Genomic DNA, 70,110 nt, shown 5'->3' with positions numbered 1-70,110 from the left:
CACATGTCACCACTGGGTCTGACTGAGCGCCTCCAGGAGAGAGGCCCAAGCAAGACGCGCCCCGAGGAGCGTCTTGCCACATGTCACCTCTGGGTCTGACTGAGCACCTCCAGGAGAGAGGCCCAAGCAAGACGCGCCCCGAGGAGCGTCTTGTCACATGTCAACACTGGGTCTGACTGAGCGCCTCCAGGAGAGAGGCCCAAGCAAGAAACGCCCGAGGAGCGTCTTGACACATGTCAACACTGGGTCTGACTGATCGCCTCCCCAGGAGAGAGGCCCAAGCAAGACGCGCCCTGAGGAGCGTCTTGCCACATGTCAACACTGGGTCTGACTGAATGCCTCCATGAGAGAAGCCCCAGCAAGACGCGCCCCAAGGAGCGTCTTGCCACATGTCAACACTGGGTCTGACTGAGCGCCTCCAGGAGAGAGGCCCAAGCAAGACGCCCCTGGAGGAGCGTTTTGCCACATGTCAACACTGGGTCTGACAGAGGGCCTCAAGGGGAGAGTCCCAAGCAAGATGTGCCCCGAGGAGCATCTTGTCACATGTCAACACTGGGTCTTTCTGAGCGCCTCCAGGAGAGAAGCCCAAGCAAGACGCGCCCCGAGGAGCGTCTTTCCACATGTCAGCACTCGGTCTGACTGAGCGCCTCCAGGAGAGAGGCCCAAGCAAGACGCGCCCAAAGGAGTGTCTTGCAACATGTCAACAATGGGTCTGACTGAGGGCCTCCAGGAGAGAAGCCCAAGCAACACGCGGCCCGAGGAGCGTCTTGCCACTTGTCAGCACTCGGTCTGACTGAGCGCCTCCAGGAGAGAGGCCAAAGCACGACGCGCCCCGAGGAACGTCTTGCCACATGTCAACAATAGGTTTGACTGAGGGCCTCCAGGAGAGAAGCCCAAGCAAGACACGCCCCGAGGAGCGTCTTGACACATGTCAACACTGGGTCTGACAGAGGGCCTCCAGGAGAGAGGCCCAAGCAAGACGCGCCCCGAGGAGTGTCTTGCCACATGTCACCACTTGGTCTGACTGAGCGCCTCCAGGAGAGAGGCCCAAGCAACACGCTGCCCGAGGAGCGTCTTGCCACATGTCAGCACTCGGTCTGACTGAGCGCCTCCAGGAGAGAGGCCAAAGCAAGACGCGCCCCGAGGAGTGTCTTGCCACATGTCAACAATGGGTCTGACTGAGGGCCTCCAGGAGAGAGGCCCAAGCAAGACGCGCCCCGAGGAGCGTCTTGTCACATGTCAACACTGGGTCTGACTGAGCGCCTCCAGGAGAGAGGCCCAAGCAAGAAACGCCCGAGGAGCGTCTTGACACATGTCAACACTGGGTCTGACAGAGGGCCTCCAGGAGAGAAGCCCAAGCAAGACGCGCCCCGAGGAGCGTCTTTCCACATGTCAGCACTCGGTCTGACTGAGCGCCTCCAGGAGAGAGGCCCAAGCAAGACGCGCCCAAAGGAGCGTCTTGCAACATGTCAACAATGGGTCTGACTGAGGGCCTCCAGGAGAGAAGCCCAAGCAACACGCGGCCCGAGGAGCGTCTTGCCACTTGTCAGCACTCGGTCTGACTGAGCGCCTCCAGGAGAGAGGCCAAAGCACGACGCGCCCCGAGGAACGTCTTGCCACATGTCAACAATAGGTTTGACTGAGGGCCTCCAGGAGAGAAGCCCAAGCAAGACACGCCCCGAGGAGCGTCTTGACACATGTCAACACTGGGTCTGACAGAGGGCCTCCAGGAGAGAGGCCCAAGCAAGACGCGCCCCGAGGAGTGTCTTGCCACATGTCACCACTTGGTCTGACTGAGCGCCTCCAGGAGAGAGGCCCAAGCAACACGCTGCCCGAGGAGCGTCTTGCCACATGTCAGCACTCGGTCTGACTGAGCGCCTCCAGGAGAGAGGCCAAAGCAAGACGCGCCCCGAGGAGTGTCTTGCCACATGTCAACAATGGGTCTGACTGAGGGCCTCCAGGAGAGAGGCCCAAGCAAGACGCGCCCCGAGGAGCGTCTTGTCACATGTCAACACTGGGTCTGACTGAGCGCCTCCAGGAGAGAGGCCCAAGCAAGAAACGCCCGAGGAGCGTCTTGACACATGTCAACACTGGGTCTGACTGATCGCCTCCCCAGGAGAGAGGCCCAAGCAAGACGCGCCCTGAGGAGCGTCTTGCCACATGTCAACACTGGGTCTGACTGAGTGCCTCCATGAGAGAAGCCCCAGCAAGACGCGCCCCAAGGAGCGTCTTGCCACATGTCAGCACTCGGTCTTACTGAGCGCCTCCAGGAGAGAGGCCCAAATGAGACGCGCCCCGAGGAGCGTCTTGCCACATGTCAACAATGGGTCTGACTGAGGGCCTCCAGGAGAGAAGCCCAAGCAACACGCGGCCCGAGGAGCGCCTTGCCACTTGTCAGCACTCGGTCTGACTGAGCGCCTCCAGGAGAGAGGCCAAAGCACGACGCGCCCCGAGGAACGTCTTGCCACATGTCAACAATGGGTTTGACTGAGGGCCTCCAGGAGAGAAGCCCAAGCAAGACACGCCCCGAGGAGCGTCTTGACACATGTCAACACTGGGTCTGACAGAGGGCCTCCAGGAGAGAGGCCCAAGCAAGACGCGCCCCGAGGAGTGTCTTGCCACATGTCACCACTTGGTCTGACTGAGCGCCTCCAGGAGAGAGGCCCAAGCAACACGCGGCCCGAGGAGCGTCTTGCCACATGTCAGCACTCGGTCTGACTGAGCGCCTCCAGGAGAGAGGCCAAAGCAAGACGCGCCCCGAGGAGTGTCTTGCCACATGTCAACAATGGGTCTGACTGAGGGCCTCCAGGAGAGAGGCCCAAGCAAGACGCGCCCCGAGGAGCGTCTTGTCACATGTCAGCACTCGGTCTGACTGAGCGCCTCCAGGAGAGAGGCCCAAGCAAGACGTGCCCCGAGGAGCGTCTTGCCACATGTCAACACTGGGTCTGACTGAGCGCCTCCAGGAGAGAGGCCCAAGCAAGACGCGCCCCGAGGAGCGTCTTGCCACATGTGAACACTGGGTCTGACTGAGCGCCTCCAGGAGAGAGGCCCAAGCAAGACGCGCCCGGAGGAGCGTCTTGCCACATGTCTCCTCTGGGTCTGACTGAGCGCCTCCAGGAGAGAGGCCCAAGCAAGACGTGCCCCGAGGAGCGTCTTGCCACATGTCAACACTGGGTCTGACTGAGTGCCTCCATTAGAGAAGCCCCAGCAAGACGCGCCCCGAGGAGCATCTTGCCACATGTCAACACTGGGTCTGACTGAGAACCTCCAGGAGAGAGGCCCAAGCAAGACGCGCCCCGAGGAGCGTCTTGCCACATGTGAACACTGGGTCTGACTGAGCGCCTCCAGGAGAGACGCCCAAGAAGGACGCGCCCCGAGGAGCGTCTTGTCACATGTCACTACTCGGTCTGACTGAGCGCCTCCAGGAGAGAGGCCCAAGCAAGACGTGCCCCGAGGAGCGTCTTGCCACATGTCAACAATGGGTCTGACTGAGGGCCTCCAGGAGAGAAGCCCAAGCAAGAAGCGCCCCGAGGAGCGTCTTGCCACATGTCAACACTGGGTCTGACTGAGCGCCTCCAGGAGAGAGGCCCAAGCAAGACACGCCCCGAGGAGCGTCTTGACACATGTCAACACTGGGTCTGACTGAGGGCCTCCATGAGAGAAGCCCAAGCAAGACACGCCCCGAGGAGAGTCTTGCCACATGTCAACACTGGGTCTGACAGAGGGCATCCAGGAGAGAGGCCCAAGCAATACGCGCCCCGAGGAGCGTCTTGCCACATGTCACCACTGGGTCTGACTGAGCGCCTCCAGGAGAGAGGCCCAAGCAAGAAGCGCCCAGAGGAGCGTCTTGCCACGTGTCAACACTGGGTCTGATTGAGGGCCTTCTGGAGAGAGGCCCAAGCAAGACGCGCCCCGAGGAGCGTCTTGCCACATGTCAACACTGGGTCTGACTGAGCGCCTCCAGGAGAGAGGCCCAAGCAAGAGGCGCCCCGAGGAGCGTCTTGTCACATGTCACTACTCGGTCTGACTGAGCGCCTCCAGGAGAGAGGCCCAAGCAAGACGTGCCCCGAGGAGCGTCTTGCCACATGTCAACAATGGGTCTGACTGAGGGCCTCCAGGAGAGAAGCCCAAGCAAGAAGCGCCCCGAGGAGCGTCTTGCCACATGTCAACACTGGGTCTGACTGAGCGCCTCCAGGAGAGAGGCCCAAGCAAGACACGCCCCGAGGAGCGTCTTGACACATGTCAACACTGGGTCTGACAGAGGGCATCCAGGAGAGAGGCCCAAGCAATACGCGCCCCGAGGAGCGTCTTGCCACATGTCACCACTGGGTCTGACTGAGCGCCTACAGGAGAGAGGCCCAAGCAAGAAGCGCCCCGAGGAGCGTCTTGCCACATGTCAGCACTCGGTCTGACCGAGCGCCTCCAGGGGAGAGGCCCAAGCAAGACGTGCCCCGAGGAGCGTCTTGCCACATGTCAACACTGGGTCTGACTGAGCGCCTCCAGGAGAGAGGCCCAAGCAAGACGCGCCCCGAGGAGCGTCTTGCCACATGTGAACACGGGGTCTGACTGAGCGCCTCCAGGAGAGAGGCCAAAGCAAGACGCGCCCGGAGGAGCGTCTTGCCACATGTCAGCACTCGGTCTGACTGAGCGCGTCCAGGAGAGAGGCCCAAGCAAGACGCGCCCCGAGGAGCATCTTGACACATGTCTCCTCTGGGTCTGACTGAGCGCCTCCAGGAGAGAGGCCCAAGCAAGATGTGCCCCGAGGAGCGTCTTGCCACATGTCAACACTGGGTCTGACTGAGTGCCTCAATGAGAGACGGCCCAGCAAGACGCGCCCCGAGGAGCATCTTGCCACATGTCAACACTGGGTCTGACTGAGAACCTCCAGGAGAGAGGCCCAAGCAAGACGCGCCCCGAGGAGCGTCTTGCCACATGTCAACACTGGGTCTGACTGAGCGCCTCCAGGAGAGAGGCCCAAGCAAGACGTGCCCCGAGGAGCGTCTTGCCACATGTCAACAATGGGTCTGACTGAGGGCCTCCAGGAGAGAAGCCCAAGCAAGAAGCACCCCGAGGAGCGTCTTGCCACATGTCAACACTGGGTCTGACTGAGCGCCTCCAGGAGAGAGGCCCATTAAGACACGCCCCGAGGAGCGTCTTGCCACATGTGAACACTGGGTCTGACTGAGCACCTCCAGGAGAGAGGCCCAAGCAAGACGCGCCCGGAGGAGCGTCTTGCCACATGTCAGCACTCTGTCTGACTGAGCGCCTCCAGGAGAGAGGCCCAAGCAAGACGTGCCCCGAGGAGCGTCTTGTCACATGTCACTACTCGGTCTGACTGAGCGCCTCCAGGAGAGAGGCCCAAGCAAGACGTGCCCCGAGGAGCGTCTTGCCACATGTCAACAATGGGTCTGACTGAGGGCCCCCAGGAGAGAAGCCCAAGCAAGAAGCGCCCCGAGGAGCGTCTTGCCACATATCAACACTGGGTCTGACTGAGTGCCTCCATGAGAGAAGCCCCAGCAAGACGCGCCCCAAGGAGCGTCTTGCCACATGTCAGCACTCGGTCTTACTGAGCGCCTCCAGGAGAGAGGCCCAAATGAGACGCGCCCCGAGGAGCGTCTTGCCACATGTCAACAATGGGTCTGACTGAGGGCCTCCAGGAGAGAAGCCCAAGCAACACGCGGCCCGAGGAGCGTCTTGCCACTTGTCAGCACTCGGTCTGACTGAGCGCCTCCAGGAGAGAGGCCAAAGCACGACGCGCCCCGAGGAACGTCTTGCCACATGTCAACAATGGGTTTGACTGAGGGCCTCCAGGAGAGAAGCCCAAGCAAGACACGCCCCGAGGAGCGTCTTGACACATGTCAACACTGGGTCTGACAGAGGGCCTCCAGGAGAGAGGCCCAAGCAAGACGCGCCCCGAGGAGTGTCTTGCCACATGTCACCACTTGGTCTGACTGAGCGCCTCCAGGAGAGAGGCCCAAGCAACACGCGGCCCGAGGAGCGTCTTGCCACATGTCAGCACTCGGTCTGACTGAGCGCCTCCAGGAGAGAGGCCAAAGCAAGACGCGCCCCGAGGAGTGTCTTGCCACATGTCAACAATGGGTCTGACTGAGGGCCTCCAGGAGAGAGGCCCAAGCAAGACGCGCCCCGAGGAGCGTCTTGTCACATGTCAACACTGGGTCTGACTGAGTGCCTCCATGAGAGAATCCCCAGCAAGACGCGCCCCAAGGAGCGTCTTGCCACATGTCAATTCTGGGTCTGACTGAGCGCCTCCAGGAGAGAGGCCCAAGCAAGACGCGCCTGGAGGAGCGTTTTGCCACATGTCAACACTGGGTCTGACAGAGGGCCTCAAGGGGAGAGGCCCAAGCAAGATGCGCCCCGAGGATAATCTTGCCACACATCAACAATGGGTCTGACTGAGGGCCTCCAGGAGAGAAGCCCAAGCAAGACGCGCCCCGAGGAGCGTCTTGCCACATGTCAGCACTCGGTCTTACTGAGCGCCTCCAGGAGAGAGGCCCAAATGAGACGCGCCCCGAGGAGCGTCTTGCCACATGTCAACAATGGGTCTGACTGAGGGCCTCCTGGAGAGAAGCCCAAGCAAGACGCGCCCCGAGGAGCGTCTTGCCACATGTCAACACTGGGTCTGACTGAGCGCCTCCAGGAGAGAGGCCCAAGCAAGACGCGCCCCGAGGAGCGTCTTGCCACATGTGAACACTGGGTCTGACTGAGCGCCTCCAGGAGAGAGGCCCAAGCAAGACGCGCCCGGAGGAGCGTCTTGCCACATGTCAGCACTCTGTCTGACTGAGCGCCTCCAGGAGAGAGGCCCAAGCAAGACGCGCCCCGAGGAGCGTCTTGCCACATGTCAACACTGGGTATGACTGAGTGCCTCCATTAGAGAAGCCCCAGCAAGATGCGCCCCGAGGAGCGTCTTGCCACATGTCAACACTGGGTCTGACTGAGCGCCTCCAGGAGAGAGGTCCAAGCAAGACGCGCCCCGAGGAGCGTCTTGTCACATGTCACTACTCGGTCTGACTGAGCGCCTCCAGGAGAGATGCCCAAGCAAGACGTGCCCCGAGGAGCGTCTTGCCACATGTCAACAATGGGTCTGACTGAGGGCCCCCAGGAGAGAAGCCCAAGCAAGAAGTGCCCCGAGGAGCGTCTTGCCACATATCAACACTGGGTCTGACTGAGCGCCTCCAGGAGAGAGGCCCAAGCAAGACACGCCCCGAGGAGCGTCTTGACACATGTCAACACTGGGTCTGACTGAGGGCCTCCATGAGAGAAGCCCAAGCAAGACACGCCCCGAGGAGAGTCTTGCCACATGTCAACACTGGGTCTGACAGAGGGCATCCAGGAGAGAGGCCCAAGCAATACGCGCCCCGAGGAGCGTCTTGCCACATGTCACCACTGGGTCTGACTGAGCGCCTCCAGGAGAGAGGCCCAAGCAAGACGCGCCCCGAGGAGCGTCTTGCCACATGTCACCTCTGGGTCTGACTGAGCACCTCCAGGAGAGAGGCCCAAGCAAGACGCGCCCCGAGGAGCGTCTTGTCACATGTCAACACTGGGTCTGACTGAGCGCCTCCAGGAGAGAGGCCCAAGCAAGAAACGCCCGAGGAGCGTCTTGACACATGTCAACACTGGGTCTGACTGATCGCCTCCCCAGGAGAGAGGCCCAAGCAAGACGCGCCCTGAGGAGCGTCTTGCCACATGTCAACACTGGGTCTGACTGAATGCCTCCATGAGAGAAGCCCCAGCAAGACGCGCCCCAAGGAGCGTCTTGCCACATGTCAACACTGGGTCTGACTGAGCGCCTCCAGGAGAGAGGCCCAAGCAAGACGCGCCTGGAGGAGCATCTTGCCACATGTCAACACTGGGTCTGACAGAGGGCATCCAGGAGAGAGGCCCAAGCAATACGCGCCCCGAGGAGCGTCTTGCCACATGTCACCACTGGGTCTGACTGAGCGCCTCCAGGAGAGAGGCCCAAGCAAGAAGCGCCCAGAGGAGCGTCTTGCCACGTGTCAACACTGGGTCTGATTGAGGGCCTTCTGGAGAGAGGCCCAAGCAAGACGCGCCCCGAGGAGCGTCTTGCCACATGTCAACACTGGGTCTGACTGAGCGCCTCCAGGAGAGAGGCCCAAGCAAGAGGCGCCCCGAGGAGCGTCTTGTCACATGTCACTACTCGGTCTGACTGAGCGCCTCCAGGAGAGAGGCCCAAGCAAGACGTGCCCCGAGGAGCGTCTTGACACATGTCAACAATGGGTCTGACTGAGGTCCTCCAGGAGAGAAGCCCAAGCAAGAAGCGCCCCGAGGAGCGTCTTGCCACATGTCAACACTGGGTCTGACTGAGCGCCTCCAGGAGAGAGGCCCAAGCAAGACACGCCCCGAGGAGCGTCTTGACACATGTCAACACTGGGTCTGACAGAGGGCATCCAGGAGAGAGGCCCAAGCAATACGCGCCCCGAGGAGCGTCTTGCCACATGTCACCACTGGGTCTGACTGAGCGCCTACAGGAGAGAGGCCCAAGCAAGAAGCGCCCCGAGGAGCGTCTTGCCACATGTCAGCACTCGGTCTGACCGAGCGCCTCCAGGGGAGAGGCCCAAGCAAGACGTGCCCCGAGGAGCGTCTTGCCACATGTCAACACTGGGTCTGACTGAGCGCCTCCAGGAGAGAGGCCCAAGCAAGACGCGCCCCGAGGAGCGTCTTGCCACATGTGAACACGGGGTCTGACTGAGCGCCTCCAGGAGAGAGGCCAAAGCAAGACGCGCCCGGAGGAGCGTCTTGCCACATGTCAGCACTCGGTCTGACTGAGCGCGTCCAGGAGAGAGGCCCAAGCAAGACGCGCCCCGAGGAGCATCTTGACACATGTCTCCTCTGGGTCTGACTGAGCGCCTCCAGGAGAGAGGCCCAAGCAAGATGTGCCCCGAGGAGCGTCTTGCCACATGTCAACACTGGGTCTGACTGAGTGCCTCCATGAGAGACGGCCCAGCAAGACGCGCCCCGAGGAGCATCTTGCCACATGTCAACACTGGGTCTGACTGAGAACCTCCAGGAGAGAGGCCCAAGCAAGACGCGCCCCGAGGAGCGTCTTGCCACATGTCAACACTGGGTCTGACTGAGCGCCTCCAGGAGAGAGGCCCAAGCAAGACGTGCCCCGAGGAGCGTCTTGCCACATGTCAACAATGGGTCTGACTGAGGGCCTCCAGGAGAGAAGCCCAAGCAAGAAGCACCCCGAGGAGCGTCTTGCCACATGTCAACACTGGGTCTGACTGAGCGCCTCCAGGAGAGAGGCCCATTAAGACACGCCCCGAGGAGCGTCTTGCCACATGTGAACACTGGGTCTGACTGAGCACCTCCAGGAGAGAGGCCCAAGCAAGACGCGCCCGGAGGAGCGTCTTGCCACATGTCAGCACTCTGTCTGACTGAGCGCCTCCAGGAGAGAGGCCCAAGCAAGACGTGCCCCGAGGAGCGTCTTGTCACATGTCACTACTCGGTCTGACTGAGCGCCTCCAGGAGAGAGGCCCAAGCAAGACGTGCCCCGAGGAGCGTCTTGCCACATGTCAACAATGGGTCTGACTGAGGGCCCCCAGGAGAGAAGCCCAAGCAAGAAGCGCCCCGAGGAGCGTCTTGCCACATATCAACACTGGGTCTGACTGAGCGCCTCCAGGAGAGAGGCCCAAGCAAGGCACGCCCCGAGGAGCGTCTTGACACATGTCAACACTGGGTCTGACTGAGGGCCTCCATGAGAGAAGCCCAAGCAAGCCACGCCCCGAGGAGAGTCTTGCCACATGTCAACACTGGGTCTGACAGAGGGCATCCAGGAGAGAGGCCCAAGCAATACGCGCCCCGAGGAGCGTCTTGCCACATGTCACCTCTTGGTCTGACTGAGCACCTCCAGGAGAGAGGCCCAAGCAAGACGCGCCCCGAGGAGCGTCTTGTCACATGTCAACACTGGGTCTGACTGAGCGCCTCCAGGAGAGAGGCCCAAGCAAGAAACGCCCGAGGAGCGTCTTGACACATGTCAACACTGGGTCTGACTGATTGCCTCCCCAGGAGAGAGGCCCAAGCAAGACGCGCCCTGAGGAGCGTCTTGCCACATGTCAACACTGGGTCTGACTGAGTGCCTCCATGAGAGAAGCCCCAGCAAGACGCGCCCCAAGGAGCGTCTTGCCACATGTCAACACTGGGTCTGACTGAGCACCTCCAGGAGAGAGGCCCAAGCAAGACGGGCCTGGAGGAGCGTTTTGCCAAATGTCAACACTGGGTCTGACAGAGGGCCTCAAGGGGAGAGGCCCAAGCAAGATGTGCCCCGAGGAGCATCTTGCCACATATCAACAATGGGTCTGACTGAGGGCCTCCAGGAGAGAAGCCCAAGCAAGACGTGCCCCGAGGAGCGTCTTGCCACATGTCAGCACTCGGTCTTACTGAGCGCCTCCAGTAGAGAGGCCCAAATGAGACGCGCCCCGAGGAGCGTCTTGCCACATGTCAACAATGGGTCTGACTGAGGGCCTCCAGGAGAGAAGCCCAAGCAAGACGCGCCCCGTGGAGCGTCTTGCCACATGTCAGCACTCGGTCTGACTGAGCGCCTCCAGGAGAGAGGCCCAAGCAAGACGTGCCCCGAGGAGCGTCTTGCCACGTGTCAACACTGGGTCTGACTGAGCGCCTCCAGGAGAGAGGCCCAAGCAAGACGCGCCCCGAGGAGCGTCTTGCCACATGTGAACACTGGGTCTGACTGAGCGCCTCCAGGAGAGAGGCCCAAGCAAGACGCGCCCGGAGGAGCGTCTTGCCACATGTCTCCTCTGGGTCTGACTGAGCGCCTCCAGGAGAGAGGCCCAAGCAAGTTGTGCCCCGAGGAGCGTCTTGCCACATGTCAACACTGGGTCTGACTGAGTGCCTCCATTAGAGAAGCCCCAGCAAGACGCGCCCCGAGGAGCATCTTGCCACATGTCAACACTGGGTCTGACTGAGAACCTCCAGGAGAGAGGCCCAAGCAAGACGCGCCCCGAGGAGCGTCTTGCCACATGTGAACACTGGGTCTGACTGAGCGCCTCCAGGAGAGACGCCCAAGAAGGACGCGCCCCGAGGAGCGTCTTGTCACATGTCACTACTCGGTCTGACTGAGCGCCTCCAGGAGAGAGGCCCAAGCAAGACGTGCCCCGAGGAGCGTCTTGCCACATGTCAACAATGGGTCTGACTGAGGGCCTCCAGGAGAGAAGCCCAAGCAAGAAGCGCCCCGAGGAGCGTCTTGCCACATGTCAACACTGGGTCTGACTGAGCGCCTCCAGGAGAGAGGCCCAAGCAAGACACGCCCCGAGGAGCGTATTGACACATGTCAACACTGGGTCTGACTGAGGGCCTCCATGAGAGAAGCCCAAGCAAGACACGCCCCGAGGAGAGTCTTGCCACATGTCAACACTGGGTCTGACAGAGGGCATCCAGGAGAGAGGCCCAAGCAATACGCGCCCTGAGGAGCGTCTTGCCACATGTCACCACTGGGTCTGACTGAGCGCCTCCAGGAGAGAGGCCCAAGCAAGAAGCGCCCAGAGGAGCGTCTTGCCACGTGTCAACACTGGGTCTGATTGAGGGCCTTCTGGAGAGAGGCCCAAGCAAGACGCGCACCGAGGAGCGTCTTGCCACATGTCAACAATGGGTCTGACTGAGGGCCTCCAGGAGAGAAGCCCAAGCAAGACGCGCCCCGAGGAGCGTCTTGCCACATGTCAGCACTCGGTCTGACTGAGCGCCTCCAGGAGAGAGGCCCAAGCAAGACGTGCCCCGAGGAGCGTCTTGCCACATGTCAACACTGGGTCTGACTGAGAACCTCCAGGAGAGAGGCCCAAGCAAGACGCGCCCCGAGGAGCGTCTTTCCACATGTCAACAATGGGTCTGACTGAGCGCCTCCAGGAGAGAGGCCCAAGCAAGAGGCGCCCCGAGGAGCGTCTTGTCACATGTCACTACTCGGTCTGACTGAGCGCCTCCAGGAGAGAGGCCCAAGCAAGACGTGCCCCGAGGAGCGTCTTGCCACATGTCAACAATGGGTCTGACTGAGGGCCTCCAGGAGAGAAGCCCAAGCAAGAAGCGCCCCGAGGAGCGTCTTGCCACATGTCAACACTGGGTCTGACTGAGCGCCTCCAGGAGAGAGGCCCAAGCAAGACACGCCCCGAGGAGCGTCTTTACACATGACAACACTGGGTCTGACTGAGGGCCTCCATGAGAGAAGCCCAAGCAAGACGCGCCCCGAGGAGAGTCTTGCCACATGTCAACACTGGGTCTGAAAGAGGGCATCCAGGAGAGAGGCCCAAGCAATACGCGCCCCGAGGAGCGTCTTGCCACATGTCACCACTGGGTCTGACTGAGCGCCTACAGGAGAGAGGCCCAAGCAAGAAGCGCCCCGAGGAGCGTCTTGCCACATGTCAGCACTCGGTCTGACCGAGCGCCTCCAGGGGAGAGGCCCAAGCAAGACGTGCCCCGAGGAGCGTCTTGCCACATGTCAACACTGGGTCTGACTGAGCGTCTCCAGGAGAGAGGCCCAAGCAAGACGCGCCCCGAGGAGCGTCTTGCCACATGTGAACACGGGGTCTGACTGAGCGCCTCCAGGAGAGAGGCCCAAGCAAGACGCGCCCGGAGGTGCGTCTTGCCACATGTCAGCACTCGGTCTGACTGAGCGCGTCCAGGAGAGAGGCCCAAGCAAGACGCGCCCCGAGGAGCATCTTGACACATGTCTCCTCTGGGTCTGACTGAGCGCCTCCAGGAGAGAGGCCCAAGCAAGACGTGCCCCGAGGAGCGTCTTGCCACATGTCAACACTGGGTCTGACTGAGTGCCTCCATGAGAGACGCCCCAGCAAGACGCGCCCCGAGGAGCATCTTGCCACATGTCAACACTGGGTCTGACTGAGAACCTCCAGGAGAGAGGCCCAAGCAAGACGCGCCCCGAGGAGCGTCTTGCCACATGTCAACACTGTGTCTGACTGAGCGCCCCCAGGAGAGAGGCCCAAGCAAGACGTGCCCCGAGGAGCGTCTTGCCACATGTCAACAATGGGTCTGACTGAGGGCCTCCAGGAGAGAAGCCCAAGCAAGAAGCGCCCCGAGGAGCGTCTTGCCACATGTCAACACTGGGTCTGACTGAGCGCCTCCAGGAGAGAGGCCCATTAAGACACGCCCCGAGGAGCGTCTTGACACATGTCAACACTGGGTCTGACTGAGGGCCTCCATGAGAGAAGCCCAAGCAAGACGCGCCCCGAGGAGAGTCTTGCCACATGTCAACACTGGGTCTGACAGAGGGCATCCAGGAGAGAGGCCCAAGCAATACGCGCCCCGAGGAGCGTCTTGCCAAATGTCACCACTGGGTCTGACTGAGCGCCTCCAGGAGAGAGGCCCAAGCAAGAAGCGCCCCGAGGAGCGTCTTGCCACGTGTCAACACTGGGTCTGATTGAGGGCCTTCTGGAGAGAGGCCCAAGCGAGACGCGCCCCGAGGAGCGTCTTGCCACATGTCAACAATGGGTCTGACTGAGGGCCTCCAGGAGAGAAGCCCAAGCAAGACGCGCCCCGAGGAGCTTCTTGCCACATGTCAGCACTCGGTCTGACTGAGCGCCTCCAGGAGAGAGGCCAAAGCAAGACGCGCCCCGAGGAGCGTCTTGACACATTTCAACACTGGGTCTGACAGAGGGCCTCCATGAGAGAGGCCCAAGCAAGACGCGCCCCGAGGAGTGTCTTGCCACATGTCAACCCTGGGTCTGACTGAGCGCCTCCAGGAGAGAGGCCCAAGCAAGACGCGCCCCGAGGAGCGTCTTGCCACATGTCAACACTGGGTCTGACTGAGCGCCTCCAGGAGAGAGGCCCAAGCAAGATGTGCCCCGATGAGCGTCTTGCCACATGTCAACAATGGGTCTGACTGAGGGCCTCCAGGAGAGAAGCCCAAGCAAGAAGCGCCCCGAGGAGCGTCTTGCCACATGTCAACACTGGGTCTGACTGAGCGCCTCCAGGAGAGAGGCCCATTAAGACACGCCCCGAGGAGCGTCTTGACACATGTCAACACTGGGTCTGACTGAGGGCCTCCATGAGAGAAGCCCAAGCAAGACGTGCCCTGAGGAGAGTCTTGCCACATGTCAACACTGGGTCTGACAGAGGGCATCCAGGAGAGAGGCCCAAGCAATACGCGCCCCGAGGAGCGTCTTGCCAAATGTCACCACTGGGTCTGACTGAGCGCCTCCAGGAGAGAGGCCCAAGCAAGAAGTGCCCCGAGGAGCGTCTTGCCACGTGTCAACACTGGGTCTGATTGAGGGCCTTCTGGAGAGAGGCCCAAGCAAGACGCGCCCCGAGGAGCGTCTTGCCACATGTCAACAATGGGTCTGACTGAGGGCCTCCAGGAGAGAAGCCCAAGCAAGACGCGCCCCGAGGAGCTTCTTGCCACATGTCAGCACTCGGTCTGACTGAGCGCCTCCAGGAGAGAGGCCAAAGCAAGACGCGCCCCGCGGAGCGTCTTGACACATGTCAACACTGGGTCTGACAGAGGGCCTCTATGAGAGAGGCCCAAGCAAGACGCGCCCTGAGGAGTGTCTTGCCACATGTCAACACTGGGTCTGACTGAGCGCCTCCAGGAGAGAGGCCCAAGCAAGACGCGCCGGGAGGAGCGTCTTGCCACGTATCAACACTGGGTCTGACTTAGCGCCTCCAGGAGAGAGGCCCAAGCAAGATGGGCCCCGAGGAGCGTCTTGCCACGTGTCACCACTGGGTCTGACTGAGCTCCTCCAGGAGAGAGGCCCAAGCAAGACGCGCCCCGAGAAACGTCTTGCCACGTGTCACCACTGGGTCTGATTGAGCACCTCCAGGAGAGAGGCCCCAGCAAGACGCGCCCCGAGGAGAGTCTTGCCTTATGTCAGCACTCGGTCTGACTGAGCGCCTCCAGGAGAGAGGCCCAAGCAAGACGCGCGCCGAGGAGCGTCTTGCCACATGTCACTACTCGGTCTAACTGAGCGCCTCCAGGAGAGAGGTCCAAGCAAGACGCGCCCCGAGGAGCGTCTTGCCACATGTCACTACTCGGTCTGACTGAGCGCCTCCAGGAGAGAGGCCCAAGCAAGACGTGCCCCGAGGAGCGTCTTGCCACATGTCAACAATGGGTCTGACTGAGGGCCTCCAGGAGAGAGGCTCAAATAAGACGCGCCCCGAGGAGCGTCTTGCCACATGTCAACAATGGGTCTGACTGAGGGCCTCCAGGAGAGAAGCCCAAGCAAGACGCGCCCCGAGGAGCGTCTTGCCACATGTCAGCACTCGGTCTGACTGAGCGCCTCCAGGAGAGAGTTCCAAGCAAGACGCGCCCCGAAAAGCGTCTTGCCACATGTCAACACTGGGTCTGACTGAGCGCCTCCAGGAGAGAGGCCCAAGCAAGACGCGCCCCGAGGAGCGTCCTGCCACATGTCAACACTGGGTCTGACTGAGCGCCTCCAGGAGAGAGGCCCAAGCAAGACGCGCCCCGAGGAGAGTCTTGCCACATGTCAGCACTCGGTCTGACTGAGTGCCTCCAGGAGAGAGGCCCAAGCAAGACGCGCCCCGAGGAGCGTCTTGACATATTTCTCCTCTGGGTCTGACTGAGCTCCTTTCAGGAGAGTGGCCCAAGCAAGACGTTCCCCGAGGAGCGTCTTTCCACATGTCAACACTGGGTCTGACTGAGTGCCTCCATGAGAGAAGCCCCAGCAAGACGCGCCCCGAGGAGCGTCTTGCCACATGTCAACACTGGGTCTGACTGAGGGCCCCCAGGAGAGAGGCACAAATAAGACGCGCCCCGAGGAGCGTCTTGCCACATGTCAACACTGGGTCTGACTGAGGGCCTCCAGGAGAGAAGCCCAAGCAAGCTGCGCCACGAGGAGCGTCTTGCCACATGTCAGCACTCGGTCTGACCGAGCGCCTCCAGGAGAGAGGCCCAAGCAAGACGCGCCCCGAGGAGCGTCTTGCCACATGTCAACACTGGGTCTGACTGAGCGCCTCCAGGAGAGAGGCCCAAGCAAGACGCGCCCCGAGGAGCGTCTTGCCACATGTGAACACTGGGTCTGACTGAGCGCCTCCAGGAGAGAGGCCCAAGCAAGACGCGCCCGGAGGAGCGTCTTGCCACATGTCAGCACTCGGTCTGACTGAGCGCCTCCAGGAGAGAGGCCCAAGCAAGACGCGCCCTTAGGAGCGTCTTGACACATGTCTCCTCTGGGTCTGACTGAGCGCCTCCAGGAGAGAGGCCCAAGCAAGACGTGCCCCGAGGAGCATCTTGCCACATGTCAACACTGGGTCTGACTGAGTGCCTCCATGAGAGAAGCCCCAGCAAGACGCGCCCCGAGGAGCGTCTTGCCACATGTCAACACTGGGTCTGACTGATCACCTCCAGGAGAGAGGCCCAAGCAAGACGCGCCCCGAGGAGCGTCTTGCCACATGTCAACACTGGGTCTGACTGAGCTCCTCCAGGAGAGAGGCCCGAGGAGCGTCTTGCCACATGTCACCTCTGGGTCTGACTGAGCGCCTCCAGGAGAGAGGCGCAAGCAAGAAACACCCGAGGAGCGTCTTGACACATGTCAACAATGGGTCTGACTGAGGGCCTCCAGGAGAGAAGCCAAAGCAAGACGCGCCCCGAGGAGCTTCTTTCCACATGTCAACAATGGGTCTTACTGAGGGCCTCCAGGAGAGAGGCCCAAGCAAGACGCGCCCCGAAAAGCGTCTTGCCACATGTCAACACTGGGTCTGACTGAGTGCCTCCAGGAGAGAGGCCCAAGCAAGACGCGCCCCGAGGAGCGTCTTGCCACATGTCAACACTGGGTCTGACTGAGTGCCTCCATGAGAGAAGCCCTAGCAAGACGCGCCCCGAGGAGCGTCTTGCCACATGTCAACACTGGGTCTGACTGAGCACCTCCAGGTGAGAGGCCCAAGCAAGACGCGCCCCGAGGAGCGTCTTGCCACATGTCAACACTGGGTCTGACTGAGCGCCTCCAGGAGAGAGGCCCGAGGAGCGTCTTGACACATGTCACCTCTGGGTCTGACTGAGCGCCTCCAGGAGCGAGGCCCAAGCAAGAAACGCCCGAGGAGCGTCTTGACACATGTCAACACTGGGTATGACTGAGCGCCTCCAGGAGAGAGGTCCAAGCAACACGCGCCCCGAGGAGCGTCTTGCCACATTTCAACACTGGGTCTGACTGAGTGCCTCCATGAGAGAAGCCCCAGCAAGACGCGCCCCGAGGAGCGTCTTGTCACATGTCACTACTCGGTCTGACTGAGCACCTCCAGGAGAGAGGCCCAAGCAAGACGTGCCCCGAGGAGCGTCTTGCCACATGTCAACAATGGGTCTGACTGAGGGCCTCCAGGAGAGAAGCCCAAGCAAGAAGCGCCCAGAGGAGCGTCTAACCACATGTCAACACTGGGTCTGACTGAACGGCTCCAGGAGAGAGGCCCAAGCAAGACACGCCCCGAGGAGCGTCTTGACACATGTTAACACTGGGTCTGACTGAGGGCCTCCATGTGAGAAGCCCAAGCAAGACGCGCCCCGAGGAGAGTCTTGCCACATTTCAACACTGGGTCTGACAGAGGGCATCCAGGAGAGAGGCCCAAGCAATACGCGCCCCGAGGAGCGTCTTGCCACATGTCAACACTGGGTCTGACTGAGGGACTCCAGGAGAGAAGCCCAAGGAAGACGCGCCCCGAGGAGCTTCTTGCCACATGTCAGCACTCGGTCTGACTGAGCGCCTCCAGGAGAGAGGCCAAAGTAAGATTCGCCCCGAGGAGCGTCTTGACACATGTCAACACTGGATCTGACAGAGGGCCTCCATGAGAGAGGCCCAAGCAAGACGCGCCCCGAGGAGTGTCTTGCCACATGTCAACACTGGGTCTGACTGAGCGCCTCCAGCAGAGAGGCCCAAGCAAGACACGCCCCGAGGAGCGTCTTGCCACGTGTCACCACTGGGTCTGACTGAGCTCCTCCAGGAGAGAGGACCAAGCAAGACGCGCCCCGAGGAGCGTCTTGCCACGTGTCACCACTGGGTCTGATTGAGCACCTCCAGGAGAGAGGCCCCAGCAAGACACGCCGCGAGGAGCATCTAACCTTATGTCAGCACTCGGTCTGACTGAGCGCCTCCAGGAGAGAGGCCCAAGCAAGACCCGCCCCGAGGAGCGTCTTGCCACATGTCACTACTCGGTCTAACTGAGCGCCTCCAGGAGAGAGGTCCAAGCAAGACACGCCCCGAGGAGCGTCTTGCCACATGTCAACAATGGGTCTTACTGAGGGCCTCCAGGAGAGAAGCCCAAGCAAGACGCGCCCCGAGGAGCGTCTTGCCACATGTCAACACTGGGTCTGACTGAGGGCCTCAGGAGAGAGGCCCAAATAAGACGCGCCCCGAGGAGCTTCTTGCCACATGTCAACACTGGGTCTGACTGAGGGCCTCCAGGAGAGAAGCCCAAGCAAGATGCGCCCCGAGGAGCGTCTTGCCACATGTCAGCACTCGGTCTGACCTGGCGCCTCCAGGAGAGAGGCCCAAGCAAGACGCGCCCCGAGGAGCGTCTTGCCACATGTCAACACTGGGTCTGACTGAGCGCCTCCAGGAGAGAGGCCCAAGCAAGACGCGCCCCGAGGAGCGTCTTGCCACATGTGAACACTGGGTCTGACTGAGCGCCTCCAGGAGAGAGGCCCAAGCAAGACGCACCCGGAGGAGCGTCTTGCCACATGTCAGCACTCGGTCTGACTGAGCGCCTCCAGGAGAGAGGCCCAAGCAAGACGCGCCCCGAGGAGCGTCTTGACACATGTCTCCTCTGGGTCTGACTGAGCGCCTCCAGGAGAGAGGCCCAAGCAAGACGTGCCCCGAGGAGCATCTTGCCACATGTCAACACTGGGTCTGACTGAGTGCCTCCATGAGAGAAGCCCCAGCAAGACGCGCCCCGAGGAGCGTCTTGCCACATGTCAACACTGGGTCTGACTGAGCGCCTCCAGGAGAGAGGCCCAAGCAAGACGTGCCCCGAGGAGCATCTTGCCACATGTCAACACTGTGTCTGACTGAGCGCCTCCAGGAGAGAGGCCAAAGCAAGACGCGCCCCGAGGAGCGTCTTGCCACGTGTCAACACTGGGTCTGACTTAGCGCCTCCAGGAGAGAGGCCCAAGCAAGGCGCGCCCAGAGGAGCGTCTTGCCACGTGTCACCACTGGGTCTGATTGAGCACCTCCAGGAGAGAGGCCCCAGCAAGACGCGCCCCGAGGAGCGTCTTGCCTTATGTCACTACTCGGTCTGACTGAGCGCCTCCAGGAGGGAGGTCCAAGCAAAACGTGCCCCGAGGAGCGTCTTGCCACATGTCACTACTCGGTCTGACTGAGCACCTCCAGGAGAGAGGCCCAAGCAAGACGTGCCCCGAGGAGCGTCTTGCCACATGTCAACAATGGGTCTGACTGAGGGCCTCCAGGAGAGAAGCCCAAGCAAGAAGCGCCCAGAGGAGCGTCTTGCCACATGTCAACACTGGGTCTGACTGAACGGCTCCAGGAGAGAGGCCCAAGCAAGACACGCCCCGAGGAGCGTCTTGACACATGTTAACACTGGGTCTGACTGAGGGCCTCCATGTGAGAAGCCCAAGCAAGACGCGCCCCGAGGAGAGTCTTGCCACATTTCAACACTGGGTCTGACAGAGGGCATCCAGGAGAGAGGCCCAAGCAATACGCGCCCCGAGGAGCGTCTTGCCACATGTCAACACTGGGTCTGACTGAGGGACTCCAGGAGAGAAGCCCAAGGAAGACGCGCCCCGAGGAGCTTCTTGCCACATGTCAGCACTCGGTCTGACTGAGCGCCTCCAGGAGAGAGGCCAAAGCAAGATTCGCCCCGAGGAGCGTCTTGACACATGTCAACACTGGATCTGACAGAGGGCCTCCATGAGAGAGGCCCAAGCAAGACGCGCCCCGAGGAGTGTCTTGCCACATGTCAACACTGGGTCTGACTGAGCGCCTCCAGCAGAGAGGCCCAAGCAAGACACGCCCCGAGGAGCGTCTTGCCACGTGTCACCACTGGGTCTGACTGAGCTCCTCCAGGAGAGAGGACCAAGCAAGACGCGCCCCGAGGAGCGTCTTGCCACGTGTCACCACTGGGTCTGATTGAGCACCTCCAGGAGAGAGGCCCCAGCAAGATACGCCGCGAGGAGCATCTAACCTTATGTCAGCACTCGGTCTGACTGAGCGCCTCCAGGAGAGAGGCCCAAGCAAGACCCGCCCCGAGGAGCGTCTTGCCACATGTCACTACTCGGTCTAACTGAGCGCCTCCAGGAGAGAGGTCCAAGCAAGACACGCCCCGAGGAGCGTCTTGCCACATGTCACTACTCGGTCTGACTGAGCGCCTCCAGGAGAGAGGCCCAAGCAAGACGTGCCCCGAGGAGCGTCTTGCCACATGTCAACAATGGGTCGGTACCACTTTACAATAAGGCTCCCTTATAAATGGCTAATAAATGGTTTATAAATGTATTATTAATCCATCTATAATGCCTTATATATGACTAATTAATGTTTATTATGCATTAATTAAGGGTGAGAAAGAGACTAAACCTACTAGTTTTTTGCCAAATAGTGAACCAAATCTGTTGATTATGTACTTTATCTAGACTTCATATATTAAACATTTCAAACTAAGAACCTATCTTTTAAGCACTATTAGCATTTGTAAACACAGTTTTGGGCAAATAATTAATGTACCTTATAACTGCATTATAAATACTTACAATGATTAAAGGGAGCGCTATTGTAAAGTGTAAAACATGTCTTTATTTATTAATGATTAATTAACATTTATAAATACAAACTGGAGCCTTCTTATAAAGTGTAAAACATGTCTTTATTTATTAATGATTATTAATGATTAATAAACATTTATAAATACAAACTGGAGCCTTATTGTAAAGTGTAAAACATGTCTTTATTTATTAATGATTAATAAACATTTATAAATACAAAAGGGAGCCTTATTATAAAGTGCAAAGCATGTTTTTATTTATAAATGATTAATAAACATATGTAAATACAAACTGGAGCCTTATTGTAAAGTGTAAAACATGTTTTTATTTATTAATGATTAATAAACATTTATAAATACAAACTGGAGCCTTATTGTAAAGTATAAAACATATCTTTATTTATTAATGACTAATAAACATTTATAAATACCAAAAATTAGTCTTAAATGTTTAAATTTGTTAAACTTCAGAGTTACACTAAATGCTTAAAATATTTGTACAAACTATGTTAACTACTGTCAAAAATGGTCATGTATTGTAAGTGTAGCACATTTAACATCCAAACTCATCAAACACACCAAATACACCCTCCCTAAAAAAAACTGTTGTAGAAGAGATTCAGGTTAAACTGGGAATGATTTCCATATGTCCTTGAATAAGCGTCCCAGTGGTCCATCAGGATGTTTTGAACCAAGCCAAGATGACCATTCGAGAACTTTAAGATGTTCCTCCAACAACATCTCTGTACGATTTCCTCTTAGTCTGCGAATATGTCCTTTAATTGTCATCCAAGCTCTTTCAATATGTTGTGTATGACTGCCCGAGTGAGGATCAACAAACCACCTGCTGTGATTTACTGTGTAATGTTTGTACCCCATGTTTGTCAAGACATTCTTGTAGGCTCTCCACTCATCACTGATAATGGCACTACCCGACTTAACATGCTGTCTGATCAGAGGAACAAGGTGACGCCTTGTTCGTTTCTCTACAAGTTTTAACACGAGCCTTCGCCTTTTGTCTTTCACTCCCATCAGTCCAAAGACCCATTTCTTTCTTTTCCAAGCATTTCCGAAGCGTCCACGTGCATACTGAAAATAAAAAAAGATTAAAGAGCAAGTCACCCCCAAATCAATTATTTTTTCCTGATAAACTATATAAATGCTTGTCTAATCGTGTTGTAGACACGTGTAGTCAATAGTTTTGCACTTTAGTGCATTTTAGTAAAAATTTAAATTTTCTGCCTGAAACTGGCAGTGTTGTGCCGTTGTCAGGTAAAACTCTGCACTGCATTTGAATTTAAATCTGCCACCGCTATTGGCTAAGAGGTATGCTATGATGTAAACTGGTACATTATGATGTCACAATGTCATGAGTGTGTGTATTTGTTAGTGGCTCCACCCTCTCGGTCTGCTAGGCAACAGCATTTGTTGCATTTTTCAAACATGAAGTGGGAGTGAAGTACGCTTCTTGTAAGGGGTGACTGGCTCTTTAAGGTTAAACAGAATATTTACAAAGTATATTCTTAAATGCAGTTTGCATCTTAACATTTTAATTGTATTGCTGTTATTAAAGTAAATTGTATTTTAACTTTATTAACAGCATGACAAAGATGTTGAATAAAAAAGCTGTTTTCTGTCATTCATTTCCTTTATGGATTAATTGACTACTTTTACAAACTTTAATTTTGTTAAATTCTGACTCAAGTGATTCAAATCATCATAGTAATTGATATAATAATATGTTTATTAACAGATTGTTTTTGTTTGGTTGTAACAGTTTTACTATATTGATTCTTAAATGTAATGGTAAAAACTTAAAACTTATATGTTTAGGGGACATGTTCAGATCTGGACTGATAATAACAAAGGGGTCTGAGAGTTTACAACCTTTCGCTGATGACGGAGACAGCTTTCATCCATAACCACAAATTCTTTGTGACCACCAAGACAGTGCCCTTTATTTACTCCGTGTCTTTCCATTGCACTGATGCAGACTTGTCGAATACGCTTTGCCATGGCACTTAATGTTTTGGAGCTCCCAGCCACATCATCATCAATCATATCTATCTGCCTGAGCCTGAGCCCTTGTGAAAATCTGCGACAGAAATGAAAACCAATCAAAACTCACTGAGGCCCTATTATTAACTGCTATTCCTGTTGACATTCATACACACAGGCTACCTGTAGATGAACTTCATCCAAATGAAAAGAGAAGATTTTGATTTGTCAAAGAGGGAGCCAGTTCTAATTGTTCTGGAGACTTTTCTATGACTTGCTCTTTTGCAGCACCTGAGAACAAACCAAAAAGTGAGGTAAATAAATGAACCTATAAACATTATCACAAAATTATATTAAAAAATAAATAAATATTGAGATAAAGTTAGCACTGTGTCTTGCTTTTAAAATTTGAAGGGCTGTTGCTCTATCCCCGACCTTCCTGAATGAGCCGAAAGCCACGCCTCCTAACGTGCACATGCAGGGAAAGCCGAGTCAAGTGAGAGAACATCTGAAATGCAGTGCTATTAGCCAGTGTGGTAGGCTTGCAGAAATTATTAGTTTAGCTGTAAAGCCAGGGGAGGGACTTAGGAGAAAAATAAAATATGAAAGATCACACTTTTTCTCATAGAACAAGGTCAGATGGTCAAAATTATTTTAACAATTCCAACTTACGTACCCTGCCTTTAATATCAGAATGTGATGTTAAATGTTCTACATTATCATGCATTCATACCACATAAATTGGTCTTTCTTCACCACAGATATCATTTTCATCTTATGGTGGCAAACAGGGCATCTCAGCTTCTTCTTTAGAAGGTGTTTCTTTTGCAGCCATTTAATCAGCCTCAGAGTCTTCTTTTTAGTTTGTTTTCCCTCTGTATGAGTGCACAACTTCATCCCAAGAGGCATTCTAGTAGGAAAAATTATAGATTTATTTAATTATATTATTACATTGAAATACTGGTATCTTCAGAATGTCATAGGTAAAAAAAGGTCACTGATATAGCAACAGATCAAGTCTTTGTATAATTCTTGAAGCATTCTTTGAAATGTCAAGGAAAAATGTAAAACCATTAATTTGACCAAAAAATTCAACACACAAAAAAAAATCAAGATATAAACATTTCTAGTTCCAGTTTATTTTACTTACTTAAAAAACACAGCACATACAGTTACAAACTGTATTGCCTCTGCAATCTATTTGTGTTGTTTTTTTTTCTTTTTACAATACACAGCTCAACAGGAAGTAACACTTGCTAAATAAAAACCTGAATTTATAATTATGTTGACTTACTAAGAATGACCAAAAAAAGAAAGATAAATGGGTTTTTAATAAATATGTTAATTATCATTATTTATGACTACTCTTCCCTGCAAGCGAACTTGTAAATGCTGATAATTTTCAAAGAAAAATGTAAAAATGGCTAACACAACAGGAACAAGAATATTTAGTTAAGTTAATACAAAACATGCTACATTTACACAAAACATTTTCATTCTTAAAAATGATTTTTCTTCATCAGCTAAAGTAATATTTAAAAGTGAATTATAATTAAAAGAAAAACCCTGCATACAAAAAATAAAACAATTTGCTCACCTCTTATAGTGTATTGGACTCAGTTATGAAGCGTTTCCCGCTGGATTTTTAGGTTGCATATGAAAACTAGCCATCGTCGCGCCAAAGGGAATAAAACGAAAATTAGCCATACAGAGATGAGCTTAGTGCAAACATCCAATCACAGTGAATCTTAATACGGAAGTCCCTCCCATCGGTGTGCGTCGGAGCTGAGGTGGATCCACCAGTCAAACCGACACGGACTGACGCTAGCTAGCTACGGCAGCGCCATGGATGGACCTGAAGAGAAAGATTCCTGTTCCACTGCGACACTTGCGGTCAGCACGCGTTCAAAGAAAAACAAAAAGCAGCGACTGGATAACGTTAACACTAAACCAACGCTGTCAGCAGAGAAACGTGATGGTGAGGAATGTTTTAATGCTAACAATGAACCATTTGGCTGCTACAGTGCCTAGCTATCTCTGGTACTATTAATTATTACGAAAGTGAAACCTCACAAAGTTTTATATTTTTTAATAGTTAGTAAATGTATATACATTTATATCATTATGAATAACCCCAGTGTGGTAACATGGAGGAATAATTTATTTTGTTCTGGAAGTGTCTGCTCTACAACAGGTGTTTGTCTCAGAACTTTTTTTACATTTGTATTGTTACCATTTAAAGTAGATATTTTTGTTTCTGCTGTCATTTAGTTTGCCTAGTTTAGATTAGAGATTCTGCTACTGTTGTTAATGTGTGTCTAAATTTTGTTTTTTTTAGATACTTCTTCTGGCCTTGCCCCTACTGCAACTGTGCTTCTTAATAAGGAGAGACAGGAAGTTGCTTTTCTTAAGGAGAAGCTGGAGTGGCAAAAGATGAGAATTGAAGAACTGGAAGGAGAGAGGGATTTCCTCCGAAGTCAGCTATCATCTCTGTCAAGTATGACATTAAACTAGTTTCATAAACATTGTTTAATTTTAGATTATTGTGATAAAAATCAGATAATTTATAAATATACATGAAGATCCCTTATTGTCACTGTGTTGATAAAAAAATAGTTACTCTTTGGTGTTATGCCAGTTAACTCTTAAAAATAACTTGTTCTAATTGGGTTTAAACCTATTGATTAATTAATTGGCATGTATTATGCCATTACCTATTATCTGTTTATTATCTGTTTTCTTACAGTTGTCTGTGCTCTCACGAATAAATACATTTTCATTTACATACTTTAATAATTAATTTAAAATACACATTTCGACATCAAAGTGTTCATTTAGATGGTTTGTAGTTGTGCCACTTTATCTCTTAGTACCAGCAACTTAGTTTTCCCCTTTTTCTCCTTTAAACACCACGGTAATAGGTAATTACTGCCAATTATTGACATTTAATGTTGTATTGGACAACAACACTCAGTCATTATACTGTTTTATTATTCTATAGTCTACAAAAATTAGATTTGCCCAGCCACATGTATATTATTTCACTCAGAAGGGTGCATCATTCTCATTCTGTCAAAGCACATAAGCTGACAAAATCATCCATTGTGTAATGAAATGAAATTGGCAGCTACTTTGCATGTTTGTTTCACTCTGTGTTACCTGATATGTGTTAAAAAAAATTCTAAATTCATCCATTTTTTTCTGCAGCGCAACCTAAAGACGAACCATTAAATGATACGTTTATCAACAATCCTTCTGAAAACTTGGATTCATCTTCCACATCTTCATCTGCATCATCTGAGTGGTCATCCTCATCCTCATCTTCACCCCCAAAGAAGCAAAAGCGCAAATTCAAAAACAAGCATTCAAAAGCCAAGAAATACAAGAAGGAGGAAAAGAAGTTCCGGCAGCGTGGTGAGCAAAATACTTATATTCAGAAGATATGTAGCCTGGCCTGCCAGACTCCTCCTCTGTTGAATTCTGCACAGAGAAAGAGTCTGGTAACTCTCCTATGTAAATAACCCCACCCAAATGAAAATGCTAACCAAACCAATCATCACTGAGCAGCGTATGTCACACACACAGTGAAGCTCAAATTCTCATAAACAATTATGTCTGAAGCGGAGTTCACCGCGGCTCTTTCCTCTGTTGTAAATGACTTGGACATGTCTTTGAAACCACAACAAGAACCGCTAAAAATCTTTCTTCTAAAGAAAGATGTTTGCGCCATTACCAGGTTCCATTTTTTACTACAGCTAAAAAAACTACTGCGTCACATGGTACAGTTGGCATTTCCACTTTTTTTTTTTTTTGATTGGTCATTTTTGAGCTGGCTAATCCCGCCCCTCATGTGCCTCTCTGCCTGTGAGTTACCAGACTCTCTGTGCAGAAGTCTAGTCTGGCAGGCCAGGCTAGAAGATATGTTCTTTGGAGATAAAATTACCATTTAAACATTTTCTTCAAACTACATTGTATTTGACACCAAACTTGAATATAAGGTTTGGACTGATGCGCATTTTTAGAAATGCATACACACACACACACACACACACACACGTATATGCATGTGTGTGTGTAAATTATAGTAACAGATTGTATTGTGTGCCATGAGCATTTGTTTCTAACAGTTTTCTTTGTTTTAATTTGATTCTCAGTCCGAACACCAAGTGAGATTGTGCAGAGATACAAGTCCCTCCTCAAGACATTTCCAAAGATGAAGACCTTGTCCAAAGCTTTTCAGAAGCATGGGATTGACAGAAACACAGTTGTGTCCACGGCATCAGTTGCTGAGCTCGCTATCGCAGCTCCTCTTGTTTACCAGGAGCTGATCTCCAACAAGCCCAGTGGAGAGACGGTACTCCATTTTGCTAAGCGATGTGAGGAAGAGATTCAAAGCAATGATGAAGTGAAAAACAAAATAGAAAGCATGAAGGCTGATGGATCTTTGCTTCCAATTCGAAGAGGCAAGTCTGTCTGAAAGCCTACTCAGTTATCTGACTTGTTCTGTTTCAGCATATTTAGCTATAGAACAGATGTGTGTGAAACTGGTAATTTTTTAACGATCTGTTCAGTTATGTGTTCAGTTTCCACGCAACAAAGATTTTTCTTGTCATTTTTGTTTAGAAGGTTTTGTCTGTCCTAAGTGTAACCAAAACAACTGCACATGTTAAGATAGAGTATTGTCTAATGTTATAAGGCAGCTTGTTATACTTTTCATAGTAAGGCCCCTAGTCTTCAAAAAGTTTACTGGTTATAAATAATTGTTAACTAGTTTCATACTAAAAAAGTTTCATTTTACATTTAAAAATGTTTAAGAGTCATTAATAAACACTGATATGTTTTATACTTTACAATAAGGCTCCCTTTTGTAATTATAAATGTTTATTAACTATTAATAAATAAAGACATATTTTACACTTTACAATAAGGCTCTAGTTTGTATTTATAAATGTTTATTAATCATTAATAAATAAAGACATGTTTTACACTTTACAATAAGGCTCCAGTTTGTATTTATAAATGTTTATTAATCATTAATAAATAAAGACATGTTTTACACTTTACAATAAGGCTCCAGTTTGTATTTATAAATGTTTATTAACTATTAATGAATAAAGACATATTTTACACTTTACAATAAGCCTCCCTTTAATCATTGTATTTATAATGCAGTTATAAGGTACATTATTAGTTGCCCAAAACCTTGTTTACAAATGCTAATAGTGCTTAAAAGGTAGTTTCTTAGTTTGAAATGTTTAATATATGAAGTCTAGATAAAGTACATAAGTCAACAGATTTGGTTCACTATTTGGCAAGAAACTAGTAAGTTTAGTGTCTTTTTCACCCTTAATTAATGCATAATAAATGTTTATTAGTCATATATAAGGCATTATAGATTGATTAATAAGACATTTATAAACCATTTATTAGCCATTTATAAGGGAGCCTTATTGTAAAGTGGTACCAATGGGTCTTACTGAGGGCCTCCAGGAGAGAAGCCCAAGCAAGACGCGCCCCGAGGAGCGTCTTGCCACATGTCAACACTGGGTCTGACTGAGGGCCTCAGGAGAGAGGCCCAAATAAGACGCGCCCCGAGGAGCTTCTTGCCACATGTCAACACTGGGTCTGACTGAGGGCCTCCAGGAGAGAAGCCCAAGCAAGATGCGCCCCGAGGAGCGTCTTGCCACATGTCAGCACTCGGTCTGACCTAGCGCCTCCAGGAGAGAGGCCCAAGCAAGACGCGCCCCGAGGAGCGTCTTGCCACATGTCAACACTGGGTCTGACTGAGTGCCTCCAGGAGAGAGGCCCAAGCAAGACGCGCCCCGAGGAGCGTCTTGCCACATGTGAACACTGGGTCTGACTGAGCGCCTCCAGGAGAGAGGCCCAAGCAAGACGCACCCGGAGGAGCGTCTTGCCACATGTCAGCACTCGGTCTGACTGAGCGCCTCCAGGAGAGAGGCCCAAGCAAGACGCGCCCCGAGGAGCGTCTTGACACATGTCTCCTCTGGGTCTGACTGAGCGCCTCCAGGAGAGAGGCCCAAGCAAGACGTGCCCCGAGGAGCATCTTGCCACATGTCAACACTGGGTCTGACTGAGTGCCTCCATGAGAGAAGCCCCAGCAAGACGCGCCCCGAGGAGCGTCTTGCCACATGTCAACACTGGGTCTGACTGAGCGCCTCCAGGAGAGAGGCCCAAGCAAGACGTGCCCCGAGGAGCATCTTGCCACATGTCAACACTGTGTCTGACTGAGCGCCTCCAGGAGAGAGGCCAAAGCAAGACGCGCCCCGAGGAGCGTCTTGCCACGTGTCAACACTGGGTCTGACTTAGCGCCTCCAGGAGAGAGGCCCAAGCAAGGCGCGCCCAGAGGAGCGTCTTGCCACGTGTCACCACTGGGTCTGATTGAGCACCTCCAGGAGAGAGGCCCCAGCAAGACGCGCCCCGAGGAGCGTCTTGCCTTATGTCACTACTCGGTCTGACTGAGCGCCTCCAGGAGGGAGGTCCAAGCAAGACGTGCCCCGAGGAGCGTCTTGCCACGTGTCAACACTGGGTCTGACTTAGCGCCTCCAGGAGAGAGGCCCAAGCAAGGCGCGCCCCGAGGAGCGTCTTGCCACATGTCACTACTCGGTCTGACTGAGCGCCTCCAGGAGAGAGCCCCCAGCAAGACGCGCCCCGAGGAGCGTCTTGTCACATGTCACTACTCGGTCTGACTGAGCGCCTCCAGGAGAGAGGCCCAAGCAAGACGTGCCCCGAGGAGCATCTTGCCACATGTGAACACTGGGTCTGACTGAGCGCCTCCAGGAGAGAGGCCCAAGCAAGACGCACCCGGAGGAGCGTCTTGCCACATGTCAGCACTGGGTCTGACTGAGCGCCTCCAGGAGAGAGGCCCAAGCAAGACGTGCCCCGAGGAGCATCTTGCCACATGTCAACACTGTGTCTGACTGAGCGCCTCCAGGAGAGAGGCCAAAGCAAGACGCGCCCCGAGGAGCGTCTTGCCACGTGTCAACACTGGGTCTGACTTAGCGCCTCCAGGAGAGAGGCCCAAGCAAGGCGCGCCCAGAGGAGCGTCTTGCCACGTGTCACCACTGGGTCTGATTGAGCACCTCCAGGAGAGAGGCCCCAGCAAGACGCGCCCCGAGGAGCGTCTTGCCTTATGTCACCACTCGGTCTGACTGAGCGCCTCCAGGAGGGAGGTCCAAGCAAGACGCGCCCCGAGGAGCGTCTTGCCACATGTCACTACTCGGTCTGACTGAGCGCCTCCAGGAGAGAGCCCCCAGCAAGACGCGCCCCGAGGAGCGTCTTGTCACATGTCACTACTCGGTCTGACTGAGCGCCTCCAGGAGAGAGGCCCAAGCAAGACGTGCCCCGAGGAGCATCTTGCCACATGTCAACAATGGGTCTGACTGAGGGCCTCCAGGAGAGAAGCCCAAGCAAGAAGCGCCCAGAGGAGCGTCTTGCCACATGTCAACACTGGGTCTGACTGAACGGCTCCAGGAGAGAGGCCCAAGCAAGACACGCCCCGAGGAGCGTCTTGACACATGTTAACACTGGGTCTGACTGAGGCCCTCCATGTGAGAAGCCCAAGCAAGACGCGCCCCGAGGAGAGTTTTGCCACATGTCAACACTGGGTCTGACAGAGGGCATCCAGGAGAGAGGACCAAGCAATACGCGCCCCGAGGAGCGTCTTGCCACATGTCAACACTGGGTCTGACTGAGGGACTCCAGGAGAGAAGCCCAAGGAAGACGCGCCCCGAGGAGCTTCTTGCCACATGTCAGCACTCGGTCTGACTGAGCGCCTCCAGGAGAGAGGCCAAAGCAAGATTCGCCCCAAGGAGCGTCTTGACACATGTCAACACTTTATCTGACAGAGGGCCTCCATGAGAGAGGCCCAAGCAATACGCGCCCCGAGGAGTGTCTTGCCACATGTCAACACTGGGTCTGACTGAGCGCCTCCAGCAGAGAGGCCCAAGCAAGACGCGCCCCGAGGAGCGTCTTGCCACGTGTCAACACTGGGTCTGACTTAGCGCATCCAGGAGAGAGGCCCAAGCAAGATGCGCCCCGAGGAGCGTCTTGCCACGTGTCACCACTGGGTCTGACTGAGCTCCTCCAGGAGAGAGGACCAAGCAAGACGCGCCCCGAGGAGCGTCTTGCCACGTGTCACCACTGGGTCTGATTGAGCACCTCCAGGAGAGAGGCCCCAGCAAGACACGCCGCGAGGAGCATCTTGCCTTATGTCAGCACTCGGTCTGACTGAGCTCCTCAAGGAGAGAGGCCCAAGCAAGACCCGCCCCGAGGAGCGTCTTGCCACATGTCACTACTCGGTCTAACTGAGCGCCTCCAGGAGAGAGGTCCAAGCAAGACACGCCCCGAGGAGCGTCTTGCCACATGTCACTACTCGGTCTGACTGAGCGCCTCCAGGAGAGAGGCCCAAGCAAGACGTGCCCCGAGGAGCGTCTTGCCACATGTCAACAATGGGTCTTACTGAGGGCCTCCAGGAGAGAAGCCCAAGCAAGACGCGCCCCGAGGAGCGTCTTGCCACATGTCAAGACTGGGTCTGACTGAGGGCCCCCAGGAGAGAGGCCCAAATAAGACGCGCCCCGAGGAACGTCTTGCCACATGTCAACACTGGGTCTGACTGAGGGCCTCCAGGAGAGAAGCCCAAGCAAGATGCGCCCCGAGGAGCGTCTTGCCACATGTCAGCACTCGGTCTGACCTAGCGCCTCCAGGAGAGAGGCCAAAGCAAGACGCGCCCCGAGGAGCGTCTTGCCACATGTCAACACTGGGTCTGACTGAGCGCCTCCAGGAGAAAGGCCCAAGCAAGACGCGCCCCGAGGAGCGTCTTGCCACATGTGAACACTGGGTCTGACTGAGCGCCTCCAGGAGAGAGGCCCAAGCAAGACGCACCCAGAGGAGCGTCTTGCCACATGTCAGCACTCGGTCTGACTGAGCGCCTCCAGGAGAGAGGCCCAAGCAAGACGCGCCCCGAGGAGCGTCTTGACACATGTCTCCTCTGGGTCTGACTGAGCGCCTCCAGGAGAGAGGCCCAAGCAAGACGTGCCCCGAGGAGCATCTTGCCACATGTCAACACTGGGTCTGACTGAGTGCCTCCATGAGAGAAGCCCCAGCAAGACGCGCCCCGAGGAGCGTCTTGCCACATGTCAACACTGGGTCTGACTGAGCACCTCCAGGAGAGAGGCCCCAGCAAAACGCGCCCCGAGGAGTGTCTTGCCACATGTCAACACTGGTTCTGACTGAGCGCCTCCAGGAGAGAGGCCAAAGCAAGACGCGCCCCGAGGAGCGTCTTGCCACGTGTCAACACTGGGTCTGACTTAGCGCCTCCAGGAGAGAGGCCCAATCAAGATGCGCCCCGAGGAGCGTCTTGCCAAGTGTCACCACTGGGTCTGACTGAGCTCCTCCAGGAGAGAGGCCCAAGCAAGGCGCGCCCAGAGGAGCGTCTTGCCACGTGTCACCACTGGGTCTGATTAAGCACCTCCAGGAGAGAGGCCCCAGCAAGACGCGCCCCGAGGAGCGTCTTGCCTTATGTCAGCACTCGGTCTGACTGAGCGCCTCCAGGAGAGACAACCAAGCAAGACGCGCCCCGAGGAGCGTCTTGCCACATGTCACTACTCGGTCTAACTGAGCGCCTCCAGGAGAGAGGTCCAAGCAAGTCGCGCCCCGAGGAGCGTCTTGCCAAATGTCACTACTCGGTCTGACTGAGCGCCTCCAGGAGGGAGGTCCAAGCAAGACGCGCCCCGAGGAGCGTCTTGCCACATGTCACTACTCGGTCTGACTGAGCGCCTCCAGGAGAGAGCCTCAAGCAAGACGTGCCCTGAGGAGCGTCTTGCCACATGTCAACAATGGGTCTGACTGAGGGCCTCCAGGAGAGAAGCCCAAGCAAGACGCGCCCAGAGGAGTGTCTTGCCACATGTCACCACTTGGTCTGACTGAGCGCCTCCAGGAGAGAGGCCCAAGCAACACGCGCCCCGAGGAGAATCAGGCCACATGTCACTACTCAGTCTGACTGAGCGCCTCCAGGAGAGAGGCCCAAGCAAGACGCGCCCCGAGGAGCGTCTTGCCACATGTCAACAATGGGTCTTACTGAGGGCCTCCAGGAGAGAAGCCCAAGCAAGACGCACCCCGAGGAGCTTCTTGCCACATGTCAGCACTCGGTCTGACTGAGCGCCTCCAGGAGAGAGGCCATGCAAGACGCGCCCCGAGGAGCGTCTTGACACATGTCAACACTGGGTCTGACAGAGGGCCTCCATGAGAGAGGCCCAAGCAAGACGCGCCCCGAGGAGTGTCTTGCCACATGTCAACACTGGGTCTGACAGAGGGCCTCCAGGAGAGAGGCCCAAGCAAGACGCGCCCCGAGGATTGTCTTGCCACATGTCACCACTTGGTCTGACTGAGCGCCTCCAGGAGAGAGGCCCAAGCAACACGCGCCCCGAGGAGCGTCAGGCCACATGTCACTACTCAGTCTGACTGAGCGCCTCCAGGAGAGAGGCCCAAGCAAGACGCGCCTCGAGGAGCGTCTTGCCACGTGTCAACACTGGGTCTGACTGAGTGCCTCCATGAGAGAAGCCCCAGCAAGACGCGCCCCGAGGAGCGTCTTGCCACATGTCACTACTCGGTCTGTTTGAGCGCCTCCAGGAGAGAGGCCAAAGCAAGACGCGCCCCGAGGAGCGTCTTGCCACATGTCACTACTCGGTCTGACTGAGCGCCTCAAGGAGAGAGGTCCACGCAAGACGCGCCCCAAGGAGCGTCTTGCCACATGTCAACACTGGGTCTGACTGAGTGCCTCCATGAGAGAAGCCCCAACAAGACGCGCCCCGAGGTGCGTCTAGCCACATGTCACTACTCGGTCTGTTTGAGCGCCTCCAGGAGAGAGGCCCAAGCAAGACACGCCCCGAGGAGCGTCTTGACACATGCCAACACTGGGTCTGACTGAGGGCCTCCATGAGAGAAGCCCAAGCAAGACGCGCCCCGAGGAGAGTCTTGCCACATGTCAACACTCGGTCTGACAAAGGGCATCCAGGAGAGAGGCCCAAGCAATACGCCCCCCGAGGAGCGTCTTGCCACATGTCACCACTGGGTCTGACTGAGCGCCTCCAGGAGAGAGGCCCAACCAAGACGCGCCCTGAGGAGCGTCTTGCCACATGCCAACACTGGGTCTGACAGAGGGCCTCCAGGAGAGAGGCCCAAGCAAGACGCGCCCCGAGGAGTGTCTTGCCACATGTCACCACTGGGTCTGACTGAGCGCCTCCGGGAGAGAGGCCCAAGCAAGACGCGCCCCGAGGAGTGTCTTGCCACATGTCAACACTGGGTCTTTCTGAGCGCCTCCAGGAGAGAAGCCCAAGCAAGACGCACCCCGAGGAGCGGCTTGCCACATGTCAGCACTCGGTCTGACTGAGCGCCTCCAGGAGAGAGGCCCAAGAAAGACGCGCCCCGAGGAGCGTCTTGCCACATGTCAACAATGGGTCTGACTGAGGGCCTCCAGGATAGAAGCCCAAGCAACACGCGGCCCGAGGAGCGTCTTGCGACATGTCAGCACTCGGTCTGACTGAGCGCCTCCAGGAGAGAGGCCCAAGCAAGACGCGCCCCGAGGAGCGTCTTGCCACATGTCAACAATGGGTCTGACTGAGGGCCTCCAGGAGAGAAGCCCAAGCAAGACGCGCCCCGAGGAGCGTCTTGACACATGTCAACACTGGGTCTGACAGAGGGCATCCAGGAGAGAGGCCCAAGCAAGACGCGCCCCGAGGAGTGTCTTGCCACATGTCACCACTTGGTCTGACTGAGCGCCTCCAGGAGAGAGGCCCAAGCAACACGCGCCCCGAGGAGCGTCAGGCCACATGTCACTACTCAGTCTGACTGAGCGCCTCCAGGAGAGAGGCCCAAGCAAGACGCGCCCCGAGGAACGTCTTGCCACATGTCAACAATGGGTCTGACAGAGGGCCTCCATGAGAGAGGCCCAAGCAAGACGCGCCCCGAGGAGTGTCTTGCCACATGTCAACACTGGGTCTGACAGAGGGCCTCCAGGAGAGAGGCCCAAGCAAGACGCGCCCCGAGGATTGTCTTGCCACATGTCACCACTTGGTCTGACTGAGCGCCTCCATGAGAGAAGCCCCAGCAAGACGCGCCCCGAGGAGCGTCTTGCCACATGTCACTACTCGGTCTGTTTGTGCGCCTCCAGGAGAGAGGCCCAAGCAAGACGCGCCCCGAGGACCGTCTTGCCACATGTCACTACTCGGTCTGACTGAGCGCCTCTGGGAGAGAGGTCCAAGCAAGACGCGCCCCAAGGAGCGTCTTGCCACATGTCAACACTGGGTCTGACTGAGTGCCTCCATGAGAGAAGCCCCAGCAAGACGCGCCCCGAGGAGCGTCTTGCCACATGTCACTACTCGGTCTGTTTGAGCGCCTCCAGGAGAAAGGCCCAAGCAAGACGTGCCCTGAGGAGCGTCTTGCCACATGTCAACACTGGGTCTGACTGAGCGCCTCCAGGAGAGAGGCCCAAGCAAGACACACCCCGAGGAGCGTCTTGACACATGCCAACACTGGGTCTGACTGAGGGCCTCCATGAGAGAAGCCCAAGCAAGACGCGCCCCGAGGAGAGTCTTGCCACATGTCAACACTCGGTCTGACAGAGGGCATCCAGGAGAGAGGCCCAAGCAATACGCGCCCCGAGGAGCGTCTTGCCACATGTCACCACTGGGTCTGACTGAGCGCCTCCAGGAGAGAGGCCCAACCAAGACGCGCCCTGAGGAGCGTCTTGCCACATGCCAACACTGGGTCTGACAGAGGGCCTCCAGGAGAGAGGCCCAAGCAAGACGCGCCCCGAGGAGTGTCTTGCCACATGTCAACACTGGGTCTGACAGAGGGCCTCCAGGAGAGAGGCCCAAGCAAGACGCGCCCCGAGGAGCGTCTTGCCACATGTCACTACTCGGTCTGACTGAGCGCCTCCAGGAGAGAGCCTCAAGCAAGACGTGCCCCGAGGAGCGTCTTGCCACATGTCAACAATGGGTCTGACTGAGGGCCTCCAGGAGAGAAGCCCAAGCAAGACGCGCCCAGAGGAGTGTCTTGCCACATGTCACCACTTGGTCTGACTGAGCGCCTCCAGGAGAGAGGCCCAAGCAACACGCGCCCCGAGGAGAATCAGGCCACATGTCACTACTCAGTCTGACTGAGCGCCTCCAGGAGAGAGGCCCAAGCAAGACGCGCCCCGAGGAGCGTCTTGCCACATGTCAACAATGGGTCTTACTGAGGGCCTCCAGGAGAGAAGCCCAAGCAAGACGCACCCCGAGGAGCTTCTTGCCACATGTCAGCACTCGGTCTGACTGAGCGCCTCCAGGAGAGAGGCCATGCAAGACGCGCCCCGAGGAGCGTCTTGACACATGTCAACACTGGGTCTGACAGAGGGCCTCCATGAGAGAGGCCCAAGCAAGACGCGCCCCGAGGAGTGTCTTGCCACATGTCAACACTGGGTCTGACAGAGGGCCTCCAGGAGAGAGGCCCAAGCAAGACGCGCCCTGAGGATTGTCTTGCCACATGTCACCACTTGGTCTGACTGAGCGCCTCCAGGAGAGAGGCCCAAGCAACACGCGCCCCGAGGAGCGTCAGGCCACATGTCACTACTCAGTCTGACTGAGCGCCTCCAGGAGAGAGGCCCAAGCAAGACGCGCCTCGAGGAGCGTCTTGCCACGTGTCAACACTGGGTCTGACTGAGTGCCTCCATGAGAGAAGCCCCAGCAAGACGCGCCCCGAGGAGCGTCTTGCCACATGTCACTACTCGGTCTGTTTGAGCGCCTCCAGGAGAGAGGCCAAAGCAAGACGCGCCCCGAGGAGCGTCTTGCCACATGTCACTACTCGGTCTGACTGAGCGCCTCAGGGAGAGAGGTCCACGCAAGACGCGCCCCAAGGAGCGTCTTGCCACATGTCAACACTGGGTCTGACTGAGTGCCTCCATGAGAGAAGCCCCAACAAGACGCGCCCCGAGGTGTGTCTAGCCACATGTCACTACTCGGTCTGTTTGAGCGCCTCCAGGAGAGAGGCCCAAGCAAGACGTGCCCCGAGGAGCGTCTTGCCACATGTCAACAATGGGTCTGACTGAGGGCCTCCAGGAGAGAAGCCCAAGCAAGACGCGCCCCTAGGAGCATCTTGCCACATGTCAACACTGGGTCTGACTGAGCGCCTCCAGGAGAGAGGCCCAAGCAAGACACGCCCCGAGGAGCGTCTTGACACATGCCAACACTGGGTCTGACTGAGGGCCTCCATGAGAGAAGCCCAAGCAAGACGCGCCCCGAGTAGAGTCTTGCCACATGTCAACACTCGGTCTGACAAAGGGCATCCAGGAGACAGGCCCAAGCAATACGCCCCCCGAGGAGCGTCTTGCCACATGTCACCACTGGGTCTGACTGAGCGCCTCCAGGAGAGAGGCCCAACCAAGACGCGCCCCAAGGAGCGTCTTGCCACATGCAAACACTGGGTCTGACAGAGGGCCTCCAGGAGAGAGGCCCAAGCAAGACGCGCCCCGAGGAGTGTCTTGCCACATGTCACCACTGGGTCTGACTGAGCGCCTCCGGGAGAGAGGCCCAAGCAAGACGCGCCCCGAGGAGTGTCTTGCCACATGTCAACACTGGGTCTTTCTGAGCGCCTCCAAGAGAGAAGCCCAAGCAAGACGCGCCCCGAGGAGCGGCTTGCCACATGTCAGCACTCGGTCTGACTGAGCGCCTCCAGGAGAGAGGCCCAAGAAAGACGCGCCCCGAGGAGCGTCTTGCCACATGTCAACAATGGGTCTGACTGAGGGCCTCCAGGAGAGAAGCCCAAGCAACACGCGGCCCGAGGAGCGTCTTGCCACATGTCAGCACTCGGTCTGACTGAGCGCCTCCAGGAGAGAGGCCCAAGCAAGACGCGCCCCGAGGAGTGTCTTGCCACATGTCACCACTTGGTCTGACTGAGCGCCTCCAGGAGAGAGGCCCAAGCAACACGCGCCCCGAGGAGCGTCAGGCCACATGTCACTACTCAGTCTGACTGAGCGCCTCCAGGAGAGAGGCCCAAGCAACACGCGCCCCGAGGAGCGTCAGGCCACATGTCACTACTCAGTCTGACTGAGCGCCTCCAGGAGAGAGGCCCAAGCAAGACGCGCCCCGAGGAGCGTCTTGCCACATGTCAACAATGGGTCTGACTGAGGGCCTCCAGGAGAGAAGCCCAAGCAAGACGCGCCCCGAGGAGCGTCTTGACACATGTCAACACTGGGTCTGACAGAGGGCATCCAGGAGAGAGGCCCAAGCATGACGCGCCCCGAGGAGTGTCTTGCCACATGTCACCACTTGGTCTGACTGAGCGCCTCCAGGAGAGAGGCCCAAGCAACACGCGCCCCGAGGAGCGTCAGGCCACATGTCACTACTCAATCTGACTGAGCGCCTCCAGGAGAGAGGCCCAAGCAAGACGCGCCCCGAGGAGCGTCTTGTCACATGTCAACACTGGGTCTTTCTGAGCGCCTCCAGGAGAGAAGCCCAAGCAAGACGCGCCCCGAGGAGCGTCTTTCCACATGTCAGCACTGGGTCTGATTGAGGGCCTTCTGGAGAGAGGCCCAAGCAAGACGCGCCCTGAGGAGTGTCTTGCCACATGTCACCACTTGGTCTGACTGAGCGCCTCCAGGAGAGAGGCCCAAGCAACACGCGCCCCGAGGAGCGTCAGGCCACATGTCACTACTCAGTCTGACTGAGCGCCTCCAGGAGAGAGGCCCAAGCAAGACGCGCCCCGAGGAGCGTCTTGCCACATGTCACTACTCGGTCTGACTGAGCGCCTCCAGGAGAGAGGCCCAAGCAAGACGTGCCCCGAGGAGCGTCTTGCCACATGTCAACAATGGGTCTGACTGAGGGCCTCCAGGAGAGAAGCCCAAGCAAGACGTGCCCCGAGGAGCGTCTTGCCACATGTCACCACTTGGTCTGACTGAGCGCCTCCAGGAGAGAGGCCCAAGCAACACGCGCCCCGAGGAGCGTCAGGCCACATGTCACTACTCAGTCTGACTGAGCGCCTCCAGGAGAGAGGCCCAAGTAAGACGCGCCCCGAGGAGCGTCTTGCCACTTGTCAACACTGGGTCTGATTGAGGGCCTTCTGGAGAGAGGCCCAAGCAAGACGCGCCCCGAGGAGCGTCTTGCCACATGTCAACAATGGGTCTTACTGAGGGCCTCCAGGAGAGAAGCCCAAGCAAGACGCGCCCCGGGGAGCTTCTTGCCACATGTCACCACTTGGTCTGACTGAGCGCCTCCAGGAGAGAGGCCCAAGCAACACGCGCCCCGAGGAGCGTCAGGCCACATGTCACTACTCAGTCTGACTGAGCGCCCTCCAGGAGAGAGGCCCAAGCAAGACGCGCCCCGAGGAGCGTCTTGCCACGTGTCAACACTGGGTCTGACTGAGTGCCTCCATGAGAGAAGCCCCAGCAAGACGCGCCCCGAGGAGCGTCTTGCCACATGTCACTACTCGGTCTGTTTGAGCGCCTCCAGGAGAGAGGCCCAAGCAAGACGTGCCCCGAGGAGTTTCTTGCCACATGTCAACAATGGGTCTGACTGAGGGCCTCCAGGAGAGAAGCCCACGCAAGACGCGCCCCGAGGAGCATCTTGCCACATGTCAACACTGGGTCTGACTGAGCGCCTCCAGGAGAGAGGCCCAAGCAAGACACGCCCCGAGGAGCGTCTTGACACATGCCAACACTGGGTCGGACTGAGGGCCTCCATGAGAGAAGCCCAAGCAAGATGCGCCCCGAGGAGAGTCTTGCCACATATCAACACTCGGTCTGACAGAGGGCATCCAGGAGAGAGGCCCAAGCAATACGCGCCCCGAGGAGCGTCTTGCCACATGTCACCACTGGGTCTGACTGAGCGCCTCCAGGAGAGAGGCCCAAGCAAGACGCGCCCCGAGGAGGGTCTTGCCACATGTCACCACTTGGTCTGACTGAGCGCCTCCAGGAGAGAGGCCCAAGCAAGACGCGCCCCGAGGAGCGTCTTGCCACATGTCACTACTCGGTCTGACTGAGCGCCTCCAGGAGAGAGGCCCAAGCAAGACGTGCCCCGAGGAGCGTCTTGCCACATGTCAACAATGGGTCTGACTGAGGGCCTCCAGGAGAGAAGCCCAAGCAAGACGTGCCCCGAGGAGCGTCTTGCCACATGTCACCACTTGGTCTGACTGAGCGCCTCCAGGAGAGAGGCCCAAGCAACACGCGCCCCGAGGAGCGTCAGGCCACATGTCACTACTCAGTCTGACTGAGCGCCTCCAGGAGAGAGGCCCAAGTAAGACGCGCCCCGAGGAGCGTCTTGCCACTTGTCAACACTGGGTCTGATTGAGGGCCTTCTGGAGAGAGGCCCAAGCAAGACGCGCCCCGAGGAGCGTCTTGCCACATGTCACTACTCGGTCTGACTGAGCGCCTCCAGGAGAGAGGCCCAAGCAAGACGTGCCCCGAGGAGCGTCTTGCCACATGTCAACAATGGGTCTGACTGAGGGCCTCCAGGAGAGAAGCCCAAGCAAGACGCGCCCCGAGGAGCGTCTTGCCACATGTCAACACTGGGTCTGACTGAGGGCCTCCAGGAGAGAGGCCCAAGCAAGACGCGCCCCGACGAGCGTCTTGCCACTTGTCAACACTGGGTCTGATTGAGGGCCTTCTGGAGAGAGGCCCAAGCAAGACGCGCCCCGAGGAGCGTCTTGCCACATGTCACTACTCGGTCTGACTGAGCGCCTCCAGGAGAGAGGCCCAAGCAAGACGTGCCCCGAGGAGCGTCTTGCCACATGTCAACAATGGGTCTGACTGAGGGCCTCCAGGAGAGAAGCCCAAGCAAGACGCGCCCCGAGGAGCGTCTTGCCACATGTCAACACTCGGTCTGACTGAGCGCCTCCAGGAGAGAGGCCCAAGCAAGACGTGCCCCGAGGAGCATCTTGCCACATGTGAACACTGGGTCTGACTGAGCGCCTCCAGGAGAGAGGCCCAAGCAAGACGCACCCGGAGGAGCGTCTTGCCACATGTCAGCACTCGGTCTGACTGAGCGCCTCCAGGAGAGAGGCCCAAGCAAGACGCGCCCCGAGGAGCGTCTTGACACATGTCTCCTCTGGGTCTGACTGAGCGCCTCCAGGAGAGAGGCCCAAGCAAGACGTGCCCCGAGGAGCATCTTGCCACATGTCAACACTGGGTCTGACTGAGTGCCTCCATGAGAGAAGCCCCAGCAAGACGCGCCCCGAGGAGCGTCTTGCCACATGTCAACACTGGGTCTGACTGAGCGCCTCCAGGAGAGAGGCCCAAGCAAGACGTGCCCCGAGGAGCATCTTGCCACATGTCAACACTGTGTCTGACTGAGCGCCTCCAGGAGAGAGGCCAAAGCAAGACGCGCCCCGAGGAGCGTCTTGCCACGTGTCAACACTGGGTCTGACTTAGCGCCTCCAGGAGAGAGGCCCAAGCAAGGCGCGCCCAGAGGAGCGTCTTGCCACGTGTCACCACTGGGTCTGATTGAGCACCTCCAGGAGAGAGGCCCCAGCAAGACGCGCCCCGAGGAGCGTCTTGCCTTATGTCACTACTCGGTCTGACTGAGCGCCTCCAGGAGGGAGGTCCAAGCAAGACGCGCCCCGAGGAGCGTCTTGCCACATGTCACTACTCGGTCTGACTGAGCGCCTCCAGGAGAGAGCCCCCAGCAAGACGCGCCCCGAGGAGCGTCTTGTCACATGTCACTACTCGGTCTGACTGAGCGCCTCCAGGAGAGAGGCCCAAGCAAGACGTGCCCCGAGGAGCATCTTGCCACATGTCAACAATGGGTCTGACTGAGGGCCTCCAGGAGAGAAGCCCAAGCAAGAAGCGCCCAGAGGAGCGTCTTGCCACATGTCAACACTGGGTCTGACTGAACGGCTCCAGGAGAGAGGCCCAAGCAAGACACGCCCCGAGGAGCGTCTTGACACATGTTAACACTGGGTCTGACTGAGGGCCTCCATGTGAGAAGCCCAAGCAAGACGCGCCCCGAGGAGAGTTTTGCCACATGTCAACACTGGGTCTGACAGAGGGCATCCAGGAGAGAGGACCAAGCAATACGCGCCCCGAGGAGCGTCTTGCCACATGTCAACACTGGGTCTGACTGAGGGACTCCAGGAGAGAAGCCCAAGGAAGACGCGCCCCGAGGAGCTTCTTGCCACATGTCAGCACTCGGTCTGACTGAGCGCCTCCAGGAGAGAGGCCAAAGCAAGATTCGCCCCAAGGAGCGTCTTGACACATGTCAACACTTTATCTGACAGAGGGCCTCCATGAGAGAGGCCCAAGCAATACGCGCCCCGAGGAGTGTCTTGCCACATGTCAACACTGGGTCTGACTGAGCGCCTCCAGCAGAGAGGCCCAAGCAAGATGCGCCCCGAGGAGCGTCTTGCCACGTGTCAACACTGGGTCTGACTTAGCGCATCCAGGAGAGAGGCCCAAGCAAGATGCGCCCCGAGGAGCGTCTTGCCACGTGTCACCACTGGGTCTGACTGAGCTCCTCCAGGAGAGAGGACCAAGCAAGACGCGCCCCGAGGAGCGTCTTGCCACGTGTCACCACTGGGTCTGATTGAGCACCTCCAGGAGAGAGGCCCCAGCAAGACACGCCGCGAGGAGCATCTTGCCTTATGTCAGCACTCGGTCTGACTGAGCTCCTCAAGGAGAGAGGCCCAAGCAAGACCCGCCCCGAGGAGCGTCTTGCCACATGTCACTACTCGGTCTAACTGAGCGCCTCCAGGAGAGAGGTCCAAGCAAGACACGCCCCGAGGAGCGTCTTGCCACATGTCACTACTCGGTCTGACTGAGCGCCTCCAGGAGAGAGGCCCAAGCAAGACGTGCCCCGAGGAGCGTCTTGCCACATGTCAACAATGGGTCTTACTGAGGGCCTCCAGGAGAGAAGCCCAAGCAAGACGCGCCCCGAGGAGCGTCTTGCCACATGTCAAGACTGGGTCTGACTGAGGGCCCCCAGGAGAGAGGCCCAAATAAGACGCGCCCCGAGGAACGTCTTGCCACATGTCAACACTGGGTCTGACTGAGGGCCTCCAGGAGAGAAGCCCAAGCAAGATGCGCCCCGAGGAGCGTCTTGCCACATGTCAGCACTCGGTCTGACCTAGCGCCTCCAGGAGAGAGGCCAAAGCAAGACGCGCCCCGAGGAGCGTCTTGCCACATGTCAACACTGGGTCTGACTGAGCGCCTCCAGGAGAAAGGCCCAAGCAAGACGCGCCCCGAGGAGCGTCTTGCCACATGTGAACACTGGGTCTGACTGAGCGCCTCCAGGAGAGAGGCCCAAGCAAGACGCACCCAGAGGAGCGTCTTGCCACATGTCAGCACTCGGTCTGACTGAGCGCCTCCAGGAGAGAGGCCCAAGCAAGACGCGCCCCGAGGAGCGTCTTGACACATGTCTCCTCAGGGTCTGACTGAGCGCCTCCAGGAGAGAGGCCCAAGCAAGACGTGCCCCGAGGAGTATCTTGCCACATGTCAACACTGGGTCTGACTGAGTGCCTCCATGAGAGAAGCCCCAGCAAGACGCGCCCCGAGGAGCGTCTTGCCACATGTCAACACTGGGTCTGACTGAGCACCTCCAGGAGAGAGGCCCCAGCAAAACGCGCCCCGAGGAGTGTCTTGCCACATGTCAACACTGGTTCTGACTGAGCGCCTCCAGGAGAGAGGCCAAAGCAAGACGCGCCCCGAGGAGCGTCTTGCCACGTGTCAACACTGGGTCTGACTTAGCGCCTCCAGGAGAGAGGCCCAATCAAGATGCGCCCCGAGGAGCGTCTTGCCAAGTGTCACCACTGGGTCTGACTGAGCTCCTCCAGGAGAGAGGCCCAAGCAAGGCGCGCCCAGAGGAGCGTCTTGCCACGTGTCACCACTGGGTCTGATTAAGCACCTCCAGGAGAGAGGCCCCAGCAAGACGCGCCCCGAGGAGCGTCTTGCCTTATGTCAGCACTCGGTCTGACTGAGCGCCTCCAGGAGAGACAACCAAGCAAGACGCGCCCCGAGGAGCGTCTTGCCACATGTCACTACTCGGTCTAACTGAGCGCCTCCAGGAGAGAGGTCCAAGCAAGTCGCGCCCCGAGGAGCGTCTTGCCAAATGTCACTACTCGGTCTGACTGAGCGCCTCCAGGAGGGAGGTCCAAGCAAGACGCGCCCCGAGGAGCGTCTTGCCACATGTCACTACTCGGTCTGACTGAGCGCCTCCAGGAGAGAGCCTCAAGCAAGACGTGCCCTGAGGAGCGTCTTGCCACATGTCAACAATGGGTCTGACTGAGGGCCTCCAGGAGAGAAGCCCAAGCAAGACGCGCCCAGAGGAGTGTCTTGCCACATGTCACCACTTGGTCTGACTGAGCGCCTCCAGGAGAGAGGCCCAAGCAACACGCGCCCCGAGGAGAATCAGGCCACATGTCACTACTCAGTCTGACTGAGCGCCTCCAGGAGAGAGGCCCAAGCAAGACGCGCCCCGAGGAGCGTCTTGCCACATGTCAACAATGGGTCTTACTGAGGGCCTCCAGGAGAGAAGCCCAAGCAAGACGCACCCCGAGGAGCTTCTTGCCACATGTCAGCACTCGGTCTGACTGAGCGCCTCCAGGAGAGAGGCCATGCAAGACGCGCCCCGAGGAGCGTCTTGACACATGTCAACACTGGGTCTGACAGAGGGCCTCCATGAGAGAGGCCCAAGCAAGACGCGCCCCGAGGAGTGTCTTGCCACATGTCAGCACTGGGTCTGACAGAGGGCCTCCAGGAGAGAGGCCCAAGCAAGACGCGCCCCGAGGATTGTCTTGCCACATGTCACCACTTGGTCTGACTGAGCGCCTCCAGGAGAGAGGCCCAAGCAACACGCGCCCCGAGGAGCGTCAGGCCACATGTCACTACTCAGTCTGACTGAGCGCCTCCAGGAGAGAGGCCCAAGCAAGACGCGCCTCGAGGAGCGTCTTGCCACGTGTCAACACTGGGTCTGACTGAGTGCCTCCATGAGAGAAGCCCCAGCAAGACGCGCCCCGAGGAGCGTCTTGCCACATGTCAAGACTGGGTCTGACTGAGGGCCCCCAGGAGAGAGGCCCAAATAAGACGCGCCCCGAGGAACGTCTTGCCACATGTCAACACTGGGTCTGACTGAGGGCCTCCAGGAGAGAAGCCCAAGCAAGATGCGCCCCGAGGAGCGTCTTGCCACATGTCAGCACTCGGTCTGACCTAGCGCCTCCAGGAGAGAGGCCAAAGCAAGACGCGCCCCGAGGAGCGTCTTGCCACATGTCAACACTGGGTCTGACTGAGCGCCTCCAGGAGAAAGGCCCAAGCAAGACGCGCCCCGAGGAGCGTCTTGCCACATGTGAACACTGGGTCTGACTGAGCGCCTCCAGGAGAGAGGCCCAAGCAAGACGCACCCAGAGGAGCGTCTTGCCACATGTCAGCACTCGGTCTGACTGAGCGCCTCCAGGAGAGAGGCCCAAGCAAGACGCGCCCCGAGGAGCGTCTTGACACATGTCTCCTCAGGGTCTGACTGAGCGCCTCCAGGAGAGAGGCCCAAGCAAGACGTGCCCCGAGGAGTATCTTGCCACATGTCAACACTGGGTCTGACTGAGTGCCTCCATGAGAGAAGCCCCAGCAAGACGCGCCCCGAGGAGCGTCTTGCCACATGTCAACACTGGGTCTGACTGAGCACCTCCAGGAGAGAGGCCCCAGCAAAACGCGCCCCGAGGAGTGTCTTGCCACATGTCAACACTGGTTCTGACTGAGCGCCTCCAGGAGAGAGGCCAAAGCAAGACGCGCCCCGAGGAGCGTCTTGCCACGTGTCAACACTGGGTCTGACTTAGCGCCTCCAGGAGAGAGGCCCAATCAAGATGCGCCCCGAGGAGCGTCTTGCCAAGTGTCACCACTGGGTCTGACTGAGCTCCTCCAGGAGAGAGGCCCAAGCAAGGCGCGCCCAGAGGAGCGTCTTGCCACGTGTCACCACTGGGTCTGATTAAGCACCTCCAGGAGAGAGGCCCCAGCAAGACGCGCCCCGAGGAGCGTCTTGCCTTATGTCAGCACTCGGTCTGACTGAGCGCCTCCAGGAGAGACAACCAAGCAAGACGCGCCCCGAGGAGCGTCTTGCCACATGTCACTACTCGGTCTAACTGAGCGCCTCCAGGAGAGAGGTCCAAGCAAGTCGCGCCCCGAGGAGCGTCTTGCCAAATGTCACTACTCGGTCTGACTGAGCGCCTCCAGGAGGGAGGTCCAAGCAAGACGCGCCCCGAGGAGCGTCTTGCCACATGTCACTACTCGGTCTGACTGAGCGCCTCCAGGAGAGAGCCTCAAGCAAGACGTGCCCTGAGGAGCGTCTTGCCACATGTCAACAATGGGTCTGACTGAGGGCCTCCAGGAGAGAAGCCCAAGCAAGACGCGCCCAGAGGAGTGTCTTGCCACATGTCACCACTTGGTCTGACTGAGCGCCTCCAGGAGAGAGGCCCAAGCAACACGCGCCCCGAGGAGAATCAGGCCACATGTCACTACTCAGTCTGACTGAGCGCCTCCAGGAGAGAGGCCCAAGCAAGACGCGCCCCGAGGAGCGTCTTGCCACATGTCAACAATGGGTCTTACTGAGGGCCTCCAGGAGAGAAGCCCAAGCAAGACGCACCCCGAGGAGCTTCTTGCCACATGTCAGCACTCGGTCTGACTGAGCGCCTCCAGGAGAGAGGCCATGCAAGACGCGCCCCGAGGAGCGTCTTGACACATGTCAACACTGGGTCTGACAGAGGGCCTCCATGAGAGAGGCCCAAGCAAGACGCGCCCCGAGGAGTGTCTTGCCACATGTCAGCACTGGGTCTGACAGAGGGCCTCCAGGAGAGAGGCCCAAGCAAGACGCGCCCCGAGGATTGTCTTGCCACATGTCACCACTTGGTCTGACTGAGCGCCTCCAGGAGAGAGGCCCAAGCAACACGCGCCCCGAGGAGCGTCAGGCCACATGTCACTACTCAGTCTGACTGAGCGCCTCCAGGAGAGAGGCCCAAGCAAGACGCGCCTCGAGGAGCGTCTTGCCACGTGTCAACACTGGGTCTGACTGAGTGCCTCCATGAGAGAAGCCCCAGCAAGACGCGCCCCGAGGAGCGTCTTGCCACATGTCACTACTCGGTCTGTTTGAGCGCCTCCAGGAGAGAGGCCAAAGCAAGACGCGCCCCGAGGAGCGTCTTGCCACATGTCACTACTCGGTCTGACTGAGCGCCTCAGGGAGAGAGGTCCACGCAAGACGCGCCCCAAGGAGCGTCTTGCCACATGTCAACACTGGGTCTGACTGAGTGCCTCCATGAGAGAAGCCCCAACAAGACGCGCCCCGAGGTGCGTCTAGCCACATGTCACTACTCGGTCTGTTTGAGCGCCTCCAGGAGAGAGGCCCAAGCAAGACGTGCCCCGAGGAGCGTCTTGCCACATGTCAACAATGGGTCTGACTGAGGGCCTCCAGGAGAGAAGCCCAAGCAAGACGCGCCCCTAGGAGCATCTTGCCACATGTCAACACTGGGTCTGACTGAGCGCCTCCAGGAGAGAGGCCCAAGCAAGACACGCCCCGAGGAGCGTCTTGACACATGCCAACACTGGGTCTGACTGAGGGCCTCCATGAGAGAAGCCCAAGCAAGACGCGCCCCGAGGAGAGTCTTGCCACATGTCAACACTCGGTCTGACAAAGGGCATCCAGGAGAGAGGCCCAAGCAATACGCCCCCCGAGGAGCGTCTTGCCACATGTCACCACTGGGTCTGACTGAGCGCCTCCAGGAGAGAGGCCCAACCAAGACGCGCCCTGAGGAGCGTCTTGCCACATGCCAACACTGGGTCTGACAGAGGGCCTCCAGGAGAGAGGCCCAAGCAAGACGCGCCCCGAGGAGTGTCTTGCCACATGTCACCACTGGGTCTGACTGAGCACCTCCGGGAGAGAGGCCCAAGCAAGACGCGCCCCGAGGAGTGTCTTGCCACATGTCAACACTGGGTCTTTCTGAGCGCCTCCAGGAGAGAAGCCCAAGCAAGACGCACCCCGAGGAGCGGCTTGCCACATGTCAGCACTCGGTCTGACTGAGCGCCTCCAGGAGAGAGGCCCAAGAAAGACGCGCCCCGAGGAGCGTCTTGCCACATGTCAACAATGGGTCTGACTGAGGGCCTCCAGGAGAGAAGCCCAAGCAACACGCGGCCCGAGGAGCGTCTTGCCACATGTCAGCACTCGGTCTGACTGAGCGCCTCCAGGAGAGAGGCCCAAGCAAGACGCGCCCCGAGGAGCGTCTTGCCACATGTCAACAATGGGTCTGACTGAGGGCCTCCAGGAGAGAAGCCCAAGCAAGACGTGCCCCGAGGAGCGTCTTGACACATGTCAACACTGGGTCTGACAGAGGGCATCCAGGAGAGAGGCCCAAGCAAGACGCGCCCCGAGGAGTGTCTTGCCACATGTCACCACTTGGTCTGACTGAGCGCCTCCAGGAGAGAGGCCCAAGCAACACGCGCCCCGAGGAGCGTCAGGCCACATGTCACTACTCAGTCTGACTGAGCGCCTCCAGGAGAGAGGCCCAAGCAAGACGCGCCCCGAGGAACGTCTTGCCACATGTCAACAATGGGTCTGACAGAGGGCCTCCATGAGAGAGGCCCAAGCAAGACGCGCCCCGAGGAGTGTCTTGCCACATGTCAACACTGGGTCTGACAGAGGGCCTCCAGGAGAGAGGCCCAAGCAAGACGCGCCCCGAGGATTGTCTTGCCACATGTCACCACTTGGTCTGACTGAGCGCCTCCATGAGAGAAGCCCCAGCAAGGCGCGCCCCGAGGAGCGTCTTGCCACATGTCACTACTCGGTCTGTTTGAGCGCCTCCAGGAGAGAGGCCCAAGCAAGACGCGCCCCGAGGACCGTCTTGCCACATGTCACTACTCGGTCTGACTGAGCGCCTCTGGGAGAGAGGTCCAAGCAAGACGCGCCCCAAGGAGCGTCTTGCCACATGTCAACACTGGGTCTGACTGAGTGCCTCCATGAGAGAAGCCCCAGCAAGACGCGCCCCGAGGAGCGTCTTGCCACATGTCACTACTCGGTCTGTTTGAGCGCCTCCAGGAGAAAGGCCCAAGCAAGACGTGCCCTGAGGAGCGTCTTGCCACATGTCAACACTGGGTCTGACTGAGCGCCTCCAGGAGAGAGGCCCAAGCAAGACACACCCCGAGGAGCGTCTTGACACATGCCAACACTGGGTCTGACTGAGGGCCTCCATGAGAGAGGCCCAAGCAATACGCGCCCCGAGGAGCGTCTTGCCACATGTCACCACTGGGTCTGACTGAGCGCCTCCAGGAGAGAGGCCCAACCAAGACGCGCCCTGAGGAGCGTCTTGCCACATGCCAACACTGGGTCTGACAGAGGGCCTCCAGGAGAGAGGCCCAAGCAAGACGCGCCCCGAGGAGTGTCTTGCCACATGTCAACACTGGGTCTGACAGAGGGCCTCCAGGAGAGAGGCCCAAGCAAGACGCGCCCCGAGGAGCGTCTTGCCACATGTCACTACTCGGTCTGACTGAGCGCCTCCAGGAGAGAGCCTCAAGCAAGACGTGCCCCGAGGAGCGTCTTGCCACATGTCAACAATGGGTCTGACTGAGGGCCTCCAGGAGAGAAGCCCAAGCAAGACGCGCCCAGAGGAGTGTCTTGCCACATGTCACCACTTGGTCTGACTGAGCGCCTCCAGGAGAGAGGCCCAAGCAACACGCGCCCCGAGGAGAATCAGGCCACATGTCACTACTCAGTCTGACTGAGCGCCTCCAGGAGAGAGGCCCAAGCAAGACGCGCCCCGAGGAGCGTCTTGCCACATGTCAACAATGGGTCTTACTGAGGGCCTCCAGGAGAGAAGCCCAAGCAAGACGCACCCCGAGGAGCTTCTTGCCACATGTCAGCACTCGGTCTGACTGAGCGCCTTCAGGAGAGAGGCCATGCAAGACGCGCCCCGAGGAGCGTCTTGACACATGTCAACACTGGGTCTGACAGAGGGCCTCCATGAGAGAGGCCCAAGCAAGACGCGCCCCGAGGAGTGTCTTGCCACATGTCAACACTGGGTCTGACAGAGGGCCTCCAGGAGAGAGGCCCAAGCAAGACGCGCCCCGAGGATTGTCTTGCCACATGTCACCACTTGGTCTGACTGAGCGCCTCCAGGAGAGAGGCCCAAGCAACACGCGCCCCGAGGAGCGTCAGGCCACATGTCACTACTCAGTCTGACTGAGCGCCTCCAGGAGAGAGGCCCAAGCAAGACGCGCCTCGAGGAGCGTCTTGCCACGTGTCAACACTGGGTCTGACTGAGTGCCTCCATGAGAGAAGCCCCAGCAAGACGCGCCCCGAGGAGCGTCTTGCCACATGTCACTACTCGGTCTGTTTGAGCGCCTCCAGGAGAGAGGCCAAAGCAAGACGCGCCCCGAGGAGCGTCTTGCCACATGTCACTACTCGGTCTGACTGAGCGCCTCAGGGAGAGAGGTCCACGCAAGACGCGCCCCAAGGAGCGTCTTGCCACATGTCAACACTGGGTCTGACTGAGTGCCTCCATGAGAGAAGCCCCAACAAGACGCGCCCCGAGGTGTGTCTAGCCACATGTCACTACTCGGTCTGTTTCAGCGCCTCCAGGAGAGAGGCCCAAGCAAGACGTGCCCCGAGGAGCGTCTTGCCACATGTCAACAATGGGTCTGACTGAGGGCCTCCAGGAGAGAAGCCCAAGCAAGACGCGCCCCTAGGAGCATCTTGCCACATGTCAACACTGGGTCTGACTGAGCGCCTCCAGGAGAGAGGCCCAAGCAAGACACGCCCCGAGGAGCGTCTTGACACATGCCAACACTGGGTCTGACTGAGGGCCTCCATGAGAGAAGCCCAAGCAAGACGCGCCCCGAGTAGAGTCTTGCCACATGTCAACACTCGGTCTGACAAAGGGCATCCAGGAGAGAGGCCCAAGCAATACGCCCCCCGAGGAGCGTCTTGCCACATGTCAAGACTGGGTCTGACTGAGGGCCCCCAGGAGAGAGGCCCAAATAAGACGCGCCCCGAGGAACGTCTTGCCACATGTCAACACTGGGTCTGACTGAGGGCCTCCAGGAGAGAAGCCCAAGCAAGATGCGCCCCGAGGAGCGTCTTGCCACATGTCAGCACTCGGTCTGACCTAGCGCCTCCAGGAGAGAGGCCAAAGCAAGACGCGCCCCGAGGAGCGTCTTGCCACATGTCAACACTGGGTCTGACTGAGCGCCTCCAGGAGAAAGGCCCAAGCAAGACGCGCCCCGAGGAGCGTCTTGCCACATGTGAACACTGGGTCTGACTGAGCGCCTCCAGGAGAGAGGCCCAAGCAAGACGCACCCAGAGGAGCGTCTTGCCACATGTCAGCACTCGGTCTGACTGAGCGCCTCCAGGAGAGAGGCCCAAGCAAGACGCGCCCCGAGGAGCGTCTTGACACATGTCTCCTCAGGGTCTGACTGAGCGCCTCCAGGAGAGAGGCCCAAGCAAGACGTGCCCCGAGGAGTATCTTGCCACATGTCAACACTGGGTCTGACTGAGTGCCTCCATGAGAGAAGCCCCAGCAAGACGCGCCCCGAGGAGCGTCTTGCCACATGTCAACACTGGGTCTGACTGAGCACCTCCAGGAGAGAGGCCCCAGCAAAACGCGCCCCGAGGAGTGTCTTGCCACATGTCAACACTGGTTCTGACTGAGCGCCTCCAGGAGAGAGGCCAAAGCAAGACGCGCCCCGAGGAGCGTCTTGCCACGTGTCAACACTGGGTCTGACTTAGCGCCTCCAGGAGAGAGGCCCAATCAAGATGCGCCCCGAGGAGCGTCTTGCCAAGTGTCACCACTGGGTCTGACTGAGCTCCTCCAGGAGAGAGGCCCAAGCAAGGCGCGCCCAGAGGAGCGTCTTGCCACGTGTCACCACTGGGTCTGATTAAGCACCTCCAGGAGAGAGGCCCCAGCAAGACGCGCCCCGAGGAGCGTCTTGCCTTATGTCAGCACTCGGTCTGACTGAGCGCCTCCAGGAGAGACAACCAAGCAAGACGCGCCCCGAGGAGCGTCTTGCCACATGTCACTACTCGGTCTAACTGAGCGCCTCCAGGAGAGAGGTCCAAGCAAGTCGCGCCCCGAGGAGCGTCTTGCCAAATGTCACTACTCGGTCTGACTGAGCGCCTCCAGGAGGGAGGTCCAAGCAAGACGCGCCCCGAGGAGCGTCTTGCCACATGTCACTACTCGGTCTGACTGAGCGCCTCCAGGAGAGAGCCTCAAGCAAGACGTGCCCTGAGGAGCGTCTTGCCACATGTCAACAATGGGTCTGACTGAGGGCCTCCAGGAGAGAAGCCCAAGCAAGACGCGCCCAGAGGAGTGTCTTGCCACATGTCACCACTTGGTCTGACTGAGCGCCTCCAGGAGAGAGGCCCAAGCAACACGCGCCCCGAGGAGAATCAGGCCACATGTCACTACTCAGTCTGACTGAGCGCCTCCAGGAGAGAGGCCCAAGCAAGACGCGCCCCGAGGAGCGTCTTGCCACATGTCAACAATGGGTCTTACTGAGGGCCTCCAGGAGAGAAGCCCAAGCAAGACGCACCCCGAGGAGCTTCTTGCCACATGTCAGCACTCGGTCTGACTGAGCGCCTCCAGGAGAGAGGCCATGCAAGACGCGCCCCGAGGAGCGTCTTGACACATGTCAACACTGGGTCTGACAGAGGGCCTCCATGAGAGAGGCCCAAGCAAGACGCGCCCCGAGGAGTGTCTTGCCACATGTCAGCACTGGGTCTGACAGAGGGCCTCCAGGAGAGAGGCCCAAGCAAGACGCGCCCCGAGGATTGTCTTGCCACATGTCACCACTTGGTCTGACTGAGCGCCTCCAGGAGAGAGGCCCAAGCAACACGCGCCCCGAGGAGCGTCAGGCCACATGTCACTACTCGGTCTGACTGAGCGCCTCAGGGAGAGAGGTCCACGCAAGACGCGCCCCAAGGAGCGTCTTGCCACATGTCAACACTGGGTCTGACTGAGTGCCTCCATGAGAGAAGCCCCAACAAGACGCGCCCCGAGGTGCGTCTAGCCACATGTCACTACTCGGTCTGTTTGAGCGCCTCCAGGAGAGAGGCCCAAGCAAGACGTGCCCCGAGGAGCGTCTTGCCACATGTCAACAATGGGTCTGACTGAGGGCCTCCAGGAGAGAAGCCCAAGCAAGACGCGCCCCTAGGAGCATCTTGCCACATGTCAACACTGGGTCTGACTGAGCGCCTCCAGGAGAGAGGCCCAAGCAAGACACGCCCCGAGGAGCGTCTTGACACATGCCAACACTGGGTCTGACTGAGGGCCTCCATGAGAGAAGCCCAAGCAAGACGCGCCCCGAGGAGAGTCTTGCCACATGTCAACACTCGGTCTGACAAAGGGCATCCAGGAGAGAGGCCCAAGCAATACGCCCCCCGAGGAGCGTCTTGCCACATGTCACCACTGGGTCTGACTGAGCGCCTCCAGGAGAGAGGCCCAACCAAGACGCGCCCTGAGGAGCGTCTTGCCACATGCCAACACTGGGTCTGACAGAGGGCCTCCAGGAGAGAGGCCCAAGCAAGACGCGCCCCGAGGAGTGTCTTGCCACATGTCACCACTGGGTCTGACTGAGCACCTCCGGGAGAGAGGCCCAAGCAAGACGCGCCCCGAGGAGTGTCTTGCCACATGTCAACACTGGGTCTTTCTGAGCGCCTCCAGGAGAGAAGCCCAAGCAAGACGCACCCCGAGGAGCGGCTTGCCACATGTCAGCACTCGGTCTGACTGAGCGCCTCCAGGAGAGAGGCCCAAGAAAGACGCGCCCCGAGGAGCGTCTTGCCACATGTCAACAATGGGTCTGACTGAGGGCCTCCAGGAGAGAAGCCCAAGCAACACGCGGCCCGAGGAGCGTCTTGCCACATGTCAGCACTCGGTCTGACTGAGCGCCTCCAGGAGAGAGGCCCAAGCAAGACGCGCCCCGAGGAGCGTCTTGCCACATGTCAACAATGGGTCTGACTGAGGGCCTCCAGGAGAGAAGCCCAAGCAAGACGTGCCCCGAGGAGCGTCTTGACACATGTCAACACTGGGTCTGACAGAGGGCATCCAGGAGAGAGGCCCAAGCAAGACGCGCCCCGAGGAGTGTCTTGCCACATGTCACCACTTGGTCTGACTGAGCGCCTCCAGGAGAGAGGCCCAAGCAACACGCGCCCCGAGGAGCGTCAGGCCACATGTCACTACTCAGTCTGACTGAGCGCCTCCAGGAGAGAGGCCCAAGCAAGACGCGCCCCGAGGAACGTCTTGCCACATGTCAACAATGGGTCTGACAGAGGGCCTCCATGAGAGAGGCCCAAGCAAGACGCGCCCCGAGGAGTGTCTTGCCACATGTCAACACTGGGTCTGACAGAGGGCCTCCAGGAGAGAGGCCCAAGCAAGACGCGCCCCGAGGATTGTCTTGCCACATGTCACCACTTGGTCTGACTGAGCGCCTCCATGAGAGAAGCCCCAGCAAGACGCGCCCCGAGGAGCGTCTTGCCACATGTCACTACTCGGTCTGTTTGAGCGCCTCCAGGAGAGAGGCCCAAGCAAGACGCGCCCCGAGGACCGTCTTGCCACATGTCACTACTCGGTCTGACTGAGCGCCTCTGGGAGAGAGGTCCAAGCAAGACGCGCCCCAAGGAGCGTCTTGCCACATGTCAACACTGGGTCTGACTGAGTGCCTCCATGAGAGAAGCCCCAGCAAGACGCGCCCCGAGGAGCGTCTTGCCACATGTCACTACTCGGTCTGTTTGAGCGCCTCCAGGAGAAAGGCCCAAGCAAGACGTGCCCTGAGGAGCGTCTTGCCACATGTCAACACTGGGTCTGACTGAGCGCCTCCAGGAGAGAGGCCCAAGCAAGACACACCCCGAGGAGCGTCTTGACACATGCCAACACTGGGTCTGACTGAGGGCCTCCATGAGAGAGGCCCAAGCAATACGCGCCCCGAGGAGCGTCTTGCCACATGTCACCACTGGGTCTGACTGAGCGCCTCCAGGAGAGAGGCCCAACCAAGACGCGCCCTGAGGAGCGTCTTGCCACATGCCAACACTGGGTCTGACAGAGGGCCTCCAGGAGAGAGGCCCAAGCAAGACGCGCCCCGAGGAGTGTCTTGCCACATGTCAACACTGGGTCTGACAGAGGGCCTCCAGGAGAGAGGCCCAAGCAAGACGCGCCCCGAGGAGCGTCTTGCCACATGTCACTACTCGGTCTGACTGAGCGCCTCCAGGAGAGAGCCTCAAGCAAGACGTGCCCCGAGGAGCGTCTTGCCACATGTCAACAATGGGTCTGACTGAGGGCCTCCAGGAGAGAAGCCCAAGCAAGACGCGCCCAGAGGAGTGTCTTGCCACATGTCACCACTTGGTCTGACTGAGCGCCTCCAGGAGAGAGGCCCAAGCAACACGCGCCCCGAGGAGAATCAGGCCACATGTCACTACTCAGTCTGACTGAGCGCCTCCAGGAGAGAGGCCCAAGCAAGACGCGCCCCGAGGAGCGTCTTGCCACATGTCAACAATGGGTCTTACTGAGGGCCTCCAGGAGAGAAGCCCAAGCAAGACGCACCCCGAGGAGCTTCTTGCCACATGTCAGCACTCGGTCTGACTGAGCGCCTCCAGGAGAGAGGCCATGCAAGACGCGCCCCGAGGAGCGTCTTGACACATGTCAACACTGGGTCTGACAGAGGGCCTCCATGAGAGAGGCCCAAGCAAGACGCGCCCCGAGGAGTGTCTTGCCACATGTCAACACTGGGTCTGACAGAGGGCCTCCAGGAGAGAGGCCCAAGCAAGACGCGCCCCGAGGATTGTCTTGCCACATGTCACCACTTGGTCTGACTGAGCGCCTCCAGGAGAGAGGCCCAAGCAACACGCGCCCCGAGGAGCGTCAGGCCACATGTCACTACTCAGTCTGACTGAGCGCCTCCAGGAGAGAGGCCCAAGCAAGACGCGCCTCGAGGAGCGTCTTGCCACGTGTCAACACTGGGTCTGACTGAGTGCCTCCATGAGAGAAGCCCCAGCAAGACGCGCCCCGAGGAGCGTCTTGCCACATGTCACTACTCGGTCTGTTTGAGCGCCTCCAGGAGAGAGGCCAAAGCAAGACGCGCCCCGAGGAGCGTCTTGCCACATGTCACTACTCGGTCTGACTGAGCGCCTCAGGGAGAGAGGTCCACGCAAGACGCGCCCCAAGGAGCGTCTTGCCACATGTCAACACTGGGTCTGACTGAGTGCCTCCATGAGAGAAGCCCCAACAAGACGCGCCCCGAGGTGTGTCTAGCCACATGTCACTACTCGGTCTGTTTGAGCGCCTCCAGGAGAGAGGCCCAAGCAAGACGTGCCCCGAGGAGCGTCTTGCCACATGTCAACAATGGGTCTGACTGAGGGCCTCCAGGAGAGAAGCCCAAGCAAGACGCGCCCCTAGGAGCATCTTGCCACATGTCAACACTGGGTCTGACTGAGCGCCTCCAGGAGAGAGGCCCAAGCAAGACACGCCCCGAGGAGCGTCTTGACACATGCCAACACTGGGTCTGACTGAGGGCCTCCATGAGAGAAGCCCAAGCAAGACGCGCCCCGAGTAGAGTCTTGCCACATGTCAACACTCGGTCTGACAAAGGGCATCCAGGAGAGAGGCCCAAGCAATACGCCCCCCGAGGAGCGTCTTGCCACATGTCACCACTGGGTCTGACTGAGCGCCTCCAGGAGAGAGGCCCAACCAAGACGCGCCCCAAGGAGCGTCTTGCCACATGCAAACACTGGGTCTGACAGAGGGCCTCCAGGAGAGAGGCCCAAGCAAGACGCGCCCCGAGGAGTGTCTTGCCACATGTCACCACTGGGTCTGACTGAGCGCCTCCGGGAGAGAGGCCCAAGCAAGACGCGCCCCGAGGAGTGTCTTGCCACATGTCAACACTGGGTCTTTCTGAGCACCTCCAAGAGAGAAGCCCAAGCAAGACGCGCCCCGAGGAGCGGCTTGCCACATGTCAGCACTCGGTCTGACTGAGCGCCTCCAGGAGAGAGGCCCAAGAAAGACGCGCCCCGAGGAGCGTCTTGCCACATGTCAACAATGGGTCTGACTGAGGGCCTCCAGGAGAGAAGCCCAAGCAACACGCGGCTCGAGGAGCGTCTTGCCACATGTCAGCACTCGGTCTGACTGAGCGCCTCCAGGAGAGAGGCCCAAGCAAGACGCGCCCCGAGGAGCGTCTTGCCACATGTCAACATTGGGTCTGACTGAGGGCCTCCAGGAGAGAAGCCCAAGCAAGATGCGCCCCGAGGAGCGTCTTGACACATGTCAACACTGGGTCTGACAGAGGGCATCCAGGAGAGAGGCCCAAGCAAGACGCGCCCCGAGGAGTGTCTTGCCACATGTCACCACTTGGTCTGACTGAGCGCCTCCAGGAGAGAGGCCCAAGCAACACGCGCCCCGAGGAGCGTCAGGCCACATGTCACTACTCAGTCTGACTGAGCGCCTCCAGGAGAGAGGCCCAAGCAAGACGCGCCCCGAGGAGCGTCTTGTCACATGTCAACACTGGGTCTTTCTGAGCGCCTCCAGGAGAGAGGCCCAAGCAAGACGTGCCCCGAGGAGCGTCTTGCCACATGTCAACAATGGGTCTGACTGAGGGCCTCCAGGAGAGAAGCCCAAGCAAGACGCGCCCCGAGGAGCGTCTTGCCACATGTCAACACTGGGTCTGACTGAGGGCCTCCAGGAGAGTGGGCCAAGCAAGACGCGCCCCGAGGAGCGTCTTGTCACATGTCAACACTGGGTCTTTCTGAGCGCCTCCAGGAGAGAAGCCCAAGCAAGACGCGCCCCGAGGAGCGTCTTTCCACATGTCAGCACTGGGTCTGATTGAGGGCCTTCTGGAGAGAGGCCCAAGCAAGACGCGCCCTGAGGAGTGTCTTGCCACATGTCACCACTTGGTCTGACTGAGCGCCTCCAGGAGAGAGGCCCAAGCAACACGCGCCCCGAGGAGCGTCAGGCCACATGTCACTACTCAGTCTGACTGAGCGCCTCCAGGAGAGAGGCCCAAGCAAGACGCGCCCCGAGGAGCGTCTTGCCACATGTCACTACTCGGTCTGACTGAGCGCCTCCAGGAGAGAGGCCCAAGCAAGACGTGCCCCGAGGAGCGTCTTGCCACATGTCAACAATGGGTCTGACTGAGGGCCTCCAGGAGAGAAGCCCAAGCAAGACGTGCCCCGAGGAGCGTCTTGCCACATGTCACCACTTGGTCTGACTGAGCGCCTCCAGGAGAGAGGCCCAAGCAACACGCGCCCCGAGGAGCGTCAGGCCACATGTCACTACTCAGTCTGACTGAGCGCCTCCAGGAGAGAGGCCCAAGTAAGACGCGCCCCGAGGAGCGTCTTGCCACTTGTCAACACTGGGTCTGATTGAGGGCCTTCTGGAGAGAGGCCCAAGCAAGACGCGCCCCGAGGAGCGTCTTGCCACATGTCAACAATGGGTCTTACTGAGGGCCTCCAGGAGAGAAGCCCAAGCAAGACGCGCCCCGGGGAGCTTCTTGCCACATGTCAGCACTCGGGCTGACTGAGCGCCTCCAGGAGAGAGGTCAAAGCAAGACGCGCCCCAAGGAGCGTCTTGACACATGTCAACACTGGGTCTGACAGAGGGCCTCCATGAGAGAGGCCCAAGCAAGATGCGCCCCGAGGAGTGTCTTGCCACATGTCACCACTTGGTCTGACTGAGCGCCTCCAGGAGAGAGGCCCAAGCAACACGCGCCCCGAGGAGCGTCAGGCCACATGTCACTACTCAGTCTGACTGAGCGCCCTCCAGGAGAGAGGCCCAAGCAAGACGCGCCCCGAGGAGCGTCTTGCCACGTGTCAACACTGGGTCTGACTGAGTGCCTCCATGAGAGAAGCCCCAGCAAGACGCGCCCCGAGGAGCGTCTTGCCACATGTCACTACTCGGTCTGTTTGAGCGCCTCCAGGAGAGAGGCCCAAGCAAGACGTGCCCCGAGGAGTTTCTTGCCACATGTCAACAATGGGTCTGACTGAGGGCCTCCAGGAGAGAAGCCCACGCAAGACGCGCCCCGAGGAGCATCTTGCCACATGTCAACACTGGGTCTGACTGAGCGCCTCCAGGAGAGAGGCCCAAGCAAGACACGCCCCGAGGAGCGTCTTGACACATGCCAACACTGGGTCGGACTGAGGGCCTCCATGAGAGAAGCCCAAGCAAGATGCGCCCCGAGGAGAGTCTTGCCACATGTCAACACTCGGTCTGACAGAGGGCATCCAGGAGAGAGGCCCAAGCAATACGCGCCCCGAGGAGCGTCTTGCCACATGTCACCACTGGGTCTGACTGAGCGCCTCCAGGAGAGAGGCCCAAGCAAGACGCGCCCCGAGGAGGGTCTTGCCACATGTCACCACTTGGTCTGACTGAGCGCCTCCAGGAGAGAGGCCCAAGCAAGACGCGCCCCGAGGAGCGTCTTGCCACATGTCACTACTCGGTCTGACTGAGCGCCTCCAGGAGAGAGGCCCAAGCAAGACGTGCCCCGAGGAGCGTCTTGCCACATGTCAACAATGGGTCTGACTGAGGGCCTCCAGGAGAGAAGCCCAAGCAAGACGTGCCCCGAGGAGCGTCTTGCCACATGTCACCACTTGGTCTGACTGAGCGCCTCCAGGAGAGAGGCCCAAGCAACACGCGCCCCGAGGAGCGTCAGGCCACATGTCACTACTCAGTCTGACTGAGCGCCTCCAGGAGAGAGGCCCAAGTAAGACGCGCCCCGAGGAGCGTCTTGCCACTTGTCAACACTGGGTCTGATTGAGGGCCTTCTGGAGAGAGGCCCAAGCAAGACGCGCCCCGAGGAGCGTCTTGCCACATGTCACTACTCGGTCTGACTGAGCGCCTCCAGGAGAGAGGCCCAAGCAAGACGTGCCCCGAGGAGCGTCTTGCCACATGTCAACAATGGGTCTGACTGAGGGCCTCCAGGAGAGAAGCCCAAGCAAGACGCGCCCCGAGGAGCGTCTTGCCACATGTCAACACTGGGTCTGACTGAGGGCCTCCAGGAGAGAGGCCCAAGCAAGACGCGCCCCGACGAGCGTCTTGCCACTTGTCAACACTGGGTCTGATTGAGGGCCTTCTGGAGAGAGGCCCAAGCAAGACGTGCCCCGAGGAGCGTCTTGCCACATGTCACTACTCGGTCTGACTGAGCGCCTCCAGGAGAGAGGCCCAAGCAAGACGTGCCCCGAGGAGCGTCTTGCCACATGTCAACAATGGGTCTGACTGAGGGCCTCCAGGAGAGAAGCCCAAGCAAGACGCGCCCCGAGGAGCGTCTTGCCACATGTCAACACTGGGTCTGACTGAGGGCCTCCAGGAGAGAGGCCCAAGCAAGACGCGCCCCGAGGAGCGTCTTGTCACATGTCAACACTGGGTCTTTCTGAGCGCCTCCAGGAGAGAAGCCCAAGCAAGATGCACCCCGAGGAGCGTCTTTACACATGTCAGCACTATGTCTGACTGAGCGCCTCCAGGAGAGAGGCCAAAGCAAGACGCGCCCCGAGGAGCGTCTTGCCACATGTCAACAATGGGTATGACTGAGGGCCTCCAGGAGAGAAGCCCAAGCAAGACGCGCCCCGAGGAGCGTCTTGACACATGTCAACACTGGGTCTGACAGAGGGCCTCCAGGAGAGAGGCCCAAGCAAGACGCGCCCCGAGGAGTGTCTTGCCACATGTCACCACTTGGTCTGACTGAGCGCCTCCAGGAGAGAGGCCCAAGAAACACGCGTCCCGAGGAGCGTCAGGCCACATGTCACTACTCTGTCTGACTGAGCGCCTCCGGGAGAGAGGCCCAAGTAAGACGCGCCCCGAGGAGCGTCTTGCCACATGTCAACACTGGGTCTGACTGAGCGCCTCCAGGAGAGAGGCCCAAGCAAGACGCGCCCCGAGGAGTGTCTTGCCACATGTGAACACTGGGTCTGACTGAGCGCCTCCAGGAGAGAGGCCCAAGCAAGACGCGCCCGGAGGAGCGTCTTGCAACATGTCAGCACTCGGTCTGACTGAGCGCCTCCAGGAGAGAGGCCCAAGCAAGACGCGCCCCGAGAAGGGTCTTGACACATGTCTCCTCTGGGTCTGACTGAGCGCCTCCAGGAGAGAGACCCAAGCAAGACGTGCCCCGACGAGCATCTTGCCACATGTCAACACTGGGTCTGACTGAGTGCCTCCATGAGAGAAGCCCAAGCAACACGCGGCCCGAGGAGCGTCTTGCCACATGTCAGCACTCGGTCTGACTGAGCGCCTCCAGGAGAGAGGCCCAAGCAAGACGCGCCCCGAGGAGCGTCTTGCCACATGTCAACACTGGGTCTTTCTGAGCGCCTCCAGGAGAGAAGCCCAAGCAAGACGCGCCCCGAGGAGCGTCTTGCCACATGTCAGCACTCGGTCTGACTGAGCGCCTCCAGGAGAGAGGCCCAAGCAAGACGCGCCCCGAGAAGCGTCTTGCCACATGTCAACAATGGGTCTGACTGAGGGCCTCCAGGAGAGAAGCCCAAGCAACACGCGGCCCGAGGAGCGTCTTGCCACATGTCAGCACTCGGTCTGACTGAGCGCCTCCAGGAGAGAGGCCCACGCAAGACGCGCCCCGAGGAGCGTCTTGCCACATGTCAACAATGGGTCTGACTGAGGGCCTCCAGGAGAGAAGCCCAAGCAAGACGCGCCCCGAGGAGCGTCTTGACACATGTCAACACTGGGTCTGACAGAGGGCCTCCAGGAGAGAGGCCCAAGCAAGACGCGCCCTGAGGAGTGTCTTGCCACATGTCACCACTTGGTCTGACTGAGCGCCTCCAGGAGAGAGGCCCAAGCAACACGCGCCCCGAGGAGCGTCAGGCCACATGTCACTACTCAGTCTGACTGAGCGCCTCCAGGAGAGAGGCCCAAGCAAGACGCGCCCCGAGGAGCGTCTTGCCACATGTCAACAATGGGTCTTACTGAGGGCCTCCAGGAGAGAAGCCCAAGCAAGACGCGCCCCGAAGAGCTTCTTGCCACATTTCAGCACTCGGTCTGACTGAGCGCCTCCAGGAGAGAGGTCAAAGCAAGACGCGCCCCAAGGAGCGTCTTGACACATGTCAACACTGGGTCTGACAGAGGGCCTCTATGAGAGAGGCCCAAGCAAGACGTGCCCCGAGGAGTGTCTTGCCACATGTCAACACTGGGTCTGACAGAGGGCCTCCAGGAGAGAGGCCCAAGCAAGACGCGCCCCGAGGATTGTCTTGCCACATGTCACCACTTGGTCTGACTGAGCGCCTCCAGGAGAGAGGCCCAAGCAACACGCGCCCCGAGGAGCGTCAGGCCACATGTCACTACTCAGTCTGACTGAGCGCCCTCCAGGAGAGAGGCCCAAGCAAGACGCGCCCCGAGGAGCGTCTTGCCACGTGTCAACACTGGGTCTGACTGAGTGCCTCCATGAGAGAAGCCACAGCAAGACGCGCCCCGAGGAGCGTCTTGCCACATGTCACTACTCGGTCTGTTTGAGCGCCTCCAGGAGAGAGGCCCAAGCAAGACGCGCCCCGAGGAGCGTCTTGCCACATGTCACTACTCGGTCTGACTGAGCGCCTCAGGGAGAGAGGCCCAAGCAAGACACGCCCCGAGGAGCGTCTTGCCACATGTCAACAATGGTTCTGACTGAGGGCCTCCAGGAGAGAAGCCCAAGCAACACGCGGCCCGAGGAGCGTCTTGCCACATGTCAGCACTCGGTCTGACTGAGCGCCTCCAGGAGAGAGGCCCAAGCAAGACGCGCCCCGAGGAGTGTCTTGCCACATGTCAACAATGGGTCTGACTGAGGGCCTCCAGGAGAGAAGCCCAAGCAAGACGTGCCCCGAGGAACGTCTTGACACAGGTCAACACTGGGTCTGACAGAGGGCCTCCAGGAGAGAGGCCCAAGCAAGACGCGCCCCGAGGAGTGTCTTGCCACATGTCACCACTTGGTCTGACTGAGCGCCTCCAGGAGAGAGGCCCAAGCAACACGCGCCCCGAGGAGCGTCAGGCCACATTTCACTTCTCAGTCTGACTGAGCGCCTCCAGGAGAGAGGCCCAAGCAAGACGCGCCCCGAGGAGCGTCTTGCCACATGTCAACAATGGGTCTTACTGAGGGCCTCCAGGAGAGAAGCCCAAGCAAGACGCGCCCCGAGGAGCGTCTTGCCACATGTCAACAATGGGTCTGACTGAGGGCCTCCAGGAGAGAAGCCCAAGCAACACGCGGCCCGAGGAGCGTCTTGCCACATGTCAGCACTCGGTCTGACTGAGCGCCTCCAGGAGAGAGGCCCAAGCAAGACGCGCCCCAAGGAGTGTCTTGCCACATGTCAACAATGGGTCTGACTGAGGGCCTCCAGGAGAGAAGCCCAAGCAAGACGTGCCCCGAGGAGCGTCTTGACACATGTCACCACTTGGTCTGACTGAGCGCCTCCAGGAGAGAGGCCCAAGCAACACGCGCCCCGAGGAGCGTCAGGCCACATTTCACTAATCAGTCTGACTGAGCGCCTCCAGGAGAGAGGCCCAAGCAAGACGCACCCCGAGGAGCGTCTTGCCACATGTCAACAATGTGTCTTACTGAGGGCCTCCAGGAGAGAAGCCCAAGCAAGACGCGCCCCGAGGAGCTTCTTGCCACATGTCAGCACTCGGTCTGACTGAGCGCCTCCAGGAGAGAGGCCAAAGCAAGACGCGCCCCGAGGAGCGTCTTGACACATGTCAACACTGGGTCTGACAGAGGGCCTCCATGAGAGAGGCCCAAGCATGACGCGCCCCGAGGAGTGTCTTGCCACATGCCAACACTGGGTCTGACAGAGCGCCTCCAAGAGAAAGGCCCAAGCCAGACGCGCCCCGAGGATTGTCTTGCCACATGTCACCACTTGGTCTGACTGAGCGCCTGCAGGAGAGAGGCCCAAGCAACACGCGCCCCGAGGAGCGTCAGGCCACATGTCACTACTCAGTCTGACTGAGCGCCTCCAGGAGAGAGGCCCAAGCAAGACACGCCCCGAGGAGCGTCTTGCCACGTGTCAACACTGGGTCTGACTGAGTGCCTCCATGAGAGAAGCCCCAGCAAGATGCGCCCCGAGGAGCGTCTTGCCACATGTCACTACTCGGTCTGTTTGAGCACCTCCAGGAGAGAGGCCCAAGCAAGACGCGCCCCGAGGAGCGTCTTGCCACATGTCACTACTCGGTCTGACTGAGCGCCTCAGGGAGAGAGGTCCAAGCAAGACGCGCCCCAAGGAGCGTCTTGCCACATGTCAACACTGGGTCTGACTGAGTGCCTCCATGAGAGAAGCCCCAGCAAGACGCGCCCCGAGGAGCGTCTTGCCACATGTCACTACTCGGTCTGTTTGAGCGCCTCCAGGAGAGAGGCCCAAGCAAGACGTGCCCCGAGGAGCGTCTTGCCACATGTCAACAATGGGTCTGACTGAGGGCCTCCAGGAGAGAGGCCCAAGCAAGACGCACCCCGAGGAGCATCTTGCCACATGTCAACACTGGGTCTGACTGAGCGCCTCCAGGAGAGAGGCCCAACCAACACGCGCCCTGAGGAGCGTCTTGCCACATGCCAACACTGGGTCTGACAGAGGGCCTCCAGGAGAGAGGCCCAAGCAAGACGCGCCCCGAGGAGTGTCTTGCCACATGTCACCACTGGGTCTGACTGAGCGCCTCCAGGAGAGAGGCCCAAGCAAGACGCGCCCCGAGGAGCGTCTTGTCACATGTCAACACTGGGTCTTTCTGAGCGCCTCCAGGAGAGAAGCCCAAGCAAGACGCGCCCCGAGGAGCGTCTTTCCACATGTCAGCACTCGGTCTGACTGAGCGCCTCCAGGAGAGAGGCCAAAGCAACACGCGCCCCGAGGAGCGTCAGGCCACATGTCACTACTCAGTCTGACTTAGCGCCTCCAGGAGAGAGGCCCAAGTAAGGCGCGCCCCGAGGAGCGCCTTGCCACATGTCAACACTGGGTCTGACTGAGCGCCTCCAGGAGAGAGGCCCAAGCAAGACACGCCCCGAGGAGCGTCTTGCCACATGTGAACAAAGGGTCTGACTGAGCGCCTCCAGGAGAGAGGCCCAAGCAAGACGCGCCCAGAGGAGCGTCTTACAACATGTCAGCACTCGGTCTGACTGAGGGCCTCCAGGAGAGAGGCCCAAGCAAGACGCGCCCCGAGAATGGTCTTGACACATGTCTCCTCTGGGTCTGACTGAGCGCCTCCAGGAGAGAGGCCCAAGCAAGACGTGCCCCGAAGAGCATCTTGCCACATGTCAACACTGGGTCTGACTGAGTGCCTCCATGAGAGAAGCCCCAGCAAGACGCGCCCCGAGGAGCGTCTTGCCACATGTCAACACTGGGTCTGACTGAGCACCTCCAGGAGAGAGGCCCAAGCAAGACGCGCCCCGAGGAGCGTCTTGCCACATGTCAACACTGGGTCTGACTGAGCGCCTCCAGGAGAGAGGCCCGAGGAGCGTCTTGCCACATGTCACCTCTGGGTCTGACTGAGCGCCTCCAGGAGAGAGGTGCAAGCAAGAAACGCCCGAGGAGCGTCTTGACACATGTCAACACTGGGTTTGACTGAGCGCCTCCAGGAGAGAGGCCATAGCAAGACGCGCCCCGAGGAGCGTCTTGCCACATGTCAGCACTCGGTCTGACTGAGCGCCTCCAGGAGAGAGGCCCAAGCAAGAAGCGCCCCGAGGAGCTTCTTGTCACATGTCAACACTGGGTCTGACTGAGCGCCTCCAGGAGAGAGGCCCAAGCAAGACACGCCCCAAAGAGCGTCTTGACACATGCCAACACTGGGTCTGACTGAGGGCCTCCATGAGAGAAGCCCAAGCAAGACGCGCCCCGAGGAGCGTCTTGACACATGTCAACACTGGGTCTGACAGAGGGCCTCCAGGAGAGAGGCCCAAGCAAGACGCGCCCCGAGGAGTGTCTTGCCACATGTCACCACTTGGTCTTACTGAGCGCCTCCAGGAGAGAGGCCCAAGCAACAAGCGCCCCGAGGAGCGTCAGGCCACATGTCACTACTCAGTCTGACTGAGCGCCTCCAGGAGAGAGGCCCAAGTAAGACGCGCCCCGAGGAGCGTCTTGCCACTTGTCAACACTGGGTCTGATTGAGGGCCTTCTGGAGAGAGGCCCAAGCAAGACGCGCCCCGAGGAGCGTCTTGCCACATGTCACTACTCGGTCTGACTGAGCGCCTCCAGGAGAGAGGCCCAAGCAAGACGTGCCCCGAGGAGTGTCCTGCCACATGTCAACAATGGGTCTGACTGAGGGCCTCCAGGAGAGAAGCCCAAGCAAGACGCGCCCCGAGGAGCGTCTTGCCACATGTCAACACTGGGTCTGACTGAGGGCCTCCAGGAGAGAGGCCCAAATAAGACGCGCCCCGAGGAGCGTCTTGTCACATGTCAACACTGGGTCTGACTGAGGGCCTCCAGGAGAGAAGCCCAAGCAAGATGCGCCCCGAGGAGCGTCTTGCCACATGTCAGCACTCGGTCTGACTGAGGGCCTCCAGGAGAGGGGCCCAAGCAAGACGCGCCCCGAGGAGCGTCTTGCCACATGTCAACACTGGGTCTGACTGAGCGCCTCCAGGAGAGAGGCCCAAGCAAGACGCGCCCCGAGGAGCGTCTTGCCACATGTGAACACTGGGTCTGACTGAGCGCCTCCAGGAGAGAGGCCCAAGCAAGACGCGCCCGGAGGAGCGTCTTGCAACATGTCAGCACTCGGTCTGACTGAGCGCCTCCAGGAGAGAGGCCCAAGCAAGACGCGCCCCGAGAAGGGTCTTGACACATGTCTCCTCTGGGTCTGACTGAGCGCCTCCAGGAGAGAGGCCCAAGCAAGACGTACCCCGACGAGCATCTTGCCACATGTCAACACTGGGTCTGACTGAGTGCCTCCATGAGAGAAGCCGCAGCAAGACGCGCCCCGAGGTGAGTCTTGCCACATGTCAACACTGGGTCTGACTGAGCACCTCCAGGAGAGAGGCCCAAGCAAGACGCGCCCCGAGGAGCGTCTTGCCACATGTCAACACTGGGTCTGACTGAGCGCCTCCAGGAGAGAGGCCCGAGGAGCGTCTTGCCACATGTCACCTCTGGGTCTGACTGAGCGCCTCCAGGAGAGAGGCGCAAGCAAGAAACGCCCGAGGAGCGTCTTGATACATGTCAACACTGGGTCTGACTGAGGGCCTCCAGGAGAGAGGCCCAAATAAGACGCGCCCCGAGGAGCGTCTTGCCACATGTCAACACTGGGTCTGACTGAGTGCCTCCATGAGAGAAGCCCCAGCAAGAAGCGCCCCGAGGAGCGTCTTGCCACATGTCAACACTGGGTCTGACTGAGCGCCTCCAGGAGAGAGGCCCAAGCAAGACACGCCCCGAGGAGCGTCTTGACACATGTCAACACTGGGTCTGACCGAGGGCCTCCATGAGAGAAGCCCAAGCAAGACGCGCCCCGAGGAGAGTCTTGCCACATGTCACCACTGGGTCTGACAGAGGGCATCCAGGAGAGAGGCCCAAGCAATACGCGCCCCGAGGAGCGTCTTGCCACATGTCAACAATGGGTCTGACTGAGGGCCTCCAGGAGAGAAGCCAAAGCAAGACGCGCCCCGAGGAGCTTCTTTCCACATGTCAACAATGGGTCTTACTGAGGGCCTCCATGAGAGAAGCCAAAGCAAGACGCACCCCGAGGAGCTTCTTTCCACATGTCAACACTGGGTCTGACTGAGCGCCTCCAGGAGAGAGGCCCAAGCAAGACGCGCCCCGAGGAGCTTCTTGCCACGTGTCAACACTGGGTCTGACTTAGCGCCTCCAGGAGAGAGGCCCAAGCAAGATGCGCCCCGAGAAGCGTCTTGCCACGTGTCACCACTGGGTCTGACTGAGCTCCTCCAGGAGAGAGGCCCAAGCAAGACGCGCCCAGAGGAGCGTCTTGCCACGTGTCACCACTGGGTCTGATTGAGCACCTCCAGGAGAGAGGCCCCAGCAAGACGCGCCCCGAGGAGCGTCTTGCCTTATGTCAGCGCTCGGTCTGACTGAGCGCCTCCAGGAGAGAGGCTCAAGCAAGACGCGCACCGAGGAGCGTCTTGCCACATGTCAGCACTCGGTCTTACTGAGTGCCTCCAGGCGAGAGGCCCAAATGAGACGCGCCCCGAGGAGCATCTTGCCACATGTCAACAATGGGTCTGTCTGAGGGCCTCCAGGAGAGAAGCCCAAGCAACACGCGGCCCGAGGAGCGTCTTGCCACTTGTCAACACTCGGTCTGACTGAGCGCCTCCAGGAGAGAGGCCAAAGCACGACGCGCCCCGAGGAACGTCTTGCCACATGTCAACGATGGGTTTGACTGAGGGCCTCCAGGAGAGAAGCCCAAGCAAGACACGCCCCGAGGAGCGTCTTGACACATGTCAACACTGGGTCTGACAGAGGGCCTCCAGGAGAGAGGCCCAAGCAAGACGCGCCCCGAGGAGTGTCTTGCCACATGTCACCACTTGGTCTGACTGAGCGCCTCCAGGAGAGAGGCCCAAGCAACACGCGGCCCGAGGAGCGTCTTGCCACATGTCAGCACTCGGTCTGACTGAGCGCCTCCAGGAGAGAGGCCAAAGCAAGACGCGCCCCGAGGAGTGTCTTGCCACATGTCAACAATGGGTCTGACTGAGGGCCTCCAGGAGAGAGGCCCAAGCAAGACGCGCCCCGAGGAGCGTCTTGTCACATGTCAACACTGGGTCTGACTGAGCGCCTCCAGGAGAGAGGCCCAAGCAAGAAACGCCCGAGGAGCGTCTTGACACATGTCAACACTGGGTCTGACTGATCGCCTCCCCAGGAGAGAGGCCCAAGCAAGACGCGCCCTGAGGAGCGTCTTGCCACATGTCAACACTGGGTCTGACTGAGTGCCTCCATGAGAGAATCCCCAGCAAGACGCGCCCCAAGGAGCGTCTTGCCACATGTCAATTCTGGGTCTGACTGAGCGCCTCCAGGAGAGAGGCCCAAGCAAGACGCGCCTGGAGGAGCGTTTTGCCACATGTCAACACTGGGTCTGACAGAGGGCCTCAAGGGGAGAGGCCCAAGCAAGATGCGCCCCGAGGAGCATCTTGCCACATATCAACAATGGGTCTGACTGAGGGCCTCCAGGAGAGAAGCCCAAGCAAGACGCGCCCCGAGGAGCGTCTTGCCACATGTCAGCACTCGGTCTTACTGAGCGCCTCCAGGAGAGAGGCCCAAATAAGACGCGCCCCGAGGAGCGTCTTGCCACATGTCAACAATGGGTCTGACTGAGGGCCTCCTGGAGAGAAGCCCAAGCAAGACGCGCCCCGAGGAGCGTCTTGCCACATGTCAACACTGGGTCTTACTGAGGGCCTCCATGAGAGAAGCCCAAGCAAGACGCGCCCCGAGGAGTGTCTTGCCACATGTCAACACTGTGTCTGACTGAGCGCCTCCAGGAGAGAGGCCCAAGCAAGACGCGCCCCGAGGAGCGTCTTGCCACGTGTCACCACTGGGTCTGACTGCGCTCCTCCAGGAGAGAATCCCAAGCAAGACGCGCCCAGAGGAGCGTCTTGCCACGTGTCACCACTGGGTCTGATTGACCACCTCCAGGAGAGAGGCCCCAGCAAGACTCGCCCCGAGGAGCGTCTTGCCTTATGTCAGCACTCGGTCTGACTGAGCGCCTCCAGGAGAGAGGCCCAAGCAAGACGCGCACCGAGGAGTGTCTTGCCACATGTCACCACTGGGTCTGACTGAGCGCCTCCAGGAGAGAAGCCCAAGCAAGACGCGCTCGAGGAGCGTCTTGTCACATGTCAACACTGGGTCTTTCTGAGCGCCTCCAGGAGAGAAGCCCAAGCAAGACGCGCCCCGAGGAGCGTCTTTCCACATGTCAGCACTCGGTCTGACTGAGCGCCTCCAGGAGAGAGGCCCAAGCAAGACGCGCCCAAAGGAGCGTCTTGCAACATGTCAACAATGGGTCTGACTGAGGGCCTCCAGGAGAGAAGCCCAAGCAACACGCGGCCCGAGGAGCATCTTGCCACTTGTCAGCACTCGGTCTGTCTGAGCGCCTCCAGGAGAGAGGCCAAAGCACGACGCGCCCCGAGGAACGTCTTGCCACATGTCAACAATAGGTTTGACTGAGGGCCTCCAGGAGAGAAGCCCAAGCAAGACACGCCCCGAGGAGCGTCTTGACACATGTCAACACTGGGTCTGACAGAGGGCCTCCAGGAGAGAGGCCCAAGCAAGACGCGCCCCGAGGAGTGTCTTGCCACATGTCACCACTTGGTCTGACTGAGCGCCTCCAGGAGAGAGGCCCAAGCAACACGCTGCCCGAGGAGCGTCTTGCCACATGTCAGCACTCGGTCTGACTGAGCGCCTCCAGGAGAGAGGCCAAAGCAAGACGCTTCCCGAGGAGTGTCTTGCCACATGTCAACAATGGGTCTGACTGAGTTCCTCCAGGAGAGAGGCCCAAGCAAGACGCGCCCCGAGGAGCGTCTTGTCACATGTCAACACTGGGTCT

At 58.3% G+C, this 70,110-nt stretch overlaps 1 protein-coding gene across 1 annotated transcript; it reads left to right on the top strand.

Annotated features, from left to right (window-relative positions):
• Positions 1-23,809: 23,809 nt before the first annotated feature.
• LOC139070648 (coiled-coil domain-containing protein 106-like) lies at positions 23,810-27,621 on the top strand. Its single transcript, XM_070553296.1, has 3 exons — positions 23,810-25,207; positions 25,918-26,124; positions 26,865-27,621. Exons 1-3 carry the CDS (start codon positions 25,144-25,146, stop codon positions 27,185-27,187), a joined length of 594 nt encoding a protein of 197 aa, XP_070409397.1. The 5' UTR covers positions 23,810-25,143; the 3' UTR covers positions 27,188-27,621.
• The last annotated feature ends 42,489 nt before the right edge of the window (positions 27,622-70,110 follow it).

Source organism: Nothobranchius furzeri, chromosome 7 (assembly GCF_043380555.1).
Source record: "Nothobranchius furzeri strain GRZ-AD chromosome 7, NfurGRZ-RIMD1, whole genome shotgun sequence".
In the NCBI taxonomy this organism is placed as follows: domain Eukaryota; kingdom Metazoa; phylum Chordata; class Actinopteri; order Cyprinodontiformes; family Nothobranchiidae; genus Nothobranchius; species Nothobranchius furzeri.
This window is presented reverse-complemented; position numbering and strand designations above follow the sequence as displayed.

Bases quoted from the DNA above. Each gene is read 5' to 3' on its own strand.
- LOC139070648 (XM_070553296.1), top strand. From the start codon at position 25,144: ATGAGAATTGAAGAACTGGAAGGAGAGAGGGATTTCCTCCGAAGTCAG. The intron at 25,208-25,917 runs GTATGACATTAA...TTTTTTCTGCAG, and splicing joins TCAGCTATCATCTCTGTCAA to CGCAACCTAAAGACGAACCA. The intron at 26,125-26,864 runs GTGAGCAAAATA...TTTGATTCTCAG, and splicing joins AAAGAAGTTCCGGCAGCGTG to TCCGAACACCAAGTGAGATT.